Genomic DNA, 72,089 nt, shown 5'->3' with positions numbered 1-72,089 from the left:
ATTTGTATCACTTAATTTTAGGGAATATGGTGGTTATCCCTTAAACATCCTTGAGAAACCTTCCCCCTTGATGTCTCTGAGATGAGACAGATACTTTGCACTTTGCACAGCACCATGAACTTAGCAATAATTACACAGGCTAAACACATTAAAAACCACAAGGCACTTTTTTTAATGCTAGATACATTTTCTCGCATTCATTTTCTCACATGCAAATATGAAAACACTAAAAAACTACACTTACGTTTGAAATATAGTGCTTTTGGGTTATATAAATTAGCTGTGATTTGTATTTATTTTCAGCCTGAAGGCACCATGCTAGGTCATTTAACATACCACAAATAATCCAATTTAAAAATGTGTGGGATTTTTTTAGATTACATATTGAAATTGAAACACCCCCCCCCCCCCCCAACATCTCAACAAGGAGGGTGCGATATTTCGCGGGAATATCACAGCTAATTTCCATGCACATTCCTGTTTTTTGTCACGTTTTCCCAATGTTTCCTGCCATTTCCCAACCAGGGTTTGGTGACACCAGGCACAGGGATTTCCCAACAGAGAGAGAAAAATCACACAAGTTTGCCATTTCCATTGCCGCAAAGATTTCCCAATGGCTTTTGGGCCATACTCCTGACAGTGCTGTATAAATGACTACAAAAATTGGATCATTTTGTCATTTTTTTGTCAGTGTATATAAAATGGACACAACATGAAGCTGTACAAGTGTCTGATTATTAAATAAAGGTAAAAACAAAATACAGTACAGAGCGTTGAAAACATCGTGAAAACGCGTGCATGAATTTGTGCACAGTTTTAAATGTGTTGTTAAAACCACTTCACACAATGTTAACGTTTTGTGTTTACCACAATGGAAGGAGTGCAAGCAAAAGATAAAGCGTGGCAAGTTCTTGCTCAATCTGCTGATGGTTGAAAATGTCTCCACTCGAGAGAGCTCTAAGCAACCCTCTAGTGTATAGTTTGGCCTACTCTTCCACGCTGGGCAGACATCCAGAAAGAGGTGGGAGTACTCCACACTTTACTCCATCAAATGACGACTTGCTAATCTGTGGCCGATCCATGTTTTCCCTGCTGGGTGGCCTGATGCAGGGGTATTTAAGAAACGTGCCCATTGTTTAAATTGCCGTGCCGGGAGATCGAATTGAGCGTGCCACATCTAGATTGCAAGTACAGTACGCTCACCATTCAACCCTGGCAGCTCTCTTGCACTCTATGTATTTACTTTAAATCAAGATGGCAAACAGGTGCAGTGCTCCGTGGCAATATAGTTTGCCTTTGGATTATTGTAGGGGTATCATCACGGATGACATTGTGGTACTTTCAAATGTTGGGTCAGGGTAAAGGTTTTTTTTAGAAAGGTAATTCTTATGCAATGGAAACTCTGCATTAATTCCGAAAATGCACGGAAATAATGCGATGTCCATGTGTATACAATTTTAGAATGCACCACCGGTGAGTAGCTAATGAAGGTTCAATGGCAGGAAAGGGCATTTTTTTGAAAATAATCTTGACATCAAATACATATCGTGACGGAGTGTGGTCCAATTACATTTTTATAAGATTATGAAAAGGGCTGTCTACGTGTGAAAGACTGTTTAGCGATTTTGCTGTTTTTGATTCAAGACATGTTTTGAGTTTTTGCAATACTCAAATCCGATTGCCTATTTAATATTGGGAATATATTTTCCAGCTGTCGTGTCTTTTCTGGGATATGCAAAATAATCAAAACTGTTCACAACACATTTAAAACAGAGAAAAGCACTGACAATTCGAGAGATATATTTATTTGTATATACATGTATTTGTATACACATTCAGGAGCTACATATGTTTCTATACAAATTCAGGAGATGTATATATATATATATACAAAGGCAGATATACTCCCCATAGAACTATACAGGCTTTTGGGGATAGCCACCTATGTAGGCCGACATGTTGCACGAGTCGAGTGGTGTGGCCAGAACCACACTCGGCCACTTTTGTCTCCCAGTGATGAGGTTCACAAACCATAAAAAGTACTTATTTATGCTTGAGTCGATCTATGGGAGTCCCAGCACCAAATCAGAAATGTGCCATTGTGGTTAGCTGTGGCCAGGAATCGAACCAAGGTCACTGGGTTCATAGCGCAGTGCATTAAACAATGGTACAACCAGACCTACTTTTGTACATTTGTAGTGCGTAACTTAGGCGCAGACTTGTACTTGGAGGCAGCACGTGTATTTAACACAACGGGTAACTCTAACAGGATAACAACATGGGGAGGCGACCACCACGGCTAACAACACCGAAACTCACAGCCAGTTCTATAGCCGGACCCAGACAGCCAACGGGCTGCCTGGTCCACACGTGGAGTTCGAGGATCGAGGACAGTGACTTAATTCCCAGGGTCGAACCCCGGTCCCTCCCGGGACCCCGCTTATAACTCCCCTGGCCTGGCTGGCTCCGCCCCTGGCCACGCCTCCCTTCCAGAACCCTCGTGGGGACTCTGGATCCCCATCACGTGATCCTCTCACCCCCAACTGGTGCCCCCCTGCTGCCCCCTCTCGTCCGGTCACGTGTCTCCCCGGGTTCACCTCCCGGTCACATCCTGGTGCGACCCCCTTCTTAGCGACACCCGTGCTCCGCTCTTACAGTACCACCCCTCACAAGGCACCGTCTTTGGTGGCCCACTTGAGGCCACCACACATTTACATACACACACTTCCTATGACCAAATCGCCCGGGATACACCTGAGCTCGTCAGACCTATGCGGAGTTAAGCCTGGAGAGTACATCGGTGGTTGACCACCGTGCATAATTAGGTGTCAAAGGCTGCTGTGGGACTACATTGTCAGCGGAGGACAGCGTAACAGAATCCATTGATGTATTGCACCATACTAAAACAGCTTTCTTCACCAACCGTCATCCAGCAGTGGATTGACAAAAAAAAACGGCTGAGGACATGTACATGCATACACATGACCAAACTTTGTATTCCACCAAAAATTCACACAGCAGTAGAAAGCCTCTATTGTTAAAATATCATCCGTATACACGGCTTGAAACACTTTAGAAAACCAATTAATTTTAACAGCATCATCCCACACACATGCACTATACATACAAACATCTAAATCGATAACTCTTGTCATTTTTTAATTCTTAACCAAATGGCTTTTTTGTGATTTTTTTTTAATGGGGGGGGGAGGGCACTCTCAAAGATGAAAGGCTTATGGATTGCCTGAGTTTTGGGCACATCGTCAAATGCTTTCATGTCAAACAACTGCACCTTGCTGTTATGTTGCAACCACGGCACAGGGAAGCTCACTATTAGTCCCATTTACTGTGAATGTGTGACTTGAAAGTGGGACAGCTCATTGAAAATAACACAATGTGAAGTGTTTACATAAACCTTTCATATACACTGAACTAAAAAGTAACCAATTTGACATTTAAAACATGAACAAATTATAGCTCTCCAATGTGTGTGTTGCAGGTTATACCGCATGTTGTCCAGCATCTTGTCCGACGTTTCGCTCCACATGCCGGGATAATTTTTCAGGACCTACAAGGGAAAAAACTTCTGGCACGTGGAATATAAAGTCGGACATCTTGCCGAAAACATGCGGTACACATCGGAGAGCTAGACAGGCACGACCGCGAAAAATTATGCGGAAGGATACAAATTACAAACTTGATTTGTTTTCTCTCTCTCTATGTGTGTCTCTGTCAAATTTCACACTAAACTTCTAATTAGAGCAATCTTTGGAGATCATAATCAACCAGGCTATGCGTTAACTGTGCGTTAGCCGACTCTCTGTGTTGCATTACATTACATTTCCAAAAGATTTGCTAAATTTTGTTTTCTCAAACAATTTCTCTCTCTAAAATTTACCAGGCTCTCAGAGGGCCATTCGAGCTTCTTTCCCTCGGTCGCTTCGGGGTGGATTCATTGACATGCTAATTTCTCTGCTCCAGCAGCTACCACTGCAGACCCACCTCTCTCTCTGCCCCCCCCCTCTCTCTATTTAAGGCCTCGACACAGAGGCATTGGGTCTCTGTGTGTTTATGTTATGTGTCTCTATCTCTGTCTGTGTTGTCTCTCTCTGCTTGTATGTCTGACTGTGTCTCCGTGTCTGTGTTTTGTCTCTCTCTCAAATGTAGTTCTACCTGATGACGGTTGCTTGTGTTGCAATCGAAACGTCGTACTCTGTTATTTAATTTATTTTCTTTCTACGTCACTTCCCCGAAAGAACCAAAGAGTGATACGAATTACGTTTTAAAAAAATCTTCGCTCAATTGACGAACAAATAGTTAATATGCAGTGTGTTAGCCCTCATGGTATTAACGTTGCCCATTGTGAGTGGTCTAATCAGGCGATCAACTTTCAGATATAACAGGCACATGGTCACAACTTAAATGAGAAGTTATAACGGAGCATAACATCACATCCACTAATGTAATCCTGCATCCATAACAACCATCCTATCAGCACTCAACTCATGTTCCTTAGGTATTGCCTTCCCTGCGGCGGCTGTTACATTGAATGTTCAGCCCTAAGGCTCCAGGAGCGTTCGCACATTTCTGAGGGTCATGTACATGCGAGACTGTTAGAAACATTTGGTATAAAACAGACTGCCTTTAGACGAAACTCAAGGCCCTGAATGCTAGTAAGGAAGAAACATGACAATGTTGTCTCGTTTTGGCAGTAAAACACGAGACCCTTGCAAAATTCTAATTAAACTAAGAGAAAGAGAGACAGAGGAAAAAGGAAATAATATAAATAGAAAGATACATGTGTAGTGAGCGGCTTCCGAGACATGTCAAGTAGAAAGCTTCTTATTTATTAGGAACACACTGGGCGATACATTTACGTAACGCAGCTACACATAGCCGACCCTAACACACAACCCCATCGTTGGCGTCCAACTACGCAGCTGTCCGACTAGCACAACGACAGCGACAATGAGAGCCAATTATCATATTTTTTACTGGCAAATGAGGTTCCAATGGTGTAAATGCTTACCCCGAGCTCTCATACTCTGATGGTGCATTGTCTTTGAGTTGTGCGCCTTTTGGCGTCATCTGGTCCAACCCATGTGAGACTAGGCTCTAAGGAAAGCTGTCTCGGGTGTGGACCAATCAACTTCAAGGACAGTGCACATTATCAGAGTTATGTTTTTTTGTTTGCATTACGACTGCAGGTATTGTGGTCTATGTAAACATGACTCCTTGTAAAAAATGTGTCAGTTTTGTTGCCAGATAGAAGGGTAAAAAAACAATTATCAACGAGAGCCTCGCGGAAGATCGGCCATGTGGCCGGACGACGGAGAGAGATGACGGCGAGCGGCGACGCAGCGAGGACCCAGGACCCTTATATACACCCCGGCGCGGCCAGGCCCCGCCTCCGGCCACGCCCCCTTCCAGAACCTTCAAGCAGGTTACCGGAGCTTCGACTGACTCCGCCTTTCACCTTACTCCAGATACGCCCCCCTCATAATTAGGCATGACGTAATATACCCATAACCGCTATTACCCCTTCAGACCGACAGGTGGCACTCTGTTATTACACGTGTGTGAGTGAACACGTTTGAACATTTAGATGTCTACATTTACGCAAGTTTTTTTTAAGCTCCTACAATCATGCTCACTGCTCAAGAATATTATCCCATTAATCAATCTCGGAGGGAAAATAACAAGACGTTAGACTGTGTATTCAAGCATTTCTGACTTCTTAAATTGGTAAATTAAAATGTATTTTCATTTAGATTCACGTGCTATTTTGTTAGACAATGTTGATTATTGCTTAATTTTTAATCATGGTAACATCTTAAACCAATCAATTATGTATATTACTTGTTCTTACGATTACTGTAATGCTTACTGATGGGGCCACAATAATAATAAAAACATTACATTTGTTGAAACCAGATCAATAATAACTTCACACCCTTTGTAAATCTACTGCCAAATGATGGCCTCCCAAATGCTATCTTATCCATGGGAGTTGTTTCATCATATTTTACCACCTTGGTCTTCGTCCACGACTCGATGGGATCGTGTCATGAACGAAGACGTTCGGAAGCGACTTGGTGTGGCCCCCATTGCGGACGAGATGCTTGAGGCAAGGCTTCGGTGGTACGGCCATGTGATGCGAAGTGAAGAGTCATCAGTGGCCAAGACCGCCATGCGTATTGAGCCAGAGGGCCGCCGTCCACGCGGACGTCCGAAGAAGCGATGGATGGATCGAATAAAGGAAGACGTGAAGACGGTCAACGCATCCCCTGAAGATGCCCTGGACCGAGCCAAATGGAGAAGACTGCCGAAAAGTGGACCCTGCGCCACAGCGGGAACAACGCTAGGAAGAAGAAGAAGAAGGTCAATGTGAATTTGTGAGGGGGAGTGAGGGGCTAGGCTCAGGCTGTGCTCGTCCATAGTTCGTACTCAAGACGTGTGGATCACAACGCAGTGTACTAAACCTCCATGTGACTCATCCACACCAACTTCACAGACGGGTGCATTACATTATAATTACATTTGCATGCAAGGTGTTATTTGAACATCCATTGTACATTGCTGTTGCTTAATTTGTTAACGTCCATCTGCAAACACCCACGGACGTATTTCTTTACACGATGACTGGAGTATGTATCGCTGGTACCTCAATGCAATCACAACGGTAGTTACGTGTATAACGAATCAGTATGCAAGTGAACACTTTTGACGAGGGGTACAGTTACTGTGAGTGACAGTGGTCGTCCAAACTCCCAGAACATATTTAGATGTACCTAAGAGAAACCCACAAAAGTTTGGGCAAAAATCACGGCATTTTTAGTCCACCTTTTTCTCACTTAAGCAGGGCGACAGAAATCCTCGTTACGTTGATGACGGAACGTTTAGGTGCACAGTAGCACCTAACTGAGTCACTAGCCACTGCGGTAGTCTCGTGCATTCAATATAATTACTGTGCAGTAGAACTCGGCTTATACGTGAAGAAGTGAAGTGGCAAAGGTTTCCACGAATGCTAACATTTCGCTCAGGCAGGGGACCCCCCCCCCCCCACCGCGACACTTCCACTGCGTTAACAGCACCCCCCTGCTTTCCACGATCTTGCACCCGATACCGTCTGTCCGGAAAATGCGGTGCAGAACACCACGATTTGAATAAAACTATTTGGTGATGCTACATTGGCGGTGTTGCACAAGCGTAATTAATAAACAAGAATAAAAAAAACTAACAACAAAATTCCACTCATTCGTCACTGCCACCTTAAAATAAATATAATAGGTGTTGTTTTGGGCAATTGCCCTTCATAATAGCATTACTTATGTGCTATGAAGATGGACCATTAGCTACAACATTGTCGATGATATGTTTATTTTAAGCCAGTGTTGTTGATAATTCCAACAGGTGAACCTAGAGTATTTTGTGTATGTATGCAATTTAAAATGCATTCCATTTTAACCTCTGGCAGGCAGGAAGAAAGTATCTATGGACAAAAAAAAACGATTCGGTGACATTGTAAGCTGGTGACCAACAATGCTTCAAGCCTATGATTTAGGAAGTGCATTAAATGCAGCCACCATATTATTTATTTCTGTGAAGAGAGAAAAGGCATATGGCTGTGAAACCAAACAAAGTCAACAGCATGTGCCAGGACTGATTTACAGCTTGATTAGGGGTTGGCTCTCACAGTAAAATGCCACTGCTGCCCTTATAATTCACACCAACAGGTTGCTCATTGCTTCACGTTCTGAAGTGGTCGTGCACACGCAAGCACCCGTCATCTTGTTGCCAAAAACATCTACGTCAAGGGTAATGTACCTGAAATTCTCCGAGTGATTATTTTGTCTTTAGTGGTTAACTATCTCTGTGCAGAAGGATGCCAAAGACAATATGAAGCAGCTGTTTAACTTTCTCATTAATTCTTGCCATGTAAGCAACACGGAACATTTTATCCTCGATTCATTTTTAATGATACTTTTCAGAGAAATAGACCAACTTTTTTGTATTTACGCAGGTGGTGAAAAGGACGTTGGGAATACTTATTGCAATATAATAGCAGTCTGTGTCATCATACTGTCTGGTGTGTACGATTTCAAGGTGTATAACTCAGCGAGTTTGTTTTATAACAACAACAAATCATTAACATACTTCATGTTTAATATACAATTAAACACGTAGGCTTTCGCGACCAATCTCATCCATAATACAGGTTTTTTTGGGGGTTAAATCACCTAAATATATAAATGTGTCGTTAAACCCACCACCACCTGACATAGCCAATTAGTAAGGTTTGTCACGTAAACAGAACATGCCAATTCGTTACTAGTACAGCACACTGGTGTGTTGGAAAGCAAAGCCACAACATTTACAATCTGAGTACGACATTTTGCCAGCAATTATAACTGGCTTCATCAGGCAACAGTCAGATTTGAGGAGAAATCCTCCTGTTTCGTTTCTTAAATGTGATGACAACACTTGTGAGCAACTGCTTGCGCGAAGTGGGGGGGGGGGGGGTTAATTAATGAATGCATATAAATGACTGGGTATCCATTGCCGGTTGGCTTATTTGTATGGTAACACTGTGTAACACATTTCTTTTTGTTCCTGGGTAGTAAGCTCTAGAATCTTCTAGAAGTTACTCCAAGTTTACTCAGCACTGAATATATCTGGAATAGGTAAATTTCAAAATATCAATGTCCTGGTCACAAAAGCAAAGTTTGTGAGAAATAATAGCCATTTTCTATACTTTTTAGACATAAGCAATTAGGAAATAATACTTACTATCCAGGAACAAAACTTGTGTTACATAGTGTAATCAACGTACATTATGCATGCGCATTATGCAAGCCCGTTGTTCTTCTACCTCCTGTCGATTGTGTGTACTAAAATAGCCTTACCTGTTAGTGTTCAACAATAATCTCTATCATATTATAGGTGAACTGTATAGGCATGCATTTAAACAATATATTACTTGATGCATCTCCTTCCGAGCAGCACTAAGTCTGTAGCTATCCGGAATGGTTAAAATAATTTTTATTTATTTTTATTTCGATAGATTATCTAATTAGTTTTGGCCAGTAGTAACTTGTTTCGCACGGAACTTTAACATTATAAAAATCAATTCAGTGTCCTTGTTGGCACACGTGTTATGCCACTGCCAACAGTTGTATTTGGAAGTATTTATTTGGTGTTCTTTTACTCTCGTGCTGATCATTCATCTTGTTTGCCCAACATAGCATTTGCCACACGTGCAATTAATCCGGTACACACCTTCTGTTTATAGCTTCGGTAATACATCTTTTGTACCAGATATCAATTTCTGTATTTGATGTACCTTGCCAAATCCCACTTGGATTCTAGATTTGAAGCTTTCGTGACTGCAATGATTCATATTCTCAGGTTTTTTCGGTAAAGTCACGTAGGTAAAACATTAAAAGTAATGAAAGTAAAATAAAACAAAACAAAAATAAAAATAAAATTCACGACGTTTCGGAGGCAACACAAGTCTCCGTCATCAGGTGGGACCGTCACAGCCAGATTAGCTGCATCAAGATGCAGCTAATCTGGCTGTGACGGTCCCACCTGATGAAGATGCAGCTAATCTGGCTGTGACGGTCCCACCTGATGACGGAGACTTGTGTTGCCTCCGAAACGTCGTGAATTTTATTTTTATTTTTGTTTTGTTTTATTTTACTTTCATTACTTTTAATGTTTTACCTACGTGACTTTACCGAAAAAACCTGAGAATATATCCCACTTGGATGTTCTGTTTTTCCAAACATCTGGCTAGTTTAAATTTCGATTTAAAGCTTTCGTGACTGCAGGGATTCATTTTCTTAGTTCTTTCGGTAAAGTCACGTAGAAGGGAAGTAATAAAATAATAAAAATAAAACATAATAAAATAATTCTCACGACGTTTCGGCCACAACGCAAGCAGCCGTCCTCAGGTGAAGACCATTCAGACGCTGTCTCCCCGACAGACCTGGTTCATTCAGACGCTGTCTCCCCGACAGACCTGGTCTTCGCCTGGGGACGGCTGCTTGCGTTGTTGCCGAAACGTCGTGAGAATTATTTTATTATGTTTTATTTTTATTATTTTATTACTTCCCTTCTACGTGATGACTTTACCGAAAGAGCCAAGAAGATCTGGCTAGTTTATTAGTCACTCCCGTAATGTACGGTATTTTGAATAGTTAGAATTACTTGGTCAAGTTCAACGGTCATGTTATTTGATTTGGGTTTTGATTTCAGTGCCCTGTTGATTTGTGTATCATTGTAACCGTTCAATTGCAGCGCTTATTTAACGTGTTTAATTTAATTTCTCAGACTGTCACCATCTGACACGTTCTTAGTCCGATGTATGAGCGTCTTTATGAGAGAGGATCTCTGTGCGGGGTGATGGTGTGACTCTGCATTCAGATAGGCTCAAGTATGCACTTTCTCTCGGTAAACGCTGTGTTATTTTACCATTTCAACCGTGCCCGAGCAGAATATCAGCTTCCACTTCCATGGTGAACTGATGGACGGTTTTTGCGAGTTGAGATGATTTAGAAATTCATTAAGTGTATCTTTGCCTTGTGTCGAGACCACCAATGTGTCATCCAAATATCTAAACCAAACAGAGGGTCTTAGTGTGCTTGAAGCTATTGCTTTTGTTTAAAAATCTTCCATGTACAAATTCGCTATCACAGGAGACAAAGGAGAGCCCATTGCTGCTCCTTCCTTTTTATGTTATAGAAGTCACCTTTCCACAACAAATAGGTGTTCTTTAGACAGTGTTCATTGGTTTCATGGCTTTATTTTGGTTTGTTGTAGTACAGAGTTAGACTGATGGCTTTAATCTAAGTTGTCTTGTGGTTGTTGTTGGTTGTTTGACTTGCATCCCACTGGGATTTTTGCACGCAGCGTTGTTGTACGGTGTTTTTTTCTGCAATATTTTGCTGTCTTTTCTTGGATTTTCTGTTTGCACTCAGTCACATATTCACTTTAAGATGTTTTTTTGTTCATGTTTTTGTTTTTTGTTTGTTGCGGTTGCACCCGATTCAAGAGCCGAATGGCTCAGAGGGCTATACCTAATAAATGAACTTGAACTTGAAGTATGCATCTGAATAAGATTGTGGGATTGGCAGAATCGTGGTGGGGGCAGAATCTTTATAGACCCTGGTATGGATTTCAGACAAGAAGGGAGGGTCAGTGAGGCCTAGCCAACCTCGTGGCTTGGTTGATGATCCGAGTGGTCTGAATGGTCGTCCAAGTGGTACTCCAGGAGGTCGCAGTGGTGGTCCTGTTGGTCCGCGTGGTATATTTGATGGTTCTGGTGGTAGTTACGGTGGCAGGGTGTCGGTGGTAATTATGGCAGTCCGATTGGTCTGAATAATCGTTCCAGCGATCTTGTGGTCTCAGTGGTAGCCCCAGTAATCAATCTCAATACCAGTCAGTTGTTATCAGTCAGAATTGCCATTGAGACATATTGCAATCATTGACCATTCGTTTCCATTGAAGTGTCCTTAGGCCTGCAATCTACAATGGACAATTCCATTCACTCGGCATGAGCCATACCTTTCAATGGCGAACGTAGCCACGTGAAATCAGCCCCAATCGTCATCCTGACCAAATGGATTGGCAAAGCTGAGCTAACTTCGAAAGAGAATAAAAAAGAGCGGCAAAATAATCCAGCTTTGTTGCACAAATATTCTATGGGATGATCCCTGCTTGAATCCAATTCAGTTGAATGGAGAATTTAACACGGGAATTGTCCATTGAAGATCCACGATTCCTGCTGGAATAATCCACGAATGAATTGTATTTCAAATGCTAACGAATGGTATTTATTATCACGCAACGTTTCGAGGAGTGGGCCTTCTTCATAGTAGAGATACTCTATATATTTATTTAATTTTAGGGCAGTGTAATTGACAAATGTGTTATTTGTGCTTGTGCACCGCTTTCAATGCATTTCCACGCACTTTTGCGGTGTTTAATGCGCATCATGAGTGAGGATTCTGCTGGCGAATATTACTGGATTTAATATGGGTGTAATGGCACATGCCTATAATCAAACATTTTGAAGGCAAGGGTTGGTGGATCACTTTACTTATGAAACTTCCAAACTTGCTGGGCTGCATGGTGGCCAGGAGAGGGCAGTCCAGCAAGTGCAGCTAATCCATGTCTGAAAAGCAATGTGCCACATCCAATCTTTTCTGTTAATTATGATAAAACAAATCTTTACAGGAAAATCTGTTCCGGCTGGAATGAAATACTAAAAACAACACACAATTGTGCGTGTGCTCACAAGCAGCAGCAAGGCACGAGGGCATTGAATATGTAATGTGGTGGTCACGTGACACGGATGAGGAGCATGATGGGAGTCCTACCTTCCTGCTGTTTGTGAGTACAAATATTTGTGTGTTGTTCTTTTTAAGAGCAGTGAGTGGTAGATAATCATATGCGTCCACTTTTCTTCAAGGTTTTCCAGTTTCCTCTCACACGAAGCCAAACACTCATGAATGGAATTTGCCACACATCCCAATCCAGTACAACTCCTCACATATAGTCTTTTAAAAAAAATCAATGAGGCTGCCTGGGGTAAGGGTATTGCTATTATCATAAATGTTTATTCGTCAAGAATTTGGCAGAAATCTGGTATAACTTAGCAGTGCAATACTAATCATGTATATATGTAGCTCATTGCTAGAAAACGTGTGACTAGTCTGAATTATAACAATGTTACAAAACGTGTTTTGGGTCATTGAATCAACAGACATTATTTTTGCCAACCCCCAATATACTGTAAATATAAAAAGAACTCAAATTTAAGTTTGCTTACTCTTGATTTAACTCGTAATTATATTCGCATTAATAATTTGTAACCCTTTGTCAATCCACTGCCGATTAAATCCGCCCCACACCATGTTGTCACGGTGGTTATTTGAACATACTTCACCACACTGGTCAAGATAGGTTGGTAAAGTGGTTGAATTATCGCTTATCAACTGACGTTAACCTTGGCTGGAATAATTTATTGAAGTCCGTAAGCTTATAATGCCCTGTGGATATTACTGCTACCCCGATAACAAGGTGACGTTGCAGCCCTCCAATGTTTCTGTTCATGCCACTGCTGGCAGGAGGGCCTCTACTCGAGGTAGCTGTGGTTATTTTGGACTTCCGTACTGACTAGACATCTTGAAAGAGGTGGGAGAACCCAAAATATATCCAACCACACGTCACCTGCTGGTTGACCCCCCCCCCCCCTATGACTTACCAAACATTGGTGCACAGCAAAATAGTTTGGCCATTTGGGCGTTGGCTCCTCATCATTGGAATGAATCAGAGCTGTAGCCATTCTTGTTGCCTATAATGAGCTCATCGCCATCAGTCATGGGCAATCCACTGTTGGATGAAAGCCTCCCCAAGCCACTGCCATCACTCAATCTTGCAATGTAATAATCCACGTAGCACCTGCATACGAGTTGATTTCATCACTCCACCTCCCTGGTTGCATTATATTTCAAGATGAGTTTATTGACAAGTAAATAGACAGAGCAAATACAATTTTCCAGGTGAGTACCTAACAAGGAAACTTTACTGGACAGGCACTGTCATAGGTGGGTAAATATTGGTCCAGGGAGGAGAGAAAATAAGAGTGGCATTATGATTTGTGTGTTCGAGGATCGCTGTACAGTCGTTGGCCTCAGGCCAATACTTGCGTAGTGACCGACTCAGAGACACCAAGAGTAGGAGGCATTGTGGTTTTAGATTTGAAGCTTTCGTGACTGCAAGGATTCATATTCTTAGGTTTTTTCGGTAAAGTCACGTAGGTAAAAAATTAATTAAAATTAATAAAAGTAAAATAAAATAAAAATCACGACGTTTCGGAGGCAACACAAGCTTCCGTCTTCAGGTGGAACAGTCACAGCACGATTGCTGTATCAGGTATCGTGCTGTGACTGTTGCACTGTGGTTTATTAAACACGACCTGACAGTAAACACTTACTAACTAAAGTTCCCAGTCGAGAGCTGGTAGACTGCCCGAATGGCGACGCCGAGATGGTGAAGACATAAACTACGGTGAAGACTACAGCAGCAACGACGATGGGACCCCACTCCACACGACAGCCCCGAGATCCCCTCCCGAGGCCCCTCTTATACTGTCAGCGTGGCCTGGCTCCGCCCCCAGCCACGCCCCCCTTCTGGAACCTACCAGCGGGTTCTCGACGTGTCCCTTCCATAACCTTTCTCCTAGATCCCTCTCTGGTCTATCACGTGGCCTGCTGTCAGTCAGGACTGCTACAAGCCGCAGATCCCCTTCCCTGCCAGCAGCCAGCGCTACGCTGCTACGTGACCGATTCTATGTCACTACACTTGCAAGATAACTTACTCGTCCAAACTCAGGGTGCCTGCTGAAACGGTTTACAGATTTTTGAAAATAAAAGTAAATGCAACGTGTTTCAACATTGTGCAACAGGATAAAAAAATCTCCATATTCACAGCATGTGTAACCATAGTTACCCTTAAAGGAAATCAAGAACTACCTGACATTGGCATTAGCTTTGTGTATGGCTTTAAATAAAACGCTGATTTCCCCCCCCCCCCCCCCTTAGATTTGCCCTATTTTTACACGATCAAAATCAGTGTAAAAATTTTGTTTTTCACAATGGACACCCGTGATTGAAGAAGGCGAGTGATTTTATAATTTAGTGTCATGTTTTTTTGTTATAGGCTAGATTTTGATTAGTTTATTCCACACAGCAATCAGGAATGACTGGTTTGGGCAATTGTTTGTTAACTTCAAATTAGAGCTCATCTACAGCACACAACATATTTACCAGACAAATCTATTATCATTTATCACGGCAGTTTTACATTTTGCCACCGACTAGGCCATGCATCAACACCCCATTTCCACTAGATACCCGCCTAAGGAAAATATAAAAGTGAGCATGACCCAAATTTTTCATCGTGCACTGTAACATTTCTCCCCGTCGTGACTAGTGCTTTAAATATTGCACAATGAGAGCACATTTTAACACCATAATTGAAATGTTACATAGATCCCCGGCTAGGTAGAACACTTCTTGAGCAGTGTGAGCTTTGAGCTCATTAGTCAGGCGGGCCACGCTGCCATGGATAAGCAGCGTCAGCTGGGTTTGAGCTCTGCCGGGGGTGCTCTGCTTGGCAAGTGCAGAGTCTCGGTGAGAGGTCAGAACTCTGCGTGGCACTTTGTGCAGGGAATGCTGAGCTGTCAAGAACGGGATGAACATGAAATAAAATAGGAAGGGGAGAACAACAACAACAAGAAAACCCTAACAAAAAAAACCTTGATGAAAACAAAAATAAACAAAGATCCCCAAAAATAAATTAAATAATGGTTGAAATTGAATTAGCCTCCAGACCCCAATAATATGGGTAAAATGTTGTCAGGTAATTTTTTTTACGAGCCATCTATTCATTGAATTTCGGAAGCATCGTATGTGTGCCTGCAATGAGATCAGCTGGTTATTTGACCTTGTGAGCTTCATATGCGGTCATTCAAAAGGCCGAGGTTGTTCTCTGGATACGCACATTGTGACCATCAAAAATGAAATGTTTATACGCTCAGAAGTAAAAATAATAATATGTTCGTTCTAGAATTCTATTTGGAAATGTGTTTTTCCTGAAAATAAAGCACACTCAATGATTGTTTAATTTGTTTTGAAGTGCAGTCAAACATAGCACAGAAAATAACCCTAAATGAAAAGGTTCACGTATAAATACAAATTTTATGTAGCTGAAAGGAAGTGGTCAAAAAGTTAATTAGAAGAGATAATTGGACTTAATTATATCAACAGAAATAATTGTTTACCTTTCTCAGGTCAATATGCAATTGTTTTACATTGCAATTGCATACAAATTCATATGCGTAATAAACTCCTAGTGTACTCACAATATGTGCTGTAATGGCACCCATTAAAACATGTAAATGGTTACACCATATTCATGATATGTAGTGTTTTTAGAAGACAGATTTCTTGATGAATAGTTTAATTTATATTTTCTGGAATTCATTCCTTTTCTCCATGCCACCAGAATGAGCATTACGTATTTCTCTGTGCTCTTACATCTGTAGTGAGTTCCCAGGGAGACAGACGATGTAGTTGAGGCACACTCTTTTATTTAACCAAAAGGCGGTAACAATGCTTGAAGGGGTAACAGCCCCTTCACCCGTACTCAATGGGAAACACCCCTAGCACTATTCCCTGACTGTCCTATTCCCAGTCCTCCGCTAAAAGTGCTAGGGGAGACTATCTGATCCGGCCCTGGCCAGCTAACAAGACCGTGCTCTTACAAGAGCAGCGGTCCTGGAGCTCTTGGGGCCGCACCACTGGCTTGCCCTGCTCGGCCCTGACAAGGATAGCGAGCCAGGGGAGTCCCAGGGCCTATTCTGCCGGTCTTCAGTCTTCGCTGGTAAGCTTCTAACACACTGGCCCCGAGTCCTCTGGCTCCCCAACTTTTATAGGAATCCTCTCCGAGGGGTGGGGCTATGGGGGATCACAGCGCCCCCATGGCCCCCCAGGGTTAACCGATGCGGACCTGGATGTAGACACCCGTGTGTGGGTGCAGACACCCTTGTGTTTCTGTCCGCCTTTCTCCCCGTAACAACCCCTACACATGCACCATTTCACTCAAACTCCTTCTTACTACAGCAGGACAACTGTGGCCCCTATTATCTCAAACTTTAGTCCATAGCAAACCAAGATCTTTACATCTTATGAACAAGCCAATTACTGCCCAATTCGTCAAAGAGCTGAAATACATATTGTTTAAGTCAGCCTAATTGTATAGTGCCTGAATGTCTGGCTTACATACTTAATATACTTTCACAATACACAACTTTTGTATCCCAATTTGAAACAATTATAAATGCAATAAAAATGTCCATGTACATGTTTTAAAGCACTAAGCTTGGAAGCAATTAATTAGGCTGCCAATAGGTTTATTTGGAACATTTTATTTATGGAGTATTCATCAGAGCGAAATGTCACAGCACAGAGATTTGAGTGCGCATAGGTGTGGATTTCCTGAGTAAGTGCACCGTTCTTATAGACTGTGAGCCATAAGCTCATGATTAATGAGTGAACAAAGCACAAGGCATCAGCTCTTTGCCACATGAAGGTCACCAGTCCAGCCACTGACCAATTGATGGACGGACAATTGGGAAGTGAATGCTCTTTACAACTTGCGGAATTTGCTGGAGGCATTTACAAAACACTTTGTCCATTTCATGTTCTTTATTAGAAGCCCTTAGCAATTGCGTGGCTGACGGCCGATCTCGACGAGTGGTTTTAAAGCGAACAAAAAGTATCACCTTTTATTTATTTATTTTATGACCATTATTGAATCGATTGTGAATACTTAGTTCGTGGCCATAATTAAATTGGTATTGCGAGACATGTAATGAGGGTCAATCATTGCCAATAGTTAGCAATTGCAGATAATTTGTAAGACGTCTTTATTTGACAAGTCGGATATTATCGATTCTGTCAGAGTTAACAGTGGAATGATACTTTATTGATCAATGGTTATTTTATTTGTAAATTATAAAAAAAAAATCTGCCGATGATTAATGATAGTTTAATTTAATGACTGCGGTTTTACAAGAGGTTAATTGGCAATGTGATGCAAAATTTCCGTAATCATTCATGGCCTGTCATTCAAATTAAAATTCATTTATAGAAAAAAAGACCCAAAGTTTGCGTGGACTAATGTAAAAAAAAATGAGAGCGCAATTTAGCTCATGTCGCCAGGAGTATGGGACGCCTAGAAATACACAAACATTCACTCACCCGGTGTAACGGCTCATGATTTCAAGTCGCTCGCTCGACTCATTGGCGAGGAGCGATGACGGGGGGGAGCTGACATAGGGTATACAAGCTGGTTGGGAGGTTGAGAACCGTTCAAATCAGATTGGTCATGACGACATTTTTTAAGAGCGGGGGGAAAACAAACAGACGGGAATGAGGGGTTGGTGGGGAGACGGTTAGAAGAAATGAAGGGATTGATGGCGAGTCAGGAAAGGTCCATAAATGACGGAGAAGAGGATAAAAGGAGCAGAGAGTAAAGGTTTGGGGTTGCACCTGGAAGGAGTAATTTCCTGATGTGTTATGTGCTGTGCTGAAGATGTAATAAAATTCAAGTTCAAGACTTACCTGGGCTGGAACTCCTTTACACAGGGATCACCCACAGTATATATGAAAAATAATTTCCCTCTCCAAATGATTTGCGCCTGATATGACCCTCCCCCAGTGCGTGACACGGTCCTTTTCTTTCCTTCTTTTTCGTGTCGACTCATTCTTCTCCCTATTTCTCTCCCTCTACCCCGTCCCTCTCTCAATCCATATATTTCAGCCGTGGATCACTCGCTACGATCATGGGCGGCACGTGCCAGTCACGCGGAGGATGTCTCCCACGGTTCTATTCATCCACATTTTTGTTGAACATTTTCAATATGCATATTTTTGTTTACGAGAGTGAGTGCAATCATTGCATATTCATTCGCCCAATGTGTGAATAGAATGATAAAACCAAAGCTAACACCAACACATAACCTTCACAGCGCCTTCCCACCACCCAGTAACTGTGACGGCAGAATGTGTTCTTGTAAGCCACCTACAAAAAATAAATGAATGAATGGAGGCCAAGTTTTCACAAGTGCTGCTCAATGTAATGGCTTGCACCGTTGTTGATAGTGGCAAACTCGCCTGAAACGAAAAGAACCCTGGGACCCTTTTTCAACAGTTATTACAACTGACACCATGAAAGATGGCAGAAGGCAGTCCAGTAGCAATTTACCCCACAATATTGCCGCAGTCAGCAGCTTGTGCTCCAGCATTTGCTTGCGCTTTTCCGCATACTAAACTACCTCCCCACCAGCATTGCACTTGTTTTCATCTATCAAGGTGGCAGTTTCTATTTATAACAAAATAACAGTAAATGGCTTTTCATCCTTTTTTACGTGGTTTGTTTGCGAAAAGTTGCACGCCCCCAGTTTGTACGAGTCTTATGAAGCCTCTCCTGCTCCAACCCCTCCCACTTTGTACATTTATTTTATGTTCATATAAACAGATTTTGTGGGATGGCCTTACAAGAAAACTGGCGTGCCCTCCATTTGAATACAGTAAATAACGGCTTGAGGTGATAGTATTCTGCTTTTATAGAACCCTTGGTCAAATTGCAAATATACAGGAACACAAAGCCAGCGTGCATGTCGCTCGTAGGGATGATGGACGATGGTCAAGAATAATCACCGAGTGGCAGGCAAGGAATGGAACGCGTGTCCAAGAGGACGTCTACCGAGAAAATGGAGCAATGAAGTATATACTCGTGTGCAGGGGCGGCGTGGACTTTTACGTCATGAGAGTTGACGGTGGTTTTTTTTGGGGAACCTTCATCCTGCAGTTGATTGACCATGGCTAGTTTTTTTTATCATGTTCATTAATCTATCTTTCAGCGCTTGATTTCTTTGTTTAAATTATGCAATTGTATAGTAGCATAGGTGAAGGCATAAACACAGACGTCGCATCTTTATCAGAATCTGTCCTCCCGCCATCCAGGGTCACGGAATAATTAATCTTAGACATGCCCTTTACAGAGCACAAATATGTCTTGTGTGATTACGGTACTGTAACTTCAGTGGCAATTTTCTCATTTCATTTCCCTGCGAAAACCTCTAAAGTTGTATTTTCTTCTCTCCTCCCCCCATGCACGACTTGCAACACGGCACTTATTTGCAAGCCTCTTTTATTTACAACCTGTGTGTAATAGAGTCATATCTTTTTGTCCGTAAATGCTCGTACAGTCCCCAAGACAAATTATCCCCTGCCCAGACACATTCCCCTTAAGGCCACTGGTAGCCATGCATTTTAATCACCCCACAGCTTCTGCACACATTGAAATGCCCGGAAGAACTGTTGCTGGAAGGAGCGTTTCCCAGGCAGCGGGATGGCGGGAAAACCACCCCGTCACTTTGGGGGCCTCGGCCAAGAAGGACAAAAAGCTCTCTTTTTAAAATTCCTCCGCTCTGAAAGAGTCATGTTGCCAAGCAGCAAATTCCATGAGATCAGGCATTGGTTGCATTTCTATTCTTGTTTTTTTTTAAGGAGAGTTGCAGGAGGGGGGGGGAGGGGTGAGCTGTGAGCTCGGGGCAGGAGGAGATGCATAGAGGGTGAGCGGTGGGGTGCGGAGGGCAGAAGGGGCAGTTGTATGTGGTGGGATCAATGTCTTGTAACCCACTTTTCTCAGTTTGTAAACCCCTACGCACGTCAAGTGTTATTGTCAAGGTTTGTTTAAAGAAGTGAGGGTGGGTGGGTGGGGGGGGAACTGAAAATATATCAAGCGTACCGAAAACTATCTCACATTTTCCCCCAGTAACAATTTTCCGGACGATAATCATGACGTGAATTATCTGTGAACATTGTCACGGGGGGTTAGTGTTCACCGTGGACACTCAACACATTCGCACATGTGTACGCGATGCTGTTAATTGATACGGGGTCATCTGTTTGTTCGAATGCCCGTGCCACTAAAGCAAGTACTAAACATTGGCTCTGCCGTCAGCCTTCACTGCAAAGCGATATGGACACCGATTGGACACTCTTAAACCACGTCGTAATTTACAGTGCATTTTGTTGATTGAATCTGTCAGGTACAAAGCTAATGCAATGCAGGCTGTACACAAGGCAGGCCTTTTGAAACACTGTGCGCGCACACGCATTCATGTAAATGATGGATGATTATTTTCGTGAAATGTGCATAGTATTTACTGAAGGCGCAAAAAAAATGTGCACACTTCCACCAATACAGTTATCTTTAAAACAACAACAACATCATAACTGCACAGTAATATTGTCAGTACGCACATGTTATTTATTCAATTTTACATTTTTGATGTTTAAAATCTGCAAATATGACATTTTATTAGCCATTAAATGTATTTCGGAGCTAACAACATCGACGAACAATGATTTTAAAATGAATCACGCGAGATAGTTAAGTGTGTACGAGTAATGGATTCGATAGTGCGACATTACACTCATAAGGCTTAATGAAAGAAAAGTGAAAAAAATACTAGCCACTTCATGCAATTATTCCTTGGGATTTTTTTTAAATAGACATTGATTTACTAAACCTCCCGTGCGCTAATGCCGAGTATTTAAAAAAAAAACGAGAGATAGAATCTTACAGGAAGGTGGTTGTAGAGATATTGCCAATGCCATCGAGAAGGCTTTTTTTAATATGCCGAAATGTTCAACTACCGCATGTGCAACGGTAGCAATGGCTTAATGTCATCCGGTGCACATGACCATGACTGCAACACTTCCAAGCCGCCAGGGGCAGCCCTGCATCAGAATTTCTCTATCAGTCAAGCAGTGAGTTGAGGGAAGGAGGGCGTGCGTGCTGGGCTGAGGGTAGAGAGGGAGAGAGGGATGGAGAGAAGGGAGGGAGAGGGAGCGAGAGAGAGCCGCAGCTATTGAGCGCAGACCAAACAACCATTGGCGCCAGCACACTAGCGAGCAAGAGACATGCAATGGTTGTGGGGTTTTTTTGGGTTCTGTACGTTGCAAGCAAAAGTGATAGATCATTTCCCACGCGATGCATACCTTTCAACTAATTGATCAAAAAAACCAGCATTGTTAATTAAACTAAGGGGACAAACAAAACGGGGCTGGGGGGGGTGGGCTGCATGGGATTTATTTGTTGGGGTTGTTTTTTTGTTGCGTTCGCGCAGAGCCCACGAATTCTGAAGGAGCAGGAAAAACAGTGAAGCATCAGAATCGGCGGCAGTCCACTGATCTAGGTTCGATTTTGAACGATGTAAAGATGTTCTAATTGTCGGCTGGGCACAGCGACCAGAAAAACGCCCGTTTCTCTCTCTCCGTGTGCGGATCGTATGGATTTCTGCAAGCGAAAACCAACTTCGAATTCTCGATGTGGAAGTCCGGCGCATGCTTTTGTGCAGTTATATTGAGTAAAAAGTGCCTTTAAGGGGAGGAAATATAATCTTGTCAGTCATGCTGTTAGTCCATTAACGTATCGACGGTGGGTTTTAGACACAGCGTGCGACACATTTTGAAATCAAGTGCCAATTCAATGTGTTCAGCAATGGGTAAGTCTTTTCCTGCAAATTGCACTCCTTATTATGTACGAGGCGAACAAATGCGGTCTTTAAAAGTAAAAAGATATAAACTAGCAATAATGCTTCTACTGTATTCAACGTCTATATTTTTACATTTATAATTCTGGTACGAATAAACAATTGCATAGACACATCTAGTTTTGTTTTACGTATAGCAGAAAAGACATAGGATTTACCATTGAGTTGTGAGTGTAACTTGTGAATGTATTTTTAAATAAACGCAAATCTTTAGCATATTGTTCATTACCTCAATCGCATTTTTCGTTTTTCAGGTTCAATTCTATTCAGGGTATTGAGTGGCCCAAGAACAAGACTGATGATTTTTACAGCAGCCTTCATGTTATCGTTCTCAACAGTCGAAGGAGCATGTTCCAAAAGCTGTAAGTGTGATGTGAAGATCGTATACTGCGAGTCACTGGGTCTGAAAGGACTGCCACGGAATATCTCCGCAGGCACGCTCGGTTTGTCTCTGAGGTACAACAGCCTGCAAGAGTTGAACTACAATCAGTTTGCCAGCTTTAGGCAACTGACATGGCTATACCTTGACCACAATTACGTGCATACTGTAGATGCACATGCCTTTCAAGGGATACGCAGATTAAAAGAACTGATCCTTAGTTCCAATAGAATCTCAAATCTGGCCAATGGTACATTTCGGCCAATATCAAACCTTCGGAATTTGGACCTGTCGTACAACCAGTTGCAGATACTGGATCCGGATCTGTTCAGGGGCCTCCGCAAGTTGCAGAGCTTGCACTTGCGTTCCAACACCATCAAGACGATGCCAGTACGGATTTTTCAAGACTGCAGAAATCTCGAGTTTCTGGACCTTGGCTACAACCGGCTGAGGAGCCTGGCGCGAAATGCTTTTGCTGGCCTCACCAGGCTGACAGAGCTCCACATGGAGCACAATCAATTTTCCAAGGTCAACTTTGCTCACTTCCCGAGGCTCATGAGCCTGCGGCACCTCTACCTGCAGGGAAACAAGATCAGCGAGATGACGCAGGGCATGGTCTGGATCTGGAGCACCTTGCAGATTCTCGATCTCTCCGGCAATGAACTGCAGTCCTTGAGAGCGAACGCCTTCGAGTATGTGCCAAACCTACAGACGCTGCGCCTCGACTCCAACAAGTTCACCACGCTCACCCACGAGGTGCTCAGCTCGCTCAAGTCCCTCAGCCTCATCAGCCTCTCGGGAAACCTCTGGGAGTGCAACCGAAACCTGTGCGCGCTGGGTAGCTGGCTCACCACCTTCGGCATCCGAAGAGAGAAAAACATGATCTGCGCCGGTCCCAAGCACCTGGAGGGCGAGAACGTGATGGAGGCCATCGACAATTACAACATTTGCGGCGAGAGGCCCCGGGTGACCGCCGAGCCCACGGCGCCAGCCTCGAAGCCGGGCAGCCTGCCCACTGGCTGGCTCAAGCCCGTCGTCGAGTCGAGGATCGAGTGGGGGGAACCTATCGTGCTGCCCACAGACCCTGCGGCGGTCTTCCCCGTGCACCCTCCGCCACCGCCGCCGGACCCCGACCTGGAGGCTGTGTCGCTGCACAAGGTGATCGCCGGCTGCGTGGCGCTCATCCTGTCCGTGCTCGTCATCCTGCTGGTCATCTACATCTCGTGGCGCCGTTACCCGGCGAGCATGCGCCAGCTGCAGCAGCAGGGTCCCCTGGCGCATCACCGGCGCCAGAAGAAGCGGCGAAGACGAGGGGCCAGCGACGAGCGGGCGGCGCAGCCCACGATCCCGCTCGAGTACTACGTGGATTACAAGCCGACCAACTCGGAGGCCACCGAGGGACTTGCCAACGGCACGACCACCCACTGCTCTGCCTTCATCGTGTCGGCCATGCAAGAGTGCGAGGTACGAGCGGCGGGTCGCCACACGCCGTTCGCTGCGTTTGCTGCGTTTGCGCGCGTGCACGTAATTTGCGCTAGCGCGCACTCAAGTCACGCATTTCTGCGTGGGTACGTATTTATGCGCGCAATAACCGAGGAGAGTATGCGGGACTAAACACGCGCTTTTTGATGTTACTTTATGGAATTCGTCAGCATCGTCGGCAGCCACAATCAATCAACTGCTGAATGGAAGCATCCTCAGTCTCACAGTTCTGTGATGTAACGATCCACCTACCACGTACGCATGAGCAGATTTCATCGCTCCATCTCCCTGCCGGGGTTTTCATTCGGATGCGTTCCATTTCATTCCGACAAAATTGCGATACGTATTTTATTCTGTGTTTTTCTTCGTGAAATGCTCTCTCATTAACATACCAAAGAAGAAAACGCGTACGGTATATTAGTACACATTACACATGCACTCACACATATGTGAAAACATGCACCGATGTATAAATTGTAAAATGCGTTTTTATCTTTTAGGTCTTCACATGAAAATTATATTAATGTATTATTCCTAATAAATGTCACAATTACCATTATATCATTATAAAATAAATACCATTGCTTTGTTTACCAAGTAAATCACTTTTCTCCTCCGTGTAGTACAATGAGTCGAACGGTGTGCTTGTGAACACATTCAACCCAATAAAATTCTGAAGTTAAGAGATCCCTTGTCAGGGGCCAATACCGTCTCTACATTAGAGTCTGCTGTCTCTAAGTCTACAGCCCCTCAGGGTGAACCATTCTTATGGGAACCATTCAATACAAATGACCCAACCAGCCAGTCACGATTTGCTAACCTGTGTTGAGGCTGAGGTCCGGTTCAATTTAGAACAGAATGATGGTTTCGTTAAAAAAAGATGCTTACTGCAGCTTTTGTTGTTGTATTATATAATGTTCTGAACAGAATATAAATCAGATTGGTTAGTTATACAAAAAAATATTAATATAGTTGGTAATATTCCGTTAACCTGTTTTCAGATTACAAAATTATGGTTTGTAAAACAAAAACGTTGACCGAAGCGGTTTTCTTTTTTCGATCAGTTTTTGATAGGAAATAAAAACAGATTGATTTGTTGAAAATGCGGGGGTTATTATAGTATCATTAAATGGCCTTCTATTGTTATTTTATGCCTTTGTAATTTGCATGGTAACACCTCTCAGAAAACAGGCGGGCCTATTAGTAAAATGGTTGCTAAAGCTTTAGAACAAAATTGCTTCACAAAGGAGGGAAAGTACCAAAATGGCTACAGACCATCGCTGCCAAGAAGCTATTTCATTAACTTTTGGTGCACGATGCTGACTCAGAGTAATCAGAACCCAATTAAATCAAGCCATCAGAGATGACACGTAACAGAAGTGGTTGCCATATGGGCAGTGGCTACTAAAAATCCAATTTCATCCCATTAACATTAGGGCAGTCGTCAACCGTGCCACTCTGGCATATTTTAGATAATTTAAGCAACACCCGCAGGACTTCATACAGATGCAAATAGAATTCTGTGTTTACATGTCACCAAGAAAACTTAACGCTTACGTGCCACGGCTATACAAATGCTGTCCCTGGCATCAAACGACTGCACACGCAAGGCCCACAACCCCCGATGAATCCTCCACGCAGCTCACAGTGCCTTGTACTGAAAAAACGTGCGTCGTCGAGCGTTCATCAACTCGTGCCTGAAACAACGAGCGACGCTGGTAAACTGTACGCGCAAGCGTCGCCTTAGAGGAACCTCGCGCGGGCGTGCAATGCTCGTCTAGAAGAGGCACAGTGGGCTCAAGATAACGCGTCCACTCGTACCTAAACCCAGCAATCAAGCTACGGAAGCGAAAATGAATAAGGAGAGGGTTAAATCTTTCAAGACTGACACTGTGCAGCAGGTAATGGAGCTCGGTGCACACAAGCTGCCGTCAATTCCCTGTCAGCCTTCAGACCTATTTCATTTTTATGCCCGTGGTCACCTTGACAGTGAGCTTAAAGTCACAATTTGCACAGACTTTAGAATTGTTGTATTCGTGTGGAACAATGCTAAATACAACTTTTCGAGCCAAACAAAGGGATATTGTTTCGTGTAAAATAAGTTGAGTTGCGTTATGCAATATTGCTCTCAAACAAAAAAATGTGTAATAATTGTATGCGTTGAACTTACAACATGTATTGCAAATTCCTCCCGCCCTGCGGCACTCGCCCCAAAAAAAAGCGTAGAATTTCTTTTTGGAATTGAGATAATTAGATCAACTGGCAATCTTCATTTTCACGAAAGTCATTTGTACCGGTAAATTGAGGTTTTGAAAAGGAAATAATTTATGAAATGAAAAATGTGCTTTTTGCAACCAAAAAATTAATTCTCCTTGTCCTATTTTAATGTTCAATCTTATAACTTCATTAAAATGTAAAAATTGTATTGATTAGAAAATTGACAACCGTAAAATACAAGGATATCTTCAAGAGCAATGCAGTCCACCTATATCCAACTAAATAATGGGGAATGTGAATTACGAAGGACATCTATGGAAAGCTATTAACGGCTCAAGTTCACGAATAAACTATTGTGTTTTTCCAATTACCGTAGGTGATTTCTATAAAAAAAATTTGTAAATGGCAGTCATTACAAAGCCTCACTACTTCTTTAAAATTTGCCAATACAGATATGTGAAAAAACAGTATGCATGTTATAAATTAGCATTGGAAATTTGTTTTTTTAATGCCTTTATTTAATTTTATTCCACGATCTTCATGCATGTTAATTTTTGGACAATTCAACTGTGACATTTTGACCTTAAATCATTCTTGTTTGTGACTGGAAAACAGTTGGCAATCTCTGCTCCTCAATGGATGTAACAAACTTGGCCTAACATATCTGAAAATATAGTTACGTACATTAATACAGTCCAATTACAGAATTATTTTTAATTAAACTCGATGCCACATGTCACCGTGTTTCAGCTAAAGTGATGTGATAAAAAGCTGTCGTTTTTATAGCCACATAATAATGAAAAATAAATAAAACATGTTAGACATAATTTTTGAAAGCTACATTTCGTCATGAATGGATCTCAAATGAATAGTTTACAAGTAAGACACAACGACAGATTGGAAACAAGATTCTCTAAGCAGCAAGTCTTCACTATTACCCCAAGGACTGGGACAGACAGACTTGTTGAAAAGTGTTTTTTTGCAAATTGCATCAGGTCCAGCAGCGTCCACACTCCGATACTTTATCTCTCTGCTCTTTTGTAATTCCCCACACATTTTGCGAGCAGATTTCAGACACAAGCTGCAAAATGCGATTTCAATCAACGCCACCTGGGCACAAAATGTGTTGTGTTTGCAGCTCATTTTCTTGCTGAGCGGTTTCTCAGACAACCTTTGCCACCCAAGCATTCTTCCTTAAGAAATTGGCAAATGTGTTGCACTCCGTTCTGTGGGGGGTGTGGAGTGCCCTGGCCTGTGTGCCTTAAGTTGTGTAAGTGTAGAGTATTTGTTTTTAAATTCGCCTGGGGGGGAGTGTCTAACGTGGTACAAATGCGGTTTCTTTGTGCAATTTGAACCAAAATATTTGTGCGCCTGGCACTTCACAAAGCCAATAGACAGAAAATTGAACAAGGGCATGCACCGCCGCTAACTGAATACAGATACAAAAACTCAAAAGAGACGCAGGCAGCTCAGGGTCCCAGCACACGGGGCTTAGAGGTGCTGCTGCTCTCATCTGAATCCAAGATTCACTTGATTTGAGACGCAATCCGCAGCAGCTGCAGCAGCATGGGAACCAATGAATCAGAAATCGTGCCATCATTCAAAGATGTTAAGGCCGTGCCCGCGCACGTTAACATCTCACGGAACTATCTGCAAGAGTAGGCCGCTATGCACTCGTAGTTACGCTGAAATTTACAACCAGAACCACGGTCACATTTCCATATTTCCTATATGCCTTAAAAAAAAAAGTGTATCTCACTATTGCCATAATCCTTGAATGGAATATATATTTTATAAATCAATCAATCACTCGGCTAACGAAAAGAAGTGCAATGCGGCAACATGCCACTTTAATCTATTGATTTTCGGCGTCTGCAACACAGGGATTAATTAAATGTGAAGGTTTAGTTTTAATTTTAATTCCTAAACATTCCTCTACCCCCTGAGTTACAGACGTTCAACTTTCCACCCTATAGACCTTGACGGAAATTATCATGCAAAGCATAATAACTTTTGCAAATTACCTAGAAGCATACATGAAGCCACATATAATTTAGGTGACAAAAGTGGGCCATGCTGACATAAATTTGGCTTTTTCTGCCGAGTCTACATTTCACACTAAATATATGTATTAGCCATGCACACATTGCACAACAATTTATGACCACTTTATCTTCACGTGCTTTAATAACCTGCAATGACCAACGTAGTGAAGTATGGTCAAACAACCCTCATGATCGATATTGGGATGTGAAGGCTTTCATCCAGTAGTGGATTGAACCCAAAATTGCCTGGACCTCATTATTTTATCACAAATCGGACTTCAGAGTAGATTCGTCAACAACACATAACCAGATAAAGTTTACTTACTACGTATAGTTGATCCATTTTGCCAAAGCATAAAACCCCCGCAAATAGCATTCACAACAAATTCCATAACTTATTTTTAGTATTTAGCAGAATATGTAAATGTGCAGCCAGGAAATTGCTTAACTCACGCCGCTGCTGGTCGAAGGACCTCCAATAGATTAAATATGGAGAGAGCACCACCATATAGTATTTGGCCTACTCTGCCACGCTGGCAATAAGTCTTGGACGATGTGGTAAGGACCCACAATTTACCCCCACCGCAAGCGATCCGTTGGGTGGACCGAGGCTCTGGGGGGTGGGGTAGGGGATTTGAGAAACTCAGTGTTTTCAACTGCAGTGCCGAAAACCTCCGTTTTGCATATCCAGTGAGCCGACCACTACACAATGACAGGATCCCCATTCGGTTCAACACTTGTGTTTCACGGTGAACATTGGGATTAAAGGCGACGTACATTTTTTTTTGGCATTGGCATACTCTGCTTGTTAATCGTATCCTGAAATCTCAATGTAAAATATTCTGTCATTAAAGATGCAAGGACAGATTTGCATTTTGCAGCCATGCATTTTCTATTAGCAACTACAACGTGCACACTGCAATATATAATTTAATACTCTGCACATGTAATATGCCTTTATCCTTAAACATGGTCCATACTACTTTGTGCTATCCAACCCTGAAAAGTAAAACCTTGAATAAAAAGCATTGTGCACTTATATATATAAATAAATCAAGATCGTTAATAGCTCTTAAAAGCTTTAACCAAGATTGCGTGCAATGTGTGCCAACATTTAACAATAATTATACATGTTAATAGGTTTTAAATGTTAAATAATGACTTAAACATTAATAAAGCAGGGAGTACAACAACAACATCACGTTAAAAGGCCATTGCAGTGAGCATGCATGCAACATCTTTGTGACATACGGTGGCACTTCGAGTTGGTCATTAGTCAACAGTCGTTGATTCCTTTTCAGGCATTGCCACGAATCCGTAGGCCGTGGCGTCTATTGTAAAACAAGCTTCAAGGCATCCCTGCAGACATTGACATTGGCTTCCAAAGCTGTGCTTACTGTAAGAGGTCTGATTCTCAACGGGGGCAAGGCTGCCTTCAGGCAGACAGAAGTTGCATTTGTTAAAGGCTCTCATGTACAATTGTAAACAGTGCATTTAATCATTCCCTAAACATCCGGGGTATTTGATTTATGAAGCCGTCTCTTCGTAAGATTGCCCGTGGGATGCTTGGGGGCCCACTGCTTTTCCTCCCTTTATACCCTTCTCCATTAACCCCAGATCTCCATTCAGGCCTGTCGCCACCCCCACCGCAAGCGCTGTCCTCCCCCATTGATTTTGTTCCCTGAGCCCACGTGTGTCAATCATTCCGCGTAGCTTGGACCGCTGCCATAATCTCTCGAAGCCAAGAGCAGCAGGAACCACAGCGGCTCCACCGTTCCTTCGGCAACAGCCAAGGGTCCTTTGTTACATCGCCACCGTATCTCACATTTTGTGTGTGTGTAGTGGAAAGAAAAACACAAGCATTTCCGAAGCCCCTTGGGTTAAATTAATTGCAAAATACAGTTTTTACCTGAGTTAAAGGATGCTCACTTTTCTATCTGGAAGCTAGTGCCTCTTGTTAAGCACCTCACAAAATGTCGCCGATGAAAGGGAACATTAAAACAACTTAGTTTTTTTTAGGTGAGATTTTTTACTTTTAAAATAGTTTCCCAACCATGCAATCTCGGACCAAATTATTTACAAGACTAACAATGCAATCGTTTTCAATAGAAATTCCAATGAAATTCAAGCTTTAAATAAAACATACCATGCAGATCTTATACTAAATAAATCACATATTATTAACACAATCTTGACAAGTTTCTACGAATGAAGCCACGTATTTCCAGTGAAAATCTTAGGGTTGTGCCTGAGTGCCAAATACATTTGATTTCATTCACCTCAAATTACTTCGACAATGATGTTAATATAATTTTCAGGAAACATTTTCTTCAGGGAATGTCTCATCCTGCACCATTATATTTGGCAGTTTGATGTACGTGTACCCTGGAAATACGAACACCCCAATCAACAAGCTTTCAACCACAGGCTGTCGACAATGACGAACGTGTTTGAAAATTGTTTTGTTTCTAGCCGTCAAGTTATGATCAGCAATGATGTTTCTATTTAGAACACACACAGGCTGTCTACAAGTCAACAGAATGTTCACAACATGCTTTACATCCAATTAGCAAAATAACACATTTGCAATTCTACTTGTGAGCGAGAAATTCAATAAAGATATACACTCAGTGGTAGAGCTCGTAGATTGCAGCTGGAAGGTTGCGAGCTCAAATCCTGGTTGGCGATGAACTCAGCCCATCATCCCCGTGGAGTTCATGAGATGAGTAATCACTTTTGTGGGGAGGTCAACAGTAGGTGGATCGACTTGCCCCTTCCAAAGGAATGTGGATTTTTCCCACTTCTGGCTCAGAGCCATATGTAGGGGATGAGCACAGCTTCGTTGCTCATTTCAGCAATAAAATCACTTTGTCCTGTAAGAGAAGTGCGTATTTAGATATCTCCCACATAGCTGCACACACTATTCACCAAATGGAACACTAAGTACACGAACAAAAGTGAACGTTTAAGTTCAACATCGAATGATTTATATTGTAACCGCATGGAAAACCGCACGGAACACCGCAAAACTGGTCATTGCAGGTGGATCCATGGACTTAATACGAATGAAAAGTTATGTTCCAGTAATTACGGTCACGCAGAACAATACCACGGGTGACGTTTCATCGTAGAATTAACGGCCAAGTATGACATTAATAAATCCCGGTTTCACTTAAACAGCCGCCGAAGTAGTGTACATTTGTTTTACTTCTCAAGAGACCACATGATGTATTAGGCACTCAAAAATAGTGCACACATTGAAACATCATAGAAAGTGGAGCTGCATTCGCTAATGAGAACACACATGTAAACAATGCCGTGACCTTGACTATTGACCTTTAGTTACCAACTAAAGGTGGCTATAGGGGCAAGGATCTATGCAGTCCATGAATTATCTCAAAACACGTTTTTCAGGCCATGGGTTCAGATAAATGTCTGACACATTGCACGTCCTGAACACGTAAAGAAGTGTCCAATGCACCACTGCCCACTAAATTATACTGCATGCATTCACCTGCGATGTAATAATCCACCTAGCACATGCCCGAAAGCTTATTTCATCGCTCCATCTCCTTGGTGGATGTCCTCTAGGATGTTGTTTAATTTCTTGGTTGCCACTCGCTTAGTATTCGTAACCATCGGCCGTCATCCGTTCTCGCGACGTGTCTTGCCCAAGTCCACTTATTTTTCTTAACAGTTTGAACTACGTCTTTTATCTGCAGATGTTCAGAATCAGAAAATGTATTTATACTGGAGGAATCCGACGAGCTATGAAGCTCTTTTTGACAGACGTCCATTAGATGTTCTTGAAATGCACGCTCCTCTTTGCGTTTCCAAATATTATTCGAAGCGTGCATCTCTCCTCACTTCTTTTTGTCACATTTCAGTGTTTTTATTGTTTCATAAATGACCGTGCTTCTGAACCATATATCATAAGAAGTGCACACTGCTTACAAATGCTCTTCTCTAAGGCGCTTCGCGATGTTACTTGCCCTTATCAAGTTCAGCTTCACAAATACACTCCAATCTGCTCTTGTCCGCCTATTTATTTTATCTAAAATTATATTTTGGTCTGCCTCTAACAGCTGCACTAGGATACTCTACACATACTCTGCTGTATTTTTCAGTTGTGTCGCCACTGATAGATGTCTCCAATGGTTTAGAAATAATATTGGACATGACAATTGCTTTTCTCATTTTTAACCCGAGCTAAACTTTGCAGGCTTTATTTGTTTCAATATTAACTGCAGTTCATCCCCAATCGACGTTATAATTACTATGTTGTCGTGTTTGGTTTCTGTATTTTGGTTCAGTGCTGTAAATATGCCCCAAGCACAAATGTCCTGTTGCTTCTGGGCCAAGATAAGTATTTTACACCCTGATCGATATGTGTAAAAGTTAAAATATTGAAATCATTTCGCTTTAACTATGGCAAAGTAAATGGCTTATATGGTTTTATCAAGTGGTGGAAAATTACAAAGTTTGTAATTCGCTCCATTTTTTCTTTCATAAAAAAGGTAAAGGTACAGCCCTGCAATTTCTTGCTCATGCCATTGCTGGCACATGGGCCATGCATTCGACGAGTGATTCTTAACCTGGAGTGCACGCACCCCCTGGGGGTGCAAGATGCCCTTTCTGGGGGTGAGAGACATGCCAGATTTTTTTACAAGGTAAATCATGAAAACACAAATTAAGCACGGGGCACGCAAGTACGACTACTTTGTTTCATCAAACCTATAGATTTATGTATTAACATTATAAATATTTTCACGATTGAGAACCAAAGGGGTGCAAGGCTGTAGTAAAGGTTAAGAACCACTGCAATTAGAGGGAGCTCTAGAGGCTCTCCACTGGGTATTTGGCCTACTCTTCCACACGGACCAGAAGACTTGACAGAGGTGGGAGTACCTACAACTCCCTCCCCCCACTCCCTCCCACCTAACACGTGATCTATCGGTCAACTAACTCTGACATACCAATTTACACTGCTGGGTGGACAAAGGCAGGCGATAAAAAAAAACATTACATCAACTGCCACGCAGAGCGATTGAATCACAACCTCTGGTTTGCGAGTGTGCTTACCATTGCACTGCTGGAAGCATCCCTCCATGCTTTTTATACATAGTATTTCAGGACCTCAGAATGTTAATATGAACGTGCCAATACCATGTGTATGTTTGTTGGCATTCCTTCATAACTTGCCTTTTCAGTCACAGTGGATCCTGACTTTCCAAGCCCTGAAGACACAACCTAGCCAAATGGTGTAGTCATCACACGGTTTGAATCAATTGGACATGGCGAACTCCACTTCTCCACAACCCAGCTCTTCAGCATAAATAATCCCGTTGGGATGGTGGTTTAAAATAACAAAAAAAAACTGTCCTATTTAAAATGACGCAACACCACTTAAACATGTAATTTAAGACTTAAACGTGATTGAATTCTTGGGGGAAAAGAAAATTGGAGATAATGTACTTAAAATGTCGAGCCATTAACCTTATTTTTATGATTGCAGTTGATTTTTATGTTATATTACTCATGGAAACTTCCACTGCAGTACCTGCACGTTCACTACCATTAACCTTAAGTTAATCAATTTAAAATGTTTACAACACAGAAGCTCTAGCCTATGTCATTTTGGCTAATATATATTTTTAAACAAACCCACGAATGTAAAAGTAAAATGTTTATGCTCAATTAGAGGTTTATATGTGTGTAATGTTGAACTTCTTTTGCACCTATTCTTTAGGTCTTTTGCTAAAGTCACGTAGATAGGTTCAAAGAAAATAACAAAAAAACTGCAACGTTTCGATCACAACACAAGTGGTCGTCATCAGGAAAAGGGGGTTGGCTTCTAAAGGCAAACTGTTTATAAAGGTTTAAAAATGGGCATAGCCCAAGTGTCAGCAGCATGGGTGGGGTAGCTAATGTCAATGTAAGGGATTAAAAACGGCGTGCCCCAGCATGTAGGGGGTGCTAGAAGGTGATGTAGGGCGGTGTAAGAGGTGATGGTAGTAGTGGGCAATGACGGCGCTGATGGTGGGTTTCCACCAATTAAAAGAGCTGCCAGGTAATCATTGCACCTCGCTTTACACACTCACACTGGTGACGGTGGAGGTTGCTGCTAGAGGTGATGGTAGTCGTGGGTAGTGATGGTGCTGGTGCTGGGCTTCTACCAATAAAGGGCTACTGCTAGTGGTGATGGTAATCGTGGGTAGTGATGGTCCTGGTGGTGGGCTTCCACCAATTAAAGGGCTGCCAGGTCTAAAATGGAAACATTACAGCCAGTTATGACTTAAACTGGTTGATAATGTCCTTCCAGTGATTGCTGAGTTTATACCCATTTTCTCAGTTGAAATTGTTTCTATGTCTGTATATATGGATTGCTTCATGAACGAATCTTTGTCGATAGCCAGTGGGTTTGCAAAGTACCTTCGTCTTAGAGAAATCAAATTCGTGTGAGCCCACCGCATTAAAACAATGATCAGCCACGGCCGAGGTATTGGTCTTACTGTGTTTCAGATCTGCCTTATGTTCACGAACACGGTCCGAGACATGTCGCTTAGTTTCCCCAATTTAACTACTGCCGCAGACACAGCTTAGTTTGTAGACGCCGGGGATCACATCCTTCAAAGATAGGATCAGATCACGAATTTTACATATCATGTTAAATCGAACCTGGATCTTGCACCGTACGTGGCCAGCCATCCAAATTGGAGGTGCAGGTTGAAGGACAGCAGACTAACCACAACAAGCAGTTCTAAATAAATAAGTTTTTAATCGAGATTTAAAAGTGCATAGCTCCAGTGGATTCCTATCGGAAGGAACAGCTTTCCAGACGGCCAATATGGTGATTTGTTGTAATGGTCAGCACAGTGGGCTTGCAATGTGGAGATTAGCAGTTCAATGCCCTTGTGTGGCCATTAAAACGATGTTGCAAGTTTCTTAAATCTCCACCGCCTCTGTACACACAGTAGCATATATGGGTACACAACAGTTAGTCAGTTTAACACATAGGCTTTCGCGACCAATATTATCCATGATAAATGTATTTTTGGATTAGATCGCGTAAGTAAAAATGCGTCGTGAAGCCCACCACCACCCGACACAACCAATTAGTAAGGTTAGTAATGTAATCATCGGCGCGACGTCGTACTCAAATTTTAAATGTTGCGAGTTTACTCTACAATACACCGGTGTGTTGAATTAGTATCTAATCAGCAGGACACGTCTGGTGCGGTGAAGTGTGAACTTTTTCCAAGACGTCTCGTGAAGGCATAGACCTCTAGAGGAGCCTCTTTCTCCATGTGTGGTGTGAGCAAGCATTGGTAGGGCTGCACATTTACATTGTATTTACTTTTTGGAAGATCATTAATCCCACTGCGAGGATACACTCTTAGAAATAATGTCTTGCAGAGAGCGCCAGGATTTTTCTTTAAATATATTTAAAATATTTCAAATTGATGCAGCTTTGTTGCACATCAAACCAGATTGTCCATTTCATTCTTGACAAAAGCAGTGGTGACAGAAAAAGAAATGACTCAAATAACATGCTCGTAAATAACGGGCTTATAAATAAGCCGTCTATGCATGAAAAGCAACCCAAACTGCATTTGCATTTAGGCAATCAGCAAGCACAGTGCCAAGCTTGTTTTTAAAATGGCACCATCACTGATTGCATTAACCTTTCCATGGTCAGATAGAATTTTGGAAATGAAATAAATCAACAAATTCAAATCTGTCATTCCGTGAAGGGAAAAAAACAATCACAAGATATAATTCTACAGCTAAATTACAGGGCTTGGTAAAATAATTTGAGCACCCCCCCTCCAAAAAAGTCATCCTACCATTCCATTTACAACTTTTACCTAGCTCGCAATTCCAAGTAATTTGACCCAATGTGCAAAGCACAAAATGTTAAATCGACATTTCTGGCTCATGTGGACTTTTCGCTTTAAAATGGTGGCTAGTGGGCCAGGCTCGAGAGAGGAGAATTTGAAACGATGCATTCAGAATGCCCGTCAGGAAAATGAATTCTTCGCCATCGAGCCGACTCACTAATAAAACGATTGCACGGCATTGCCGTTACCCTGATATTTCCCCCAAATTGATTTTCTTCAGTGTTTTTTTTAGTTTTTGCTAAAATCCACATCTCACTCCCCTGCTCTTAAGAATAGCATCCTCCAATTTATTTAATGTAACTCCTTCGCAAATGTGGAGTTTGTTACAACGTCGCATATCCGACCGATACATCCATAATGAACAATTAACAGCCCACACCCGTCACAGTATTGTAACTGCCATTTTATATGGATGTTCCCAAATCTGATCTTTTCAGATATCTCATCATAAAAGCCGTGTGTCCATCAACTAAATCATTAGAGCCTTTCAGAAGGCCTGACTCAAAAGTCATAAGAAAGTGGACCCCACTCCTCCAGATGTGGGGGTAAAAAGTTGATCCAACAGATTTACAACAACAATTGTCGACCCAACTACCACAAACAAAAATCACTCCCCCCCCAAAAAAAAAATGTTGTAGGCACATATGCCTACACACCCTACATTCAATAGTAGTATCTGCACAAATTGGTGGGGGGGGGGGGGGGACATCAGTGGGGGCGACGGGCGAGGCGCAAAGCGCTGAGAAGCCCTCTGCCAGAGCTAGAACAAGGCTGCCGAAATTATAATCGCAATAAATTCTGAATATCTGCGTACATTGTCTCACGTATAACACACACTAATGCACTCCCCGTGATGTTTAAAGCTGTTTACGTTTCTTTTTTGTCCAGTATCCTATTTAAGCATGGAATACATGTAATTCTATCTACATGTTCACAAATCCAAACTTCACATATTGGCCTATTCCTCACTCTGCTGTGAATTGAATGTGCGAAGTTGCGTTGCATATTTACAATATAGGCACATCTACTTTCATTGAGAAAACTAACTCATGATCGTTGAAATTGTGAATTTAATCAAGTATTATGGCTGGCTACTTACATATTTTTTAGGGTTATGTTAATCGAGTATGGTGTATGTACCGAAACACTCTTAGTAATAATAAGCCCCGGCCTCTATCCAACGAATTGTCACAATTCAGTGCTCTAATTTGATTCAATATCTACTGCATTTCTTTCACACTGCAGTAAATGATAGTTGCCTCTATTGGCTGCGGTGCACCCACTATATACAACATATCTAAATAAAACAACTATATTTAATTTCTCCAGGTATCCTAAGAAGAATTAATATCAATACATGCTGCTCTTTTGTAACTCTTATAAATAAGACTAAGATCACCATTCATAGGGTTGGAAAGAGTGTTGTTAGTACCCATTAAGTTTGGCCAGGCATACGAGGAGATAGTTTGGGCAGCACCACGCCTGTTTTCATGGTTTGTACACCAGTTATTTATTTAAGGCTGAGTTTACCTAGGGGAAACCAAGAGGACCAGTTTAGAAATATCTCGTCGCTGATGTTAGCCATGGTCACAGTGAGGTGCACTAACCACTGCGCCACCACTCCCCACAACACTTCTAACACAATTTGTGGGATTTAAAACATTGTTGTACTAAGAGGAATTTCCAAATGTGATTATTCAAGTCCACATAATTCAGCACGATTGATCAATATGCTCAGTATCTGTAACTGAAGTGTACATTATACCGACTATAATCACCCAGGAATGTCTGTCCTGATTAATAATCATTATAAGGTGACGTCACACCACATGGAGCACCCTCCCCCCTCATTAATAATCATTATAAGGTGACGTCCTCCAAATGGGCACCCCCCCATGCATAATAATTAGGGGCTGACGTCACTCTACATGGGGGGGCGAGGCGCCTCCTCCCCCCTCCTCGGCGTCAACTTACAACCCTCACTACAAAGGCAGAACCCTCACGTCACGCGATCTCCGTAACGCTGTTGAGACATCAAAGTAAAAAGGACATCATGATGAACAAGGGATTATAACCTTAAAATGAAATAAGTCTGTGTCACCGCGCCCTTTCAAATTGCACACGAATTGATGCAATCAATATCACGTCGCGGTCTGCTTTTCAGTTGCAAGTTTCATATTTGCTGCAATACACCCGTCCTTGGACGGGCAAAAGAATAGTACAAAATAATCGTGCTACACTGTGTCAATAAATATCCTCAGCAGCCATGGTCAATCCACTGCTGGATGAAAGCATATTCAAGCTGCCATTTATACCCGATGACCCTTCGATGTAATAATAATTCACCTTTCTCAAAAACATCAATTGGAATGTGAATGCAGTACAGTTGCCCTTTTGCAATTATAATAGTAGCTTTAACAGATTGTTGGGGCAAGTCCTGTGAGCACCGATGAAGGCAGGCACAGCGCATGAGGGGGTGTGGGTGGCCAGCACCACGCCCGACCGCCTTTGTTTCTCCAGTGGCGATGTCTTTACACAGCACCAGGTACTCTTTTGAGGCTGAGTCGACCTAGGGGAGGCTCAGGATCGGATCAAATAATTATAATCATCTCCGGTGTTGGCTGTGAGCGGGAATCAAACTCGGGTCACTTGGATTCGTAGCGCAACGCACTAACCGCTATACTACTGCTCCCCACAAACCAATACCGTAGCAAGGGTGTCGTGGGCAGGGTGAGGGGTGGGCAGGGCATGGTGAGCCGGATGGGCAGGGTGGGCAGAGCGTGGTGGGCAGGGTGGGCGGCTGCCCCGGGCACCCCACCGGAGGGAGGTGCCGGCCCAAGCGGAGCCGAATTGTTGGAAATGAAGAGTGCAGTGGTGGTTGGTAGCTCAAAATCTATTTATTTGGGTGGGGGGGGTCAATGCCATCACTGCAGCAGCGGGGTGGGCACGAGGATAGCATCTTGCCCCCACACCCCCGACACAAATGATTCAGACCCTAAAACCACCTTTTTCTGTTACTTAACCACCAATTGAAGTTCAACATTTCTGTTTTCCAAAAATAAAATACAAATGTTAACAAGGGAATATCTCTTTTTGGCAAAGTTAAGCTACTTCAATAAAGTCAAAAAATTACAGCAGAGAAGCTCCAGCCTATGTAATTGTGGCTAATATATATTTTGGAAAAAACCCACGAATGTAAAAGTTCAATATTCATGCTAAACAGGGACTTGTTTTTTTTTCGATTTAAAGCTTTCGTGACTGCAGGGATTAATATTCTTGGTTCTTTCGGTAAAGTCACGTAGAAGGGAAAAAATAAAATAATAAAAGAAAACAATTACATTCTCACGACGTTTCGATTGCAACACAAGCAGTCATCATCAGGTGTGAAAACCACAGCAAGAAAATTTGAAAAAAAGAATAGGGACTTGTATGTTTGTTGAACTTCTTTTGCACTGCACGTAGCCAAATCGCACGTATTGAAAGTGCAGGGGACAGACAACAAACTAAACAGAAAACATATTTATTATTTGTCTTCCTTTTCTGGATGTCATAAGTGAACAGCTGTTGCACCAGGGCGTGCATTTAAACTTCTGCTTACAGATGCAATGGCACGTACGAAGTTAACGGCCAAGCTCATCCTGTGACATATAAAAACTTATACTGGAGAATCCTGGGATTTGGTGAAAATACCCATGACAGAGCAAGATCAGACTGCTTCGTTTTTGCAGAAATGTGTGTGACAGTTTGTTTCAAGTGGGACAGAGTGAAAAATCAGCATTACATCACTCGGGTGGCCCTTTCTGTGGCATCTGAAAACTTTTAAATTAAAAAGAGAAAAAATGAATTGCACCATGTGAAAATGTCAAGACACTGCAAAGGTGACTTCTGAAATTTCACTCACACACGTACAGTGGCTCAGAGCTTGCTATCCAGGGCACATGCACAACAATCCTCACCAAATATTCTCTCCAAAGAGATATACATATACACACACACTTACCTATAAACTACTACAGATAGTAAATGTCTTACTCTTAGGTTTTTTCGGTAAAGTCACGTAGGTAAAGAATGTGGTAGCCAATGAATGGAACGTTCCACATTCTGATGAGCTCCGCCCCCCTCTCCTCCCCCCTCAACTTGCTTTTAAGGGATTACATCTTGAATCATTGCCTCACTTGATGCAGCAAATCTGGCTGTGACGGTCCCACCTGATGACGGAGACTTGTGTTGCCTCCGAAACGTCGTGATTTTTTATTTATTTTACTTTTATTAATTTTAATGTTTTACCTACGTGACTTTACCGAAAAAACCTAAGAGTATGAATTCTTGCAGTCACGAAAGCCTCAAATCTAGAAGTAAATGTCTTCGTTAATGATAAACTTATCTGAAATGCAAGCAAAGAAGCATGCATGCTTGGAATTACATTGGTAGACAGGAAGAGGGACACATGGATGATAAAACATACTCAGGTTATTTAAATCATTCAAAATATTTTTCCAAGTTTGGCTTGGGTAGGACATGTCACTAGAAGCCATGATGGCCAATGGTCAAGAATATTGGAGGAAGTTGCAGCCAAGGAATTGAATTGTATCTGAGAAGACTACCACAGAGGAGATGGTGTGATGAAATCAGCTTCTGCAGGTGTTACATATGTAGTGTCTCGAAATTACTCACACTGACATGGAGTAACAGGTCACCTGCTTACACTTTATTAATCCTACTCTCGCACCCGTTATAGGCACTCCTTTGACTGCCTTCCACTGTCACAACACACTGCTTCTCCTACTACCAGCTGTCATCTACTCCGCACCTCACCTACTCCGCACCTCACCTACTCCATGCCTCACCTACTCTCTCCTATCTCGTCTACTCTCTCATATCTCGCCTACTCTCTCCTATCTCGCCACTGCCCTCTCCTATGGTGCCCCGTACCCACTCACCCGTCTGTCCCGGGCGGAGGGTTCAGCCAACACCCGCCCGACAGCGGCATGAGGGGCGAGGTCCCATTGACGGCTCGAGCAGCCGCGGCGAGATGTCTTCTCTCTTGGTCCCCGATGCACACTCCCACTTATATACCCCTCCTCATTCCGAGTCCTCACGTGCTCCCCACTTAAGCTGTCTCCTCCACGGCGCCTCTCGCACTCATTAATCCCTAATCATCGCCCCCATCTCCCGTCTCTCTTGCGCCAACCTCCTGCCCCAGCGCGCACAGCTGCTCATCCTCGATTGCACCTGCTTATCCCCTTAATTACTGCAGGCTCTCCGGCACCAGCCTCATGCTCCAACGCACACACCTGCTTGTCCTCAATTGCACCCGCTTCTCCCCTTAATTACTGCCGGCTCTCAGGCACCAACCTCCTGCCCCAACGCGCACACCTGCTCGTCCTCAATTGCACCCGCTCAACCCCTTAATTACTGCCGGCTCTCAGGCGCCAACCTCCTGCCCCAACGTGCACACCTGCTCGTCCTCAATTGCACCCGCTCAAACCTTAATTACTGCCGGCTCTCCGGTGCCAATCTTCTGCCCCAACGCGCACACCTGCTCTTCCTCAATTGCACCCGCTCAACACCTTAATTACTGCCGGTTCTCAGGCGCCAACCTCCTGCCCCAACGCGCACACCTGCTCGTCCTCAATTGTACCTGCTCAACCCCTTAATTACTGCCGGCTCTCAGGCGCCAACCTCCTGCCCCAGCGTGCACACCTGCTCGTCCTCAATTGCACCCGCTCAAATCCTTAATCACTGCCGGCTCTTCAACGCCAACCTCATGCACCAGCGTGCACACCTGCTCGTCCTCAATTGTACCCGCTCAACCCCTTAATTACTGCTGGCTCTCCAGCATCAACCTCCTGCCCCAGTGCGCACACCTGCTCATCCTCAATTGCACCCGCTCAAATCCTTAATTACTGCTGGCTCTCCGGCGCCAACCTCCTGCCCCAGCGCGCACACCTGCTCGTCCTCAATTGCACCCTCTCAACCCCTTAATAACTGCTGGCTCTCCGGCGCAATCCTCCTGTCCCTACATGCACACCTGCTCATCCTCAATTGTACCCGCTCAACCCCTTAATTACTGCCGGCTCTCAGGCGCCAACCTCCTGCCACAGCGCACACACCTGCTTGTCCTCAATTGCACCCGCTCAACCCCTTAATTACTGCCGGCTCTCCGGCACCAACCTCCTGCCCCAGTGCGCACACCTGCTTGTCCTCAATTGCACCCGCTCAAATCCTTAATTACTGCCGGCTCTTCAGCGCCAACCTCATGCCCCAGTGCGCACACCTGCTCGTCCTCAATTGCACCTGCTCAAATCCTTAATTATTGCTGGCTCTCCGGCACCAACCTCATGCTCCAAAGCACACACCTGCTTGTCCTTAATTGCACCCGCTCAACCCCTTAATTACTGCCGGTTCTCAGGCGCCAACCTCCTGCCCCAACGCGCACACCTGCTTGTCCTCAATTGCACTCGCTCAAATCCTTAATTACTGCCGGCTCTCTGGCGCCAACCTCCTGCCCCAACGCGTACACCTGCTCGTCCTCAATTGCACCCGCTCAACACCTTAATTACTGCCGGCTCTCAGGCGCCAACCTCCTGCTCCAGCGCGCACACCTGCTCGTCCTCAATTGCACCCGCTCAAATCCTTAATCACTGCCGGCTCTTCAGCGCCAACCTCATGCACCAGCGTGCACACCTGCTCGTCCTCAATTGTACCCGCTCAACCCCTTAATTACTACTGGCTCTCCAGCATCAACCTCCTGCCCCAGCGCGCACACCTGCTCGTCCTCAATTGCACCCGCTCAAATCCTTAATTACTGCTGGCTCTCCGGCGCCAACCTCCTGCCCCAGCGCGCACAGCTGCTCGTCCTGAATTGCACCCTCTCAACCCCTTAATAACTGCTGGCTCTCCGGCGCCATCCTCCTGTCCCTACATGCACACCTGCTCGTCCTCAATTGTACCCGCTCAACCCCTTAATTACTGCCGGCTCTCCGGCGTCAACCTCCTGCCCCAGCGCGCACACCTGCTCGTCCTCAATTGTACCTGCTCAACCCCTTAATTACTGCCGGCTCTCCGGCGTCAACCTCCTGCCCCAGCGCGCACATCTGCTCGTCCTCAATTGCACCCGCTCAACCCCTGAATTACTGCCGGCTCTCAGGCGCCAACCTAATGCCCCAACGCGCACACCTGCTCGTCCTCAATTGCACCCGCTCAAATCCTTAATTACTGCTGGCTCTCAGGCGCCAACCTAATGCCCCAACGCGCACACCTGCTCGTCCTCAATTGTACCCGCTCATCCCCTTAAATACTGCCGGCTCTCAGGCGCCAACCTCCTGCCCCAGCGCGCACACCTGCTCGTCCTCAATTGCACCCGCTCAACCCCTGAATTACTGCCGGCTCTCAGGCGCTAACCTCCTGCCCCAACGCGCACACCTGCTCGTCCTCAATTACACCCGCTCAACTCCTTAATTACTGCCGGCTCTCCGGCGTCAACCTCCTGCCCCAACGCGCACACCTGCTGGTCCTCAATTGCACCCGCTCAACTGTGCACACTGCGTACATTTCTACTCTCCACATAAATTATTACATCACATCATCAGCCATGGCTTGGTAATGGCTGATGATCATAAATAATTAACATATATGCACGGTACTGCTGTAATAAAATTATGATTCAAATCCATAGTACCCATGACTAAAACACATTCATGTTTTATTATTATGCTTTTATTCCCAGTAATTTTTTGCAGTTGTGGGAAATGTTGCTACTTGTAATCTCAATAGATTAATTTGCAGGGATTTTTTCAGTATTGCAATGTTTGGCGAATAGCAGTTACATTGTACCATACATATATATATTTTTAGCAATCCTGGTTTTATAAACTTAAATGCTAGCCATATAAATAAATACATTCGGATGAAATGCTGGACTTGGGTATATGGTAGCTGCAAATGAAGCAGAAAACGTTAAGTCTATAAAAAAAAAACTGCAGATGCACTGTGTTGTCCTACAAGGCACATTAAAACATCCATCTGTTTGGATAAAAAAAAATACTGGAATATTTATTTAGTCCGGCACGATGTTTCTTTGCTGTATAACAACGATGTATAAACAAGGTAGGGCTGAACATCCAGCAGTAAACATTAGAGGGAACCGCCAATTATTAGATGAGCGTTGTGCTATTACAATCAGCAAAAGTGGTCTGTGGAAGAATGTGGGCAAAATAATCGCAGGAGCCAATCATGAGATTATGGCTCAGATGCAAAGAAAATCTAGACCTAAAACCTCTTTTTTGTAAATACTGTTTTTTTGTACGCTAATTGTAGCTGATAAAACACAGCCATAATACGCAACAGGGAAAACAAAAGTGTGATGATATAATTTAAATGAATGCAATGGATGATTATGCCCGCAGATTCAAAACTTTCCTGCTTATGAAACGCTGCTACATAAATTACCTCACTAAATAATACAATATATAATTATGGAAGAATTGCATTTTTAGTGCACCGTAAAGATAGAGAATAATTGCATAAAAAAGTGTATATATCTATATCACGCATGTAGCATTTTAAGATTTTTAATTAAAAGCAGGCATTTTACAAAGGCGCCAGTCATGTCTGGAATGAAAAGAGACATTTGCTTTTCACAAATGACTATCATTGACTGGGATTGAATTAATGAAGCAATAAGGGTTCACAATTACTGAGCCGGTTTCTACAAAGCCTTTTTTCCCTCGTAACAAACGACAGCTATAAAAAAGAAAACGAAATAATGGTTTATTTAAATGTTGGCTAGGGTCGTATTTCAGTTACAATTTTAAAAACAATAATCAAAATCAATATTATATGGAAACTGTCGTTCAGTGGTAGGGCCGTGGTGCAGTGGTTTTCACCACTGTGCTCTCAGCTCGGCTACCTAAGTTCAATTCCCAGGCAAGGCAAATATCAGCGGCGAGTAATATTTGAAACGATCCTAGCCTCTCCCTTACACCAGCCCGGACTGACCAGTGTGGTAAAAAATGGTGAAACAACCTCCTTGACTAATAGTGAATGAGGATGCCTTTATCAAGGAGTGGAATGAGATGAAGCTATCAACTACTATTTATATATGAACATTACCAACAATATAGTCATCTTAGCTATGGGAATCATGTTTCTACTCATATCACCATGATTTATGCGATTCTCAAATGTGTTAGCTATTTACTGTTTAATACTTGGTAGCATATGAAAAAATCATAAATGTCATTTCTTTTTGGTGGTGTGCTGTGCTACATCTTCAAGAACATTTCCACGTGATTTTTATTTAATGATCACAAAAGGGCGAGTCATGCCGCCTGTTGACATTAAGGTTTATTTCTTCAAGAAAACTTTTGTATACCTATCCACTTTCAAAGAGCAACCTTATTAAGAACAGAGGATGGCATCATTATTCTCGTAATTAAAATCACCCCTGGGTTTCAATCAACGTGAGTGAAAAGCCATTTTCCACGCACACTTTGTTCATTTTTTTTTATCAAATCACATTCAGAGATACATCATTTAAACCATTCTGGGCCCTAATGGCCACAACGAGTTTTTTTTTTTGAGACATGCTTTCTGAAAGGTAATAGGTCTCCACATCTTTCTTGTGGTCACCGTGCAATTAACTGCAATGACCTTAGCTGGCCACATGATTATTTTAACCAGTGTGCAGTTTATCTGCAAAGCCATTATTGGCAGCTCTTGCTCGACCCAAATCTCATTTGGCGCCTGGAATCGAGTAATTAAAATACACTAGACAAACACACTCGGCTAACGGGGAAAAATTAGATTGGATTATGGTCATTAGTATACACTTTGTGGGCTGCGACTTACTCAAAGATCTATTGCACGTCTCTTTATTGCAAAGGTATACTGGGTGTTTTTAAATGAATGTGGGAGGGTGATTGTCTTAGTGCTCCAGATGCTAAAATGCATTACCAGTAGAAAAAAAACCTTCCCACAATATTAGATATACATTTGTTGTGCATGCTCAGCACACAATCTGGCACACTTCAATTTCCCCCAACATATTTCTTTACTTGCAGTAGTCCCCTTCTTCCAATTCTCATGTGTGAATTATGATTGCCGTGGCCAAATAAACTCTTTGAATACTAATTTACAATTTGAAGCTCTCATTAACATGACCTGCATGAAAATAAGAGTTATCGTGCAAAACAAAACAAAACACGGGACCTTTTTACAAATTGATAAATTAACTTTGTCATACCATAAGGCGGGTCCACTAAGCCAAATCCAAAAGAGGCAACATTCAACACATTTGAATACGGGAAGGAGAGGATATTTAATACTCATCACAAACAAGGCCAACATGAATTAACATAACACTTGCACATTTATATTGCTCTCTGCTGCCGCCTCATTTAATGATGCAACCTTTTGGCATTTCATCTGAATGCTAAAAACAAATAATAATAATATGAGTAGGCAATGTGTGCCAAAGTTAGTCCAAATTTGCCAAATTATATGAATTATCTTCTTGGTTCTTTCGGTAAAGTCACGTAGAATGGAAATAATAAAATAATAAAAATAAAATTATTCTCACGACGTTTCTTTTATTATGTTTTAATTTTATTATTTTATTATTTCCATTCTACGTGACTTTAACGAAAGAACCAAGAAGATGAATCCCTGCAGTCACGAAAGCTTTAAATCGAAAATTATATGAATTACTTATACATTACTTAACTGGGAAAAGCCACAAAGGAGCATTATTGCAACGGACTGGCAAGCTAATGCCCACTTGCAGGCCAGAGCTGTGTTCTCTTTGTACCACAAAAGGACAGCTGCCACCAGGGGTCCCCTTGGCAAGACTACTGCAGGGCGCCTCGAGATGTACTGCATTTGGAGGCATGGCGCAGAATTCATTGATGAAGATGCTAATCCACCGCTCGATGAAAGCCTCCCCATTCCGTGTCAATCATCGGTAGTTGTTTGACCATACTTCACCACATTTAACAATTGCAGATTGATGAGGGTGGGTCCGAGGACCAGTTCAGAGGTCACATACCAGTGATGTTAGCTGTGGACGGTAATCGAACTCAGGTCGCTGGGCTCACAACGCAGTGCCCTAACCATGACGGCGGCGCTCCACCCAGGAATGCTAAAACTATATTCTTAGGTTGTTTTCGGTAAAGTCACGTAGGTAAAACATTAAAATTAATAAAAGTAAAATAAAATAAAAATCACGACGTTTCGGAGGCAACACAAGCTTCCGTCTTCAGGTGGAACCGTCACAGCCACGACAGCTGTATCGTTTCGGAGGCAACACGAGCTGTATCATTTACTTGATACAGCTGTCGTGGCTGTGACGGTTCCACCTGAAGACGGAAGCTTGTGTTGCCTCCGAAACGTCGTGATTTTTTATTTTATTTTACTTTTATTAATTTTAATGTTTTACCTACGTGACTTTACCGAAAAAACCTAAGAATATGAATCCTTGCAGTCACGAAAGCTTCAAATCTAGAATTAATGCTAAAACTACTTTGGGCAAAATAACCAGGCGATTGAGACAATCAATGACAGCCACATAAGCGCTGTACTGGTTCTCTTTAGTGACAGGTATGGAAAAAACCCCATTAAAATACAACATTTCGTGTTGTTGTCGTATGGCTACTGTTGATGACGAGACAAGCGAGAATGGGTGTTATCAGATAAACACATTAACGCGTCATGTATGTGTAAGCGAGAGGCTCCGACAGACAGGTAATCATATGAATGCGCTTGTGTGGGAGCTGCATTGTCATACAAGGCTGACCGCTGCATTTTTTGTGGCCATTACCCCCGCCGTGCTAAAGGTACTGATTTGCATTTGAAGGCGAACGACGGCGGTTGTGCCTTTTTGAGATGCCGCGCCGTCTACTTGCGTTGATAAAAAAACAAACAAAAATGTGGTCGACAGTGAGAGAAGTTTCAGTAAAAATCGGACTGATTGTCTGAAATGTACCGAACACGCGTGGAACAAGCTCCGGTTGAACTAACGCTGGCGAACGGCCGGACAGTCGCCACGTCGAGGAGACGCGACCAAGCGAGATGGGTGGTGGCATCTCGGGCAATGTCTGCGGGTATCATCGGCTCTGCTGGACAGTGACATGTGGTGGGCTCTAAATGTTAATTGCGACGACTAAAGGTGAAGAGTAAATGAAGCATTTGAAGGTCACAAGGCAGTATGGGGAACACAGGGAGGGCATTGAGACACAAATACAATGACTGCAATCAGCAACTGATGCAACGTAATGCAGCATTTGTTGAAAAGCACTGCAGGAATCAATATTGAAACAAACCGATTGTTTTAGAAGAGGGTCACAGTGGCAATCAGAAAGAAACTATACTCAATTGATGTATGAATACAAAAGTCAAAAGTCAAAGTGATTTCCTTGCTCAAACAAGCATGAAGGCAGTGCTCATTTCCATGTGGCAGCTTTTGAGTCAGTGGTGCCATTTCCACATTCCTTCGGTGACAATCACTGTTTACTTGCCATAAAGCAATAACAATTGTATTGACCCTGCAGGGATGATGGGCCGAGTCAACCACCAACCAGGATTTAACTCACAACCTCCTGATTGTGAGCCACTTGCTTCACAACTGAGCCACCTGGCTGGCTGTATTAATACCTTTAAATGTATTCCTGCAAGCCCCTATTAATATGCAATATCTCAAACACGTTTGTCTCCAAAGATTATATTTTCTTAGTACGCTACATCGTTCATAAATGTCGCAAAGTATTTAGCACGACTTTCGGAAAAATATAAATTTCCGAAATATAGTATTCGTACTTAAAATCTGACGTTATCTTCCTTGACCTTGTGATATGAATTGACAGGGCATGCTGATCATAGAAAGATAACAGTGACCTTACACCTCCAACTGAAGTTTTGGACAATAAGACCGCTGCAATGTTGCGTGTGTGAACAAGAAATCGCCTTTTGACCTACCCAGTGTTCATTTACAATACGAATGGCACTGGGCTTCCAAAAAGGTCTCCTGGATATATTCAGGGACCACCACAGTGTTAAACGCTGTTTGTGAAATACTGCATCCCTCGGCAAATAACTCATTATAGGTGGGGGGGGGGGTTGTGCTCGGTGGAATGTAATCTTCTGTGAAGCATTCATAGTAGCTCAAAAATAATAATGTATCGTGAACATTTCTGGCAACCGTGTATTTAACATTGATATTCGTTGCAATTAGCACTTTATGTTTTATAAACAGTATGCACAGTGATGCAAAGATACAAAATTGGAAATGGGTGAATGGAAAAAGTATGCTTTATGAAACCGTTGAATAGTCAAATGTTATTGTCTTCTTGGGTTATATTTCATTTATATTGATATATGGTATATGCATTCATGTAGGTGATGGTATTTTGGTCCTTACAATAATAAATACTTCTCCCCATCGTTGCCACATTACAAATATTCCTTGATACATTTACGGTGCTTTAATATCCTGACCACTTCCTCATCGATCAAAAATGTATTTGCACTTTATTCGTGTGGTGTTTGTTTTCACACATTGTGGCCTTCCCGTGTTATGCACAATTTCTGCAAAACCAATCCTGCCAAGTCCATGAAACCAGTTTCTGCACGATTGCTTTTCTGTATGTGGTGGAATGGGTGGAGCCGATTCTCATCATGAAAAAAAACCTTCCAGGCAATCAGTCGCTGGAAGAGTGCATTCTGACGTCATCACGCTCACTCCATCAAACTATAAACTATCAAACTAAAACTATTTTTTTTATTTTACCAGGTAAGGCCCACTGAGAGGTTTTTTTTCAGAAGCAACCTGGCCACAAATGATAGCTCAACAAAGTGGCTTATCATGTAGAAATTTAGAGCAGCAATATACTCTAAACGCATGTCTCTCAATGTGGAGGGAAAAACCGAAGGACCCAGAGAAAAATCCACACGACCACGGGGAAAACATGCAAACTCCAAATTTACACGTGTCAGGGTCGGCATTGAGCCCACGATCTCTTGTATACCAGGCAGAGGTCGCAAACGGGTTTTGATTCCTTACCCGTACCCGTACCCGGCCGCACCAGGGTCGCAAATGGGTACCCGGCCGGGTACGGGTACCCGTTCCCTACCCGTACCCTACCCGAAATGAGTGACAAACGGTTACTCACCAGTGACTCACGGCCTACCCGTACCCGGCCGCACCAGGGTCGCAAACGGCTACCCGTACCCATACCCGGCCGAGTACGGGTAGCCGGGTATCGGGTAGGGTACGGGTATCGGGTACCCGGTTGCGACCTCTGATACCAGGCAAGGTAGTTAACATGTTGCCACCGGACCGATATGACCACCTACCCTTCTACTCCACCCTACCCACCCATCTCGCATGCAACAACAGACACCATTAGCCACTCAGCCATGGTGACATCACCACGGCGCTTGTGCCAGGCTATGTGCATGTTGAGGCTATGTGAAGTATTGAAGACTCATTGGCAGGTCAAATGACAGATCGAGGTGTTATGAGTTGACCGACTGAGAGGACTTGCTGTGCTCCTCACTGTGCCAACTTGCTATATTGTGTCCACCTGGTGCTCCTGGTCACTGTTGTTGAGTGTCGCTCCTCTGACCTCCATTGTTGTTGGAGGGCAACTACCTCCAACTGCCTAGTAGCGTTCTTCACACGCCTCCTCCACAAATGCTGCTCTTGACGCTGCTGGCAGTGAGATCGGCAAGTCCACTCGGCTCCATAATCCTCCTGTACCGCATCAGTCTGTATCTTCTGTAGCCGATGTCACACCTGTTTATGCTCCAATATATGGCCAAACAAAAGCTGTTTGGGAATGTGGGCTACATGACCCGGCCAAAGCAGCCTTTGCCTGCCAGAGGAGCTCACTGATAGGACTGTGTCCATATATTTCAAGGAACTGTGAACTCCTCATACGTTCCAGTCTGATTAAACCCAAGATGGATGATAGGCCTGCCAGCCATAGCGTTTCAAACTGGGGGAGATGTTCTTTTAGAGGGGTCCATGCTTCACAAGCATAGCTAAGGGAGTACATCACTTTGGCGGAGAAAACTCAGAGCTTCATATTGAGCAAAAAGCCAGGTAGCACACACACAAATGCTAATGCATAGCAAGTCTCACATAAACACACACGCTACTGTGTGTGAATGTGTTTGTCAATTATAGAGGGTGTTTGTTCTGCCCTCCACAAAAGTGCAGATTGTAGCACTAAGTCGCAAAAATGAAGACAGTGTTGAAGATGACAAAGATGATGATAGTGGTGATGTCAACAATAATACTGTTTTCAATAATCTTGACTTAAAGCTTTCGTGACTGCAGGAATTCATATTGAATTTTTTTTTGTTCTACGTGACTTTACTGAAAGACCCAAAGAATATGTTTTCAATGATATTGAAGATGATAATGGTGATGATAGTCATGACTATTCGTGATGATAAAATAGGATAATAACAATGGTGGTATTTATTATTATTTTAATAATCAATTCAGATGATCATAAATAAAAAATATGACGATAACAATTAGATCCAAGCCACTAAGTGGTGAATGTCATGGTTACGCACGATGGCGGAGAGTGTCCTGCACGCGTGTGGGAAGCTTCCAACATCGCTGACTTCGCCCTAACGCCGCCCTCACACCGCCCACTGTTGCCGTTCTGCAATTGTGGCGTGAGAAAAGTGGCGAAATAGATGCGGTTTTGTGCACAATGGGCCACATGTATTATAGAATGTGGAGCGGGTCACATTTTGTATGGAAGCGGACGTCAATCCAACTAAAGTTATGCAACGATAGCCAAAACCTTTCATCTTCATACGTGACAATCCCAGAATACCAAAATTTAAATAAAATGAAGGCAATGGTACACCCCTTCAATTGCTTGCTCATGCCACAACGAGAGTGAAATGCAGTGGGGGCTTTTGTTCAACTCTTCCACGCGTGTTGACCAGACATATTGGAAGAGTTGGACGCCCCCACACTTTAGCCCACCACATTCGACCTGCGGATGGACGTACCGTGGTGCCCCCATATCACATTGCTGGGTGGACAGAGGCTGGGGATTTGAGAAACTTGCACCATTGTTTCGATCTGCCTTGCCGACAGATCTAATAGAACCCGACGACCTCTGAATTGCAAGGTCAACGTGCTGACCATTACACCACTGCAACCTGTCTGAATGAGCCATTGTAATGTATAGGTAAAACATTTAAAAATAACCTTTTCATGTTTTTTTTCCGATTTAAAGCTTTCGTGACTGCAGGGATTCATCTTCTTGGTTCTTTCGGTAAAGTCACGTAGAAGGGAAATAATAAAATAATAATACATTATTTCTTTCTACGTGACTTTACCGAAAGAACCAAGAAGATGCTTTTTTTGTTGCAAAAATGGCCGCGTTGTGTTGGTGATACTTTTTTACTGCAATGTCCTACGATGGAAAAGAGGCAGTTTTAGCATGAAAGTGTCATTATTGTACTGTGCATTATATCAGTGTGATGGAGAACCTGATTGGAAAATAACTTATCGCCCAGCTGGATTCTGGGGCAGGTTGACATTGAGTAGAGTAAACGAGAGCGGTACAACTGATTGTACACTCGACTTGGAGCAGCCAGTTCTATTTTTAGATCCATCAGCTATAAAACTGTGGCGGAGTTTCCGTAGACTCCACAGCTTCGGAGAATATATCTATTCGGGCATAGTATTTCATAATGATACTATGTTGACCAATGTACACAAGCACAAATCACAAAGAACTCAACACACCTATCAATTAAACTGCCCTAAATGGAATCATAAATAATAGATGACGTTTTGGGCAATTAACCTTTTTCATAGTAGACATCCCTCTGTGATGATGAAGGGTCAAGAAGGGCCATTTCCTGAAGTGTCACGTATTTCATTTTTCGCCCTGTTAAGGCATTATTATTATTGATGAAAATACGGAGTTTTCGTCCTTCTGGCATAATCCCATCCAGTTATGACAGTACAATTTGAATACAGTTGCTTGCTCACATAATGTGTAAACGTACATATGTTTATAGGCAATAGTCTTGAGGCAATGCGGATTTAATTGTATTTGAAATCCATTATCAGGTTACAATTTCAAAGAGAAAAGAAACAAAAATATGTTGCAATGAGCTAATGTGGAGGCATGTGTCCGATTCTGCGTGTGCATGTTGAACTTGATTCGTCCATAGCCCACCGTGCTAATCGGAAGTGCGGGCAAAGCGCGACAAACTAAACACAACAAGCAGTTCTGTTTTCAATCTAGATTCGAACGTTCATATCTCCAGCGGCTTCTAATATTGGAAGGAAAGGCGTTCCGGATGGCAACAGAAACGCATTTGAAAGCGCGCAATGTGGTGTGGTGATGACTCGGTTGAAGGTAAAGGTGCCGGTCTGAAATTGCTTGCTCAGGCTGCTGCTGGTGAAAGGGCATCTACTAGAGGGTGTTGACGAGAGCTCCTCTCGAGGGCATTTGGCCTACTTTTATATTGCTGGATAAAAGTGTTGAAAGAGGTGAAAATACTTTACTCTACTTTACGCAACCTGCACATTGACAATCTCCAATCCTACGGGGGTGTATTAATATTATTTGGGTCTTTCGGCATTAATAATGCAATTATGCGTTAAGAGAAGCTACATTTTTAAAACAGAGTAGTCAGTGTGAAACCATGCAGGCTTTATTAATGCCCCACTTAAAACCTTTGAGCAGCCATCGAATTAAAGTTGGTTATGATGCATGTAAATGAGTCATCTTGCATTTCGCGTAAATGTCTTAATGCTTTTGCGTTAGTGTAGCTAAGGATGTCATTATGAAGCTTAAAGCCAACGTTCTTGGAAACATTCAACATACATAACCGTTTAGGCACTTACAATGTTTGTTCAACGGTACTTATTTGACTCGAAACAATATATCATTAAACCAACCAATTAAAAATGCAATGAGAATAACATATATGAGACTGTGTGTTCATTCAAAATAATTGACTTCAAAATCATTTACAGTTTAGGTAATTGGAAGGGCAAACATTGTACTCAATGTATATAATTATGTGCATGTGAAGTACGGTCAATTATCTCTGGACGCCTAAAAGCCTATAGCTACAGCCATTTTAGATATGCAAAATGTCCCAAGCACCCATTATTTCACATTACCAGTGGCTGGGAATTTAGCATCAGTGATGTGCGCACGAGGGTCTATGATTAGCATGTGCCCTTTACAGTTGGCTGTGGCCTTCGACTCCAGAGTGTCTTCCAAACCTGGCCAGTGAAAGATGATGCATTCCCGAGTTTACTTGAGCAGGCACCTCTTCAGATTATACAGTGGCCTTTCTGGGAATTCCCTCGTCTCAAAATTGCCGCAAGACATGCTGCAGAGCGGCGAGAACGGAGACAAATTACAAACCAAATGCATTTTCGCTCAATGAAAGTCTAATCGAATGCATCTGCTCGTCACCCCTAAAATTTGAGATTGCATTGAAAACACACACAAGGGCTGTGCCCATGACGTACCAATTGATTTATACAGACGCAGAGCCACCCCCCAACCTCCACTTACAGTAATATGTACTTTATTGTTCATGAATCAATGCACGAAGGTCAGATAAAATGCCAATAGCATTGCAAACGAATGTGGGCTAATTATGCACTTTGTAAGTCTGCTGGTGCTGTTGTTTTTGTCTTATAGAAAGAAAATGCAATGTCTCTGGTTCTATGAAAATATTTAAGTAAACGGCGTATGTTTTGACTGCCATATACACGTTTAGCCAATACAATGCTGGATGACGGGATCCTCGTACCAAGCGGGTCGTCGTAGGCGTTATTTGACCAAACCTCACCCCCATGGTCAATGTTGGTTTGAGAAGCTTGTGAAGATATAGTGGTCGTGAATTATTTGTTGTGCAATCGTGTGTACATAGGCATGTAGATGAGCTTGTCCTCGAACTGGCACGCTACATTTGTGCCATGCTCGTGTTTACTGTTTGCCAGCTCAATGTGTGACCAATGTGGAAAATTGAATATTGTAATTGATCATTTTCCATGCAGCTGACATTACCTGCAGTGACCACACCTGCTGTGTAAAGAAACAAAAACCATCTGCTCCGATATTTATGTGAAAAAGATTTGTCCCTTTAAAAAAAAAATCCCCTTTATAATTGATGACATTTATAATACTGTGCAGTAATTACTGTATGTATGCACGATGCAGTCAACATTTCCTAATATGCTCATTCTTTTTATAATTCCAAAAAACCTTGCAAAGATACCTTAACTATAACCCAAGCTGTATACTCTACATTAAACATGCACAGTATTAAAATTTCTGCATGCATTCGTTTCACCCCTTTGTGCATGTCTGTGCATACCCGTAAGTGTACACTGCTTGAATGAGAAACGCTTGGCTTGCCAAATTCAATCCTCCAGGTAATTGCAAACGAAGTTACAAAATGACTGAATAGTCAATCATAGTCTCAAGGTGCAGCCGGTTCTGCTTTACAAACGTGGCCAACGAGATCAACCTCAATTAACAGCAACAGATGCAGCATTCATCAGCTGTCAATATCATCATTAGAGTGGCAGTCAAGTGGCTGCCCACAAGCCCCAATTCCAAGGGAGACATCCGTATATTTACGTTTTACCCTAACTGCTGCATCCCAAGTACCAGGCGCTGTTCAAGACTTGCAGTATGCAGTTATTATAATTTATTTGCAATGTACTTCATGTTCATTTATTCTGAAGAGTGAAGACATTAAAATTCCATTAGCCTGCTCATTATTGAGGACATTGTCTGATTTAAAATAATGCACAGAATGTAGTGCCTTTAAATATATACTTTATAGGGGAGTAGAAGTGAGTTTTAATTGCCTCGGTTAATGGACTTTATCAGTTCTTTTTTTACGCTCAAGTATTCCGCAGAGATGGTATAATGACCCATTCTGGACTAGTAATATTAACCTGTCAGTTAGCAATACATGGACACCGGAGGAAGGGTAATTTTTGAAAATGTAAGGCTTTCCAACATATTTCTGGCTACTTTAATATAAGGCAAATGTACTTAGTGGCCTGCCTTACTTAAATCACAATGTACCACAGGCAATGATACATGAAATGATTTTGCTACCATTAACCATGCCGCAAAAGCCGGACGGAATATATTTAGTGCACCAAGAACGACCCAGTACATTACTGAATTCTACAGCAGAAACACTTGGAAAGTATGTACCATGTGAGAACAAACCAATCAAAGCATATATTGAATTCTATTTCTCGACTTATAATCAAACACATCACAAATGCAGTATTGAATAACACATTCACATGTTGATAACGATTGTGAGTGATTGACAGCTGATATTTTATAGTCTTTGGTTTTATGAGCTCCCTGTAGACAATTTTAAAGTAATTTACTCCATGACAAGGTGTAAGACGGAAAACTAGCAAATGTGCTTTTATTTTTTTTAACACAATAATACATTGATTACTTTTATTCTCATACATAAAAAATAACCCATAATTATTTTAGAGACCTGAATATTTTTTTTACTTTCGCTTAAGCCTGCAAATGTTTTTTTTATGATACTGATCAATGACAAATGTAAGAATTTGGAGAGATTAATTATGGGTACTTTACAAGCTCAAAAATTGTATCTTTAAAGCTCGCCTTGATTTTCTATTTTTTCTACAATTGGTCTCCTGCGAAGAAGCACACCGCAGTGCTTCAGAGTACACGGCCCAGGCGTTGAGATTAAATTCAGAAACTGGCACCTTGCCTGCAGCCGGGCTTGATAAAGTGCACCATATAATCGTCTCTAGGGCTAATATGGTCATACTCATTGCGTTGATTGACAGTCGGATTTGCCGTTACAGATCCCTCTGCAAACACTGAGTGCTCCTCCTGGATACGAGCCAATTCCCGCATCTCCTCCGGAGGAATCCTCACAGCAGCAGCAGCAGCTGTCCTACTATTCACAACCTCCGGTGGCCGGCCACGGAATTCACCCAGCGCAGGCGATGCTGTCCGCTCACGGAGCGGCCCTCTCCACGCAGGGGTCCCAGGCGTGCCGGCACTTGCCGGGGCTGCCCCCACCAGCACCGTCACCGCGTAACGCGCTGCTTCTGCCCCTGCAGCAGCAGCAGCACCACGCCACTGCCGCCACCGACAACCTCATCCCAGGCATAGCGCAGGCTGCGTCGCAGCACGGCATCGCTGAGCAGCAGAGGTAATGCAGCCGAGAGAGGAATCAAAAGAGTGGCAAAGCAAAGCAAAGCAGGAGTTCTAGAACGAGTGCGTGTACATACAAAGACAATGATCTCCCCCACCCCACCCCACCCCACTTATCCGTACAGACTGTTGGGTAAAGAGTGCTGTTAGCGAGGACCTGTTAAAGGCTGACAATGGTGCACAAGAGGGTGATGGTGCCAATATCAAACAGGGCAGCTCGGAGTAGTGGATGAGTGCGTGTGTATGTACCGTATGTGAACGCATACAAAGATTCCCAGAGGTTATTATACCCCTCCGGCCATGCAGACTGTTGGGGCAAATGCCGCGAGTGAGCAGCAATTAAAGCCGGCATAGCGCACGAGGGAGGGGGGGTGATGTGGCCAACACCACTCCCAGCTGCCTTTGTCTTTTTCCCAGGAACTGATGTTCACACATTGCGCCAAGTACTGAGTCAACCCAGGACCGGTTGAGATAATCATCACGGATGTTAGCCGTGGCCGGGAATCGAACTCAGGTTCACCGGGTTCGTAGCACCCTGCTCTAACCACTGCGCTACTGCTCCCCTTACCCAGGTGTGCAGACACACATTCTAGCGTGCGCGTAATCTTTATTTTCAATAACCCTTATGGAAGAACTTAAAAATAAATATATAATTGGCTTCTCATTTTATAGTCTCAATGTCTTTGCACCACCCCATTCAAAACAAACAAACCAACAAAAACTTCAAAAGCATTTCATCATCTCTTCGACAAAAGACCCTTAGAATGTTGGCACTGAACATCATTTCGGTTAGAAACAAGAATAATTCCACAACATACGGAAGGAAAGAAAAAATATCCAAAATAAATAAGTGTGCAGCATTATCCACTGCTGGATGAATGCCTCCCAAGAGGCTCACGAACATGTGCTGTTATAATCCACCGCACACCTGGACCTCCCACTGGTCGCCTTAGCATGAATAAATATCAACAAAACATTTCGCCAATACCAATTTTGTTCCATGATTTGAAATAGGTACAACAATACAAGTGCATTTATTCTCACCACGGTATTAATTTTAAACATTTTGATTGGTATGAGTTTCTGAATACCAGCTTTATATACTGCATGAGTATTGCATTTGAAAGTTACCCTTAGGACTGTTAGGAAATGGTGTTTTGGAAGGGCATTGGGTTAAATCTTTACTCCACCGTTTGAATGAAAATGTGTTAGTGTGGTTTTACTCCAGACTTCCCAAGTCAGATGGAGTCATAAAAATGAATTATGCATGACAGAACAGTATAAATTACCACATCAGCAGTCCTGGTCACGCCTGATGTGGGAATCCTGAAAATACATTGGCCAACAGGTTTCCCACCACATGTGGAGTGAAAATTAAACCCTGGACCACCCAAGCCTGAAAATGTGTAATGTTTCAATGTGCGTTTCTATCCCAAGGGAAGGTCCATGCACCTACACTGAAAATACTATTGAAATTTCAAGAGGCTGAATATTCCCATCAAGAATATATGGACAAATAAAGATGATCAAACTTTTGAGCATCTATTGGGATCGCAGAGTTAAACGTGAAGCAAGCATCGTCAAGACGTCCCAATCACTTAACAGCAAACCACGTAGAATAATCGTGTGAAATATAACACGTGGGCGAAAAAGAATATATTTTATTGATGCTTGACAAACGTTGAGCATCTCGATTTTGAGTTTCATGTACATATATAAAAAGTAACATGATAAAAATAACAAATATTATTAATGCCGAAACTAGACTGCATAGGCTGATTGTGTTATTGTTTAAAGATATTTGAAGTGCAGTTTTTATTCAAACAACACGTGCTAACCTGAGAAGCATTGCAATTAGTATTGTATTGTCATGTTATCACTTAAGCCATTACGCACTTGAGTGAATATCAGTGTACGATAAAACAGTTGTTTGTCGTGTAATTGCTTTCTTTTAAGTTTCTGGAGACAAGCAGCATTAGAAGTTGAAGCATTTGTACTATTGAGCCGCTGACTGAGTGGTGTGTGTGTGTAATATATAACATTGGGGAAGCACCTTAAGCCATGTGAACATTCGTTGACTATTAAAACATGAACTTAGACGTTCCAACATTGGGATATGGGCCAAAAGTGGCATGTCCCCTTCAGCATGAGTTTCCACAAGCAGAACCTTTGGCAACTCATAAGGCATATTTTGCATGACAGAGTCGATACGTGTATGTACTGTACATAGTAAGCAAAACCTCTGGGGGAAAAGGTTTGAGAAAAGGAGGGCATATTATCGTGAGGTCATCAATCTTAAAAATAATAATTCAATGGGAGAAACCTTAAGTTGTAAGAGGATTTGTGGTAATGAGTCAGCCTGCACTAATTGAGAACGCAACGTTAATGATAGCTATCATTAACTACAGTTCAATGTATCTGCTGTATCAAACCTGCAGGCACATTGGTATTTCTCATCTTTAAAAAAAACTTAAATAATGTGTATGTGCCAAATGTAATACAAACATAGTTACATTTAGTCTAGGCATTAAACGTTTTTTCACTGGTTTGTTCTGGTTTTTTGCTCTTAGAACTTTAAATGTGTCTGTGTCAATGTTTTATGGCTTTATTGGCTTTGGTTTAGTTCTGAGAGCTGTTGAAATTTTTTTCATCACACCGTAAGTGACATTTAAGTTGTTGTAGAGATGATGTTTTGTATGGTTACTATGGTAAATGAGCAGATACCAAACTGTTGAGTGAATATTTCTGTAAGCCTAGCTGTATACAATTAGAGTGTATTTGGCACCAATTTGTTTCTATTAAAGTATTTTAATTAACCTGTCATGCTTCTTATTTTTACACGTGTTGTACACGGAAATATTCTCCGAATTAATTCACATTCAAAACGACTATTCATGATGTTTTTCTACACAAAAACATATACTCTATCTTGTAGATATTAACACAGGCAAAGAAGTACACTATTCTGCAATTTATGTAACATTTAACGTTTTGTATATATAAATAACATCCATGAATAAATAGAATTCCAAAAATATCTATATTTCATTATAAAAGTTGATCACAAAAGCAACATTGCACTTTTTATATAAAACTCGTATCCCAAATGTGTTTCCCTTATACATTGATATCTAACTTATCGTTCGAGAAACATTGAGAAAGCAATTCACTTCACATGGCAAGAATGGGCCATGGTTGGATATCTTTGGTGGGTGACAGACTCTATGCAGGAGGGACACATTATTTAAAATTGGATACTCTGACACTAAAGCACTCATGGTTATAGACACTGGAAAAAATGCTGCATTGAGAGAGACCAACAAATACATCCATACATTTTCCAGCAACATTGTGACTCCAATGCACCGCACGTGTTGCTTATTCATGTAGAATGCACTCAACTGGAAAAATAGATATATATTTAAGGGCAGCGTAACATGGTGTTTGCACAAAACTGGAAAAGGCTCTGACAAGCATGGCATAGGTATGGTCTCCATGGTTTACCAGGTAGGCCTGATTGACAGCCTTAAGTACGGGGCTCGCGAGCCACGGGGTGAAAGAGAGTGCCTGCATTTGTCTTCATGCTCCGTGAACTGTGACATTCACGGTCTCCCGGAGCAAGACCTGTGCACAGCGTGCAAACAGTGAATCCATCCTATCTGAGGAGAGTAAACCTGTTTCGCATGGAACCCCAGCTTTGCCGATCAGCAGGCCGAGCGGCTTGGAGCAGCACGGACCTAAGCCGCCGTGAATCATCAAAGCGCAAATGTACACTGGCCACAAGGAAAGGCCCGTGGCATCTTGCAGGCTACTTTACAAGACCCTCTCGCTTGCAAAGAACGGCACTCCAGTTGTAAAGCTTTAAAAAATACCCTTTGGATCTCATCATCGGGGACATTCTGCACAAACTGTCCTACTCCTAGCACTGGCGACATCAAGGCAACACAAATGAAAGATCAAAACGCAATGGTACACATGCATTGTTGGCATTTTAACCAGAGGTACGTGTGATTAATGCAGACTTGACTCCTTGCAAAATGTTTCTATTTGGTGTTTGAACATCTTAGGGGCCGTCCATAAATGACGTCACGCACCTAGGGGGGGGGGGGGGGTCAGACATTTGTGACGATATTGTGACGAGGGGGGTAGAAACATTTTGAGAAATGTGACGTCACATCAAAATGCGCAACTTTAAATATATATAGACAACACGCTCTACTTAATTAAATAGACTTTATAATACATGTTTTCTCCTACAACATGCAGCGCCACATTAAATACGCACTACAATGACAATAGTTTAAAGCGATTTGAAGCATGTTTTATTTTGGGGGGGGGGGGGGCAGAGCTTTGTGACGTCATATTTCAGGGGGGGGGGGTCTGACTTTTTGTGACGCCGTGTAACGAGTGGGGGGGGGGGGGTCAAAAATCGTCCAAAATCGCGTGACGTCATTTATGGACGGCCCCTTAACACCTGTTTTATTTCCATAAAGGGTAAAACCTATTCTTATTTTTTCATAATGATACACATGTTCTGCATGTAACAGTTGTGTTCGTGTATATAGTATTTGAAAGAAAAAGTTTCACCCACTCCTATGTCATACATTTATATATCTACTTTCTCTTAACCTAATTCTAAGGTTTGCAACAAATTTGTACAATGTGTCCACTGCGTAAAGAACATAAACACGTCTACATATTAACGCATTTTTGAAGGAATGGGTAGGAAGACCCACAGTGCAGAGCACAATGTTTTATCAACCCAGTGACCTGTGTTTGCTTCCCAGCCACATCTAACAACGACGGAGAGTGATGTCTGAACTCATGTGCACCAGCGTGGTGAAGTATGGTCAAACAAGCCCCATGACCAACATTACATTTTTTTATTATTTCCATCCAGAAGTTGATTTACCAAAGGACATAAATGATTAATCAGACACAGTGCTAAAACAACCTTATAGCAGAGGTGCACAAATCAATAATGCCATATGCAGTTAACACACGCAGAGTAAATTTTTTCACAATACAACCTTGTTATACATGGGCACCACGGTGAGAACATGTCATCGCTCTCGCCTGGTAAGGAGGAGAGCCGTAATATGTGGAGTTCACGTGTTGTCTCCCCCCCCCCCCCCCCACGTGGTCGCGTGGATGTTTCTCAAGGTTCCTCCGGTGTATCTCTCCACATTTAGAAACGTGCGTTTGAGATTATTTGGCTGCGACGATACATCCCCACACGTGTGATGATATCAGCCACAACGATGAGCTATCGTGTGTGTGGACGTGTCGCCTCTGAAAAAAGAGCCGATTGCTCAGTGGGCTTTACCTGGTAAATAAAAGAGTTAAACAAAATGTACGTTTCACGGATTCATCATAGTTGCTACTCTAACAAATACATCTCCCTTCATTTCCACCTAATTTGTGTGTTTTTAACTTAAATTGTTGTTATTCAAACAACGCTTCACTAATATGTGCAATCACAAATTACAACCGTTGTAAGGAAAACTCCGGAAAAAAAGCATTTCCTTCTGTGTTTCGTTAATGTATCAAAGATGGTTGCCAATTTGAGTATTAATATTTATGAAGTAACACCAAGCGTGAAATAGCAGCGTGAGCGATAAAAAAAGCCGAGGCAAAGAAAAATAAATATAATAAGATTAATCATAACCCCCCCCCACCCACAGAATACATGTATACCTTATCATACAATGATTTGATGTGAGTCCGTACTTTATAAAATGCATTGAGGAATATCAACCTTTGGGTTATCAGCATTCCTATGAACAGCTGCCCACCTTTCCAATACTGGAGACTATGTAACTTTATTTTCTTCAACAATACAACATTTTGCTCAAATATAATGGCATAGATTGCATCGCGAGACATTTTAAGACAAGATATCAGGAGGTGGGTTAATGTTATAGTTTACTTGTGCAAGAGAGCCACACTGAGCCGTATGACTCTTTTTCGGGAGGGTGCTGCATTGGGTTTTAATTTCAATATGTGTTCAGCCAATTAATGAGTGCTTTTACGCGTGGGAGGTAATTGAAGCATCCGGAGAAAACCCACGTGGGCGAGGGGGCGATACTATCCCCGTAGAGATGGAAACAGATGGTGATTCATCCACTTGCTGGACAGCCTTCTCGTGGCTGGCTCGGGTATGGGGTACATTGACGCTCAGGGAAGAAAGTTCACGACACTTGCGTGGTGATCAAACAACCCTCGCTGCCTCCACAGATGCACTTCTGCGGCCGTCTGGAACGTTCTTCTATCCGATGTTAGGAAGCCATTGGGAGCTATGCACTTTTAAATCTAAAAGGAAAACTAATTTCTTTAAGAACTGCTTTTTGTATTTATATTCTTAGGTTTTTCGGTAAAGTTACGTAGGTAAAACATTAAAATTAATAAAAGTACAGCTGTCGTGGCTGTGACAGTTCCACCTGAAGACGGAAGCTTGTGTTGCCTCCGAAACGTCGTGATTTTCATTTTATTTTACTTTTATTAATTTTAATGTTTTACCTACGTGACTTTACCGAAAAAACCTAAGAATATGAATCCTTGCAGTCACGAAAGCTTCAAATCTAGAATTTTTGTGTTTAGTTTGTTATCCTTCCCCCACACCACCGATTGGCACGGTTGACTCCATATGGTGAAGGAATGTCAACATACATACATAGCCATCACAGCCCGGATTAAGCTATCCGATAGCTAATATTCACAGTGGTGGTGCAAGACCATTTACTGGCCCGAAGCGAAAAAAGGAAATTGGTTTGGTGTCCCCTTTTCAATTCATTGAATCTCGTGAGATGACAAAAGTGATATAGACAAGCGATGTAGATATACGACGACAAAAGACATGTAGACAAACAGAGATGTTGTGAAAATGTAAACGATCGATACTGACAAGATATAATTGGAGAATAATCGGCATTGTTTACGTGAATTAATTGGTTAGGCTTATTAGGATTTAAATTTGAGCTGATATTTGATGCACCACTGTTTGTCACACAAACCTGGGCCGTTGGATTACTTGGGGCGATAAACATTCGCTTGATTGATGATTCCGAGTTCAGTAAACGAATTCATTATATTCGGCCTTACGTTATACACACCCGAAAATACAATTGTGAACCGGCCAAATGTCTGGATCTCAGCAGGCCTGTTAAGGATGTAGTTTGCTTAGTAAACAATGAGGAGATTCAGCTTTTATATCCAAAGCTGCCGCACACTCTCTTATCTCGTATTAAATCGTCAGATGTCGCAAGGGCGCCATGGCCAGAACTTAATAGGTTTGCTGCTCTGTGATAGCACTGGGCTTACAGATGTCATCAATAGCCGTGTGGCCATAGGATGCCGCTATGCAAAAAAGAATGGGGCAGGCAAAGAGAGTGGCACAGCATACAGATGTGCGTGGAGAAATTTATATTCTGTATGGCTAAATCGGTGGCATGAGCAATGGTTTATTAAGGTTTTAGTCAGCGTAATGACACTCTCCCACACAAATCAGTAGTTTATTGCTTTGATGTAATCTTAATCGGGGATTACTGCCAATCTACCAGCAAGGGATTGGGCCACAAATATGAATGGATTTTTTTTTTTTACTAAGGACTGTATTTCCATGCACATGTAAACGTGCGAAAATGAAACAGGTACAACACATATGTACTAGTAACGAATTGGCACGTTCTGTTTACGTGACAACCCTTGCTAATTGGCTGTGTCGGGTGGTGGCGGGTTTAACGACACATTTATATATTTACGCGATCTAACTACAAACAAACCTGTATTATGGATGATATTGGTCGCGAAAGCATACGTGTTAAACAGATAAGTACACAAGCAAAAAAAGATATGCGTTCCATATTTTGCGAGCAAGCATACATTGATCGGAGCGCATGATCCTTCGGGTAATTCTGAAGATGCAATACGTGCATTTATTTTTGTTCTTCTTAATATTATTGTGTGCCCCCAATGTCACTGAATTCCTTGCAAGTGATTAAACACCGCTGCTGGCGCATGCACGCGTTGCGTGCGCTGTCTTATGGCCACCGTTTTAGTGCGCACTTGCATGCGCGCGAGCATTTGGCCGCGTGTGTTGCAAGATTTTATTTGCGCGATAACCCGCCGCTAAAGCTCCGCTTCTCCCCTGCTTATTCCCGCCACGCAACTCCAACCTCAACTTGGGATCCATTTCAACCGCGCGCAAGCACACACACCCCGCTCCGTTTGCGCGCTCCAGGTCTCACATCGAGTGCCGCCCTGTGCACTCAGCCCGCGTGTACGTCGCGCGCTTTCAGATTAGTGCCCGCGCATGCATGTACGCATGCATGTACGCATGCATGCACACGCGCGAGCTGCAAGCAGTAAACAAGGAGTGCCGCCAAGGACGCATGCGAAAAATCGCAAACGCAACATTAGCAAACACAGCACAGGCACGAATGCGTGCGTTTGTGTCACCTTCAACCGTTTTCTCCCTATTTAATGTTCCTCCCGTTTACAATCAAACGTGGTGTCTCCATGAAGATACAATATATTATTTAAAGGTCATACTTTGATAGTGTCAAAACTGTTGCCGTTAACACATTCCTGCGGAGGGAGCTGGTAGGAACGTTGGGTTGCTCGGTCAATGGCCAGGGTCAACGGCGGCGTGGTGTATTCCGCAAATATGCCCGACTGTGAGGGCGGGCACAAGCCGGCGTGAGTAGGTTAAACGTTGAGTTTTATAAGGGCACCACGGGGTGAGCAGCCCCTCCCCACCCAGCCCCCCCCAGCAGAGGTGGGACAAAGTCATTGTTATGCAAGTCCAAGTCGAGTCGCAAGTCATCAAATTCATGACTCGAGTCTGACTCGAGTCCAAGTCACATGACTCGAGTCCACATCTCATAGGTGGGACAAAGTCATTGTTATGCAAGCCCAAGTCGAGTCGCAAGTCATCAAATTCATGACTCGAGTCTGACTCGAGTCCAAGTCACATGACTCGAGTCCACACCTCTGCCCCCCAGCCCCCCCCCCTCCCCACCCAGGCCCCCCCCACCCTCCCCACTCAAACCCTCCCCACCCTCCCCTGCCCACCAAGCCCCTCCCTCCCCACCCAGCTCCTCCCTGGACGACGGACGGACAAAATAATCCCCTGTGGGCTGGTGTAACCAGGTGATTACTACCTGTATAATGCTCCGATGTGTTTTGTCGGCAAGGCGTTCGAGCCATCGCTCCCATATGCTGGCAGCTTCCACAGCATCTGAAGATACAAGCTTCGTTAAGACCTTACGTTGGAGCAAAACTTCAGACTTCATTACAATAAAAACAAGCAGTGCAACCCAAAAACAAATCTGAGAGGTAAACAACACAAGTAAGAACACCTCCGCAATAATATAAAAGTGTGAGTCATCTAAGCTCCCACAAACTATGGCCTATATATAAATGTATAAATAGTCATAGCCACGTCTAAGATGGAACAGATAGACTCGGATGTCATGAAGATTAAAAACATATCAGATGAGTCAGACAAGGAGTTGCACTCTCGCCAAAGTCACTTACAGCGGACATCAGATGTTTTTGTTCCTAAAATTTTATTGGAGAAATAAAGGCATAAACATAAATGGATAAATATTAACCATCTCAGATTTGCTGATGATGGCCATGATAAGAACCAATGGAATGAAACAAACTTTTGGCAAATTGTTGAAGACTTTAATGAGGAAGCTAAGTCGGGCTCAAATTAAATAAGGGCATAACAAAAGTAATGTACCATACATTGCTTAGCAAAAGAAAATTATTTTTAGAGGGAAATTACTGGGAAGTGCAACAGAATATGTATTCTGCAGGCAATTATTGAAGGCAGATCGGGATCCAAATGACAATATAAAGATGAGCAAGGACAGGTTCAAGTGTTTTCGGAAAACTGAATTTCAATAGGTAAAATAAAATAATGTTCCTAATGAAGAGAGCGTTTTCAACCAGTGCACATTTCTTGTCGTGACACGTGGATCAGGAACATGAATTATGGCAAACAAAATATCACCAAAAACTACAAATTAATAAACTGGTGAAAGTTATGCCAAAGAGACAGAAAGAGAAACACACCAAACAACCAATGCAAGTTCGAGACATCATATTTGCTTCAGAAATGTACGCAGTTTTGGGCAGGACGTACCAGTTGAAAGGATGATGATGGCTCGTGGATGAGGTGGATGATAGAATGACAGCCGTAGGAGAGAAGACACCTCAGAGGAAAGAAGACGGGGCAGATGGAACGATGTGATCAACTCTTGTGCAGGAACAAGATTGATTGTGGCATCATGGGACTGTGAGCGATGGTGACGGCAAAGAATAATTTAGATGAATGATGTTGATGAATTAGACAGGAGCTGGAACTGCGTGATTGAATTTCGAGGTTATGTGAAAGATAAAGTTTACCAGAAAACCAAGAAACATGAGTGACATTCAGCGGCACATAACAGAAGCATTTGCAAGAATCACACATGAGATGTTGACGAAGAACCGGGACTCTCTCAAACCTTGGTGGGACGTGTACCGCCAATGCCTTGGTGGACAGGTGGAGGTTTAGAAGCATTTGGTTCATTCGATAAAATATTCACGCTACCAAGTGTGTGAATGTGTGAGCATGGGGATCGGGTAGCACAGTGGTTCGCAAACTCCGTTATGAAACTGGTGACCTAGGTTCAATTCCAGGCCACGGCTAACATCCTTGGCATGTATCTGCACTGGTCCTTCCTTGGGTCTACTCAGGCTTAAATGAGCACTCCTAGTCCAATGTATAAACATCAGCACTGGAGAGACAAAGGTGGCCATTCCAGTCTCAATAGGTGCTTTGCTACAACAGCACTTACCCCAACAGTCTGTGTAGACTACACGGGGGTTCTTTGTCTTTGTAGTTGTAACGACCTAACTCAAACTGCTGCCTAATATTTATTCTTCAACAAATTAATGATACATTTATGGACACAATGTACAATTATGAACTTCGAGCTCTTGTTCAATTTGCAATTAGTATAGTTTTACGATGTATACACAATGTATCCCATATGCCTATCATGCACATTATACTTAATCTTGTACAACCTATGCACAGTGTGTTGGGTTTATGAGACTTAATAAATGTTTCTGTGGCTTATATGCCCTTTGCAGACATACTCTGTTGCTAGCTATTATTGCATAAAGTCTGCAATGTCTGAGGCAATGTTAAATATAATTGGTAATAATTAATAAAGGGTGAAATATAGCGCATATAGCTGCTATATATGTGTATGCATGTATGTAATGCGGTCAACTGAAACTAAACAAATGATTTATATTTGCTATGCCTGAAGAAACACCCCAAAATAACCTTGTAAAAAATAACAAGAAATAGCAAAAAAAAGAACTTGCATGCCTTTGTCATCCACTGCTGGGTGAAAACCTCCCCAACACCGAATTGATCGTGGGGGTAGTTTGACCATACTTGACCGCACTGTCCAATGTGGGCTGCTGAACGTGGTGGGGTTGGGAATTTCAGGGCTGTGTACAGATATCACGAGCCACTGATGCGAGCCGTAGCTGAAAATCACTCTCAGGTCGCCGGCTTCGTCGCAGAATGTGGTAACCAATGCTCCAGTGCTCCAGCGCTCCACCCCAATCTTACTTAAAATACCAATAAATGCCTTTAAATGTCTACGTAAACAAAGATAACAAAGCTCGTATCAGGTCAAGCTACCTGTTTGTTCTCATAATACACATGGTGGGATTTTGCATTAAACTAAGAGCTTTGTAAGAGCCACTCAATTGAAGTAATATGGCCTAAACCACACAAGCACTGAGCCCACGAGACAACAAAGTGACCATTACACTGGTTGAAAATTATCAGGCCTCAGTAGAAACGCCTGAAGCTTAACGGATTAAGCCAAGACTCTCCGTTGAAACAAAAATAGTACAAATACGCGGTGATATTCTTATGTCAAAGTGTACACGTGGATCTTCATGGTATTGGAATATTGTGAGAATTTGAGACAATATGAATGTGTGTAACTTTTGGGCGGCAATGTTTTGAAGATGAACTAACCATCATCATCATCACCATTAACCAATCCACCGTTGGATGAAAGCCTTCCCAAGTCATTAAACATTTTCATGGTCCTGAAATGGAACGCAAGAATTCGCACAGCACCCGCTCCCGAGTCGATCTCTCATCGCTTCATCTCCAGGATGCACATCCTCATGTGCGCGTTCTCTCCCTTGAGCCGTTCACTCAGTGGATGACTTTCGCCCACTGGCCATCATCACTTCCATTGACGTCGTGTCCAGCCAGGACCCACTTACACCTGCATATGTTCTCGAATCCATGTGTCCCTCTTCTCTGTCTCTTGTTTCTGTAAACACAAGCATGCATCTATTCGCACTTCTTTGCGCACGTTTGAGCTTGTGTTCGATCTTCTCCATCAGTGGACGTTTCTGATCCATATCTTAAAGTCGGTGAGCAGCACATTGATGAAACATGATCTTTTTTTAGACACATTGGTCGACAAATACACGAATGTATCGTGTGTATGTAATTGCTCCCACTGTATTCTAAACAATCAATTGAGAGTATGGATGAGTTTCAGAAAAAAAACATTTAATATTTAGTGCTTTCAAATTTTTAAGGACAATTGCAGATCTTTTTCATATTCTCTTATCATCACCATTATCTACCCATGTAGAGAGTGACATCGTATTTGTGATGTAACTTCCGATTTTCGCATTGATGAAAAACAAAACATTTTCTGCGCACCCTTGTTGACAGGGTGAGGGGAGGCCAATGCACATTACAATGGTAAGAGAGAAAGATGAGCTCAGATGCCCCCAACATTTCACCTCCTGCTGATCGCTGCATCTGTATTCTGTACGTCACCTTATGTGGTCGATAAAAATGAAAAAAAAACCTACAAAAATAAACCCACACTCACAACTACAGCGAAGCATCCACTGATTTGCATTTTATTTTTGGAAAACCGCAATAAGAGTGGCCTGAAGTACATTCTGCACATTTTCTTCTTGAAAAAAAACATTAAAAAAACAGACTAGAAATGTTTGCAACAAAGTGTGGATAATTGAGCGCATATTACAATGCACCCACTCTGTAGTGGCTTATGCTAAAACGCATCAATGTGAATTATTTTACACATGACTAGTTTTCTGTTTAAATGCTCACTTGCTGTCATGAAAGCATCCACCTCTGTTGTACATTGCTAAGATTATTTTTCTGCAGTGTTTCTATAAACTTGTAACACATGCAGCAAGAAGCTGTGACCTATTGCTTGTGAAATCTAACCGTAATGCTCTATAATTACTGGTGTTCTACTCGAATCACAGAATGAGCAGCCAGTGGAATCTAAGAAGCAAAAAGCATAATCAGCTGCCATCAGTGGCAATTCTGCTATCCAGTAAAACTAATTGTGTACTTTATCTAACCCCATAATTTGTTTACAATCCTTTGGCAATCCACTTGCTGGCTACATTTTAAATGCACAATGCCATGTAGGTCATAGAGGATGTTTGACCATACTTCACCACGCTGGTTACTAGAACTGAGAGATTGCTGCAGGCATTACAATTCTTCTATGGGCGATTCACATGTTAAAATCCCCATACATATGTATGAGTGAGCATTTGTGTTTGCATGCTTATACACATGAGTGAGTATCTTTGTGGGTATACATGAATTACCCATGTGAGTGAGCAAGCATAAATCATTTAAGAGTCTTTATAGTCCAAGTGGTAATCCCAGAGGCCCCAGCAAGTCCCGTTGGTCCAAGTTAATGTACTTTCTGTGGTCTCAGCAGTCTGAATGGGAGTTCCAGTGGTCTGAGTAACAATGATCTCAAGATGTAACGTTTCCAGTATTCGTTTAAGGGAGATGACGACTAAGAGCTGTGTCGAACCACAGACAATTGGGAAGACAAAGCGATGAGCCGGCACCAACAATCACCAATCTCTGCGGTCCTCTCCATATAAAGATGTTTTTAGACAATTCATGAGTGTAAATACAAATGCTGGTATACAGGTGTGATGGTTTACAGGTGTATCCACACGGACACTTTTAGCTGTTCTTCTGTGTAACTTTACAACTTCGCATCCCGTATGGATGCTCCTTAAACTAACAGAACGCCCCTTGCTCTGAACTTCATCTCTCTATACTCCGCTAGCCTGTCACTCTACACTCCACTAGCCTGTCACTCTACACTCCACTAGCCTGTCACTCTACACTCCACTAGCCTGTCACTCTACACTCCACTAGCCTGTCACTCTACACTCCACTAGCCTGTCACTCTACACTCTACTAACCTGTCACTCTACACTCCACTAGCCTGTCACTCTACACTCCACTAGCCTGTCACTCTATACTCTACTAACCTGTCACTCTACACTCCACTAGCCTGTCACTCTACACTCCACTAGCCTGTCACTCTACACTCCACTAGCCTGCCACTCTACACTCCACTAGCCTGTCACTCTACACTCCACTAGCCTGTCACTCTACACTCCACTAGCCTGCAACTCTACACTCCACTAGCCTGCCACTCTACACTCCACTAGCCTGTCACTCTACACTCCACTAGCCTGCCACTCTACACTCCACTAGCCTGTCACTCT

General features: G+C 42.7%; 1 protein-coding gene across 1 annotated transcript; it reads left to right on the top strand.

The window, feature by feature from the left end:
- Positions 1-22,475: 22,475 nt before the first annotated feature.
- Positions 22,476-57,463, top strand: LOC144717488 (leucine-rich repeat transmembrane neuronal protein 4-like). Its single transcript, XM_078592858.1, has 2 exons — positions 22,476-24,101; positions 57,089-57,463. The coding sequence occupies exons 1-2, from the start codon at positions 22,497-22,499 to the stop codon at positions 57,461-57,463; spliced, it is 1,980 nt and encodes a 659-aa protein (XP_078448984.1). The 5' UTR covers positions 22,476-22,496.
- Positions 57,464-72,089: the final 14,626 nt, after the last annotated feature.

This window comes from Lampetra planeri, chromosome 4, assembly GCF_965212315.1.
Source record: "Lampetra planeri chromosome 4, kcLamPlan1.2.h2, whole genome shotgun sequence".
NCBI classification, from domain to species: domain Eukaryota; kingdom Metazoa; phylum Chordata; class Hyperoartia; order Petromyzontiformes; family Petromyzontidae; genus Lampetra; species Lampetra planeri.
The sequence above is the reverse complement of the archived record's forward strand: the minus strand, read 5'-3'. Positions and strand labels throughout refer to the sequence as shown.

What these genes read in the sequence shown, in the direction of transcription:
- LOC144717488 (XM_078592858.1), top strand. Translation starts at nt 22,497, where the DNA reads ATGATTTTTACAGCAGCCTTCATGTTATCGTTCTCAACAGTCGAAGGA. An exon ending in CTGCGTTTGCGCGCGTGCAC is followed by an intron (nt 24,102 to 57,088) that starts GTAATTTGCGCT and finishes GTTGATTGACAG; the next exon opens with TCGGATTTGCCGTTACAGAT.